This window comes from Daucus carota, chromosome 4 (assembly GCF_001625215.2).
Source record: "Daucus carota subsp. sativus chromosome 4, DH1 v3.0, whole genome shotgun sequence".
NCBI classification, from domain to species: Eukaryota; Viridiplantae; Streptophyta; class Magnoliopsida; order Apiales; family Apiaceae; genus Daucus; species Daucus carota.
In genome coordinates, this window is record NC_030384.2 from 15,163,929 (window position 1) to 15,219,730 (window position 55,802).

The 55,802-nt window shown below is 34.1% G+C and overlaps 5 protein-coding genes across 6 annotated transcripts; 3 read left to right on the forward strand and 2 right to left on the reverse strand.

Annotated features, from left to right (window-relative positions):
* The first annotated feature begins 510 nt into the window (after nt 1-510).
* On the forward strand, nt 511-29,747 carry LOC108226239 (protein FAR1-RELATED SEQUENCE 5-like). The gene is made up of 6 exons (XM_064092046.1): nt 511-748; nt 2,531-2,836; nt 26,928-27,792; nt 28,122-28,398; nt 28,478-29,041; nt 29,166-29,747. Exons 1-6 carry the CDS (start codon nt 511-513, stop codon nt 29,745-29,747), a joined length of 2,832 nt encoding a protein of 943 aa, XP_063948116.1.
* A 929-nt stretch (nt 29,748-30,676) lies between these two features.
* On the reverse strand, nt 30,677-31,960 carry LOC108226985 (uncharacterized). The gene is made up of 3 exons (XM_064091258.1): nt 31,829-31,960; nt 31,181-31,381; nt 30,677-31,090 (listed from the first exon to the last, which is right to left on the reverse strand). Exons 1-3 carry the CDS (start codon nt 31,910-31,912, stop codon nt 30,860-30,862), a joined length of 516 nt encoding a protein of 171 aa, XP_063947328.1. The 5' UTR covers nt 31,913-31,960; the 3' UTR covers nt 30,677-30,859.
* Nucleotides 31,961-32,035: 75 nt separating this feature from the next.
* Nucleotides 32,036-35,559, reverse strand: LOC108203460 (uncharacterized). Its single transcript, XM_064092047.1, has 8 exons — nt 35,358-35,559; nt 35,052-35,251; nt 34,302-34,928; nt 34,015-34,215; nt 33,696-33,836; nt 32,551-33,155; nt 32,291-32,348; nt 32,036-32,194 (listed from the first exon to the last, which is right to left on the reverse strand). The coding sequence occupies exons 1-8, from the start codon at nt 35,557-35,559 to the stop codon at nt 32,036-32,038; spliced, it is 2,193 nt and encodes a 730-aa protein (XP_063948117.1).
* An 8,432-nt stretch (nt 35,560-43,991) lies between these two features.
* On the forward strand, nt 43,992-48,269 carry LOC108192311 (benzaldehyde dehydrogenase, mitochondrial). Of its 2 annotated transcripts, XM_017372446.2 has the most exons (12): nt 43,992-44,120; nt 44,195-44,288; nt 44,822-44,956; nt 45,032-45,174; nt 45,285-45,438; nt 45,553-45,782; nt 46,258-46,347; nt 46,709-46,882; nt 47,003-47,140; nt 47,436-47,573; nt 47,664-47,725; nt 47,818-48,269. In XM_017372446.2, the coding sequence occupies exons 2-12, from the start codon at nt 44,210-44,212 to the stop codon at nt 48,089-48,091; spliced, it is 1,617 nt and encodes a 538-aa protein (XP_017227935.1). In that variant the 5' UTR covers nt 43,992-44,120; nt 44,195-44,209; the 3' UTR covers nt 48,092-48,269. The 2 variants fall into 2 exon arrangements, with proteins under 2 accessions (XP_017227935.1, XP_063947832.1); XM_064091762.1 differs by lacking the exon at nt 43,992-44,120 and having other exon boundaries at nt 44,128-44,288.
* Nucleotides 48,270-50,409: 2,140 nt separating this feature from the next.
* LOC108203450 (benzaldehyde dehydrogenase, mitochondrial-like) lies at nt 50,410-53,580 on the forward strand. The gene is made up of 12 exons (XM_017372384.1): nt 50,410-50,448; nt 50,529-50,647; nt 50,783-50,917; nt 50,996-51,138; nt 51,248-51,401; nt 51,476-51,705; nt 52,093-52,182; nt 52,286-52,459; nt 52,571-52,708; nt 52,831-52,968; nt 53,056-53,117; nt 53,202-53,580. The coding sequence occupies exons 2-12, from the start codon at nt 50,572-50,574 to the stop codon at nt 53,473-53,475; spliced, it is 1,614 nt and encodes a 537-aa protein (XP_017227873.1). The 5' UTR covers nt 50,410-50,448; nt 50,529-50,571; the 3' UTR covers nt 53,476-53,580.
* Nucleotides 53,581-55,802: the final 2,222 nt, after the last annotated feature.

The window sequence follows — 55,802 nt, forward strand, 5'->3', positions numbered from 1 at the left end:
CCTGATGACTGCTCAGATAGATTCCGGACTTGGGTCAGATTTCTTTCGAGACAGAGTCTAGTCAGTACTGCACTCACAGCAGATATTCAAGTCAAGCTGCAACCTCTTTTTGACTTCTACTCAAATGCTGTCAATTCTACGACCCTGGAGAACTACAAGATTATAGGGGATCTACCTAACAGGAAACGGATTGTAATCACTGTCGATGATGTGAACCGGATCTTAGGATTTCCAAGGGATAATTTTGAGCCAGATCCCTCAGAGGATGAACTGAGACAATTCTTTCAGGATATTCATTATCAAGCTCAGATTTTTCTCCCTAAGATGTCAAAGGGAAATCTGAAGGCTGAATGGGATGTGTTCTTTGACACCCTTGCAAAGGTGTTTGCTCCCACTAACAGAAAGAATTTTGGAAACATATCTTTGATGCTGCAAATCTTTGGATTCAGCATAGCTTATAACCGACGAATCAACTTTGGGAAGATATTGCTGAGGGAGATTATAAGAAAGATGGGGTCTGTTACACAGAGATCAATTCATCAGAATGAGAAAGTTGAATGGTTCTATCCCCGGTTTCTGATGTTATTTATGAATGATAAAATGAATGATGCTGATAGAAACATGTACATCGATTCTCCTGTTGTTCCTATTCAGAGGACTTGTGCCAAGATCCAGACCAGGCTGGTAAACAAGAAAAAGCATGACAATGTGCCACTGGTGGTGACTCCTTTCATGCTAGAGCAATTCAGTGCTCCATTCCAACCTATTCAAGTTCCTGAACCTCTACAACAGCAACAATATCAAGCTCAACAACAAGCTCAACAAGAACAACTGCAACAACAATCACCTCCACAAAACCCTCAACCACTTCAACTTCTGCAAGACTATCAGTCATCCAGCCAATCCTCACATTACTCTCCCTACAACCCTCCTTACAATTCACCACATCAATCACCTCACCAATCATCATACAATTCTCCTCACCAATCTCAACACCAATCCCCTCCATATTACAACTTCTTCCCAGACCAACAAGCCTCCATCCTTCCCTCTCAATCTGAACCAACACATTCACCTATACATACACATACCATTCCTCAACCACAATCGACCTCTCAGCCACTGCCTGCTGATTCTGCTATCAATCCAGGCCTACAGGACTTCAGGGCTGATTTACAGGTAGCTCAGGTACTTTCTAATCTCACTGATGCCTTTAATATTGATATTGCAGATTTTGATTGTGATATTGGATTTGATTTCCAGACTCCCAGCATTGAACCTGAAAACACCCAGGTTCATATCCAAGCTGACGTTTCCATTTCAACAACTGATTCTTCCTCAAACACTTCAAACAACACTACTACAACCCCAGTTGTTAGAAAGGTAGCCCGGAAACGGAGTGGGAGTGCAATTTTAAGAGATCCCGCAGCTCTGTCTCTTAAGAAGCAAAGGGTGGCAGAACCAGAGACAACTGCAGCTGCATCCATTTCCTCCCAAAAGGATTTGGACACTGAAACGGTAAATATACAGTCTCTAGATTCATTCTCTCCACAGAATGCATTTATTGAAATTGGCCGTCCGACCGCGGTATCCTGTAAAGAGTCAAGCACACAACTAGCACTCACGCTAGTAAACACTGAACCTGTGTCTTTTGATTCTTCACTTAGAGAGAGCACAGAATTTCAAAACATGTTATATGAAAAATTTTCTGATCACTCTTTCTTTTTGGATCAGGATCTACTTGGCAACCTGCAAGTACATCAGCCTTCACAGGCATCTGAAGGACAATTTGTTCCTTCACTTCCTACAGTTCCATCTCAGGGAACTATGGTTGTATATACAGGTTCTGGTGACGGTGTGAAAACTACGAGTGAAATCAGGCAAACACCGAGCGAAACACATGCACGAGAGGATAGTGAAAAATCTTTGAGTGTTCGTGAGGTGAGTGCACACACCAACACAGATCTGCTACAGGAACAAATGGCTGCTCTGAAAGCTGAGATTGAAAGGTTGAATGCTGAGAATGCCAGATTCAGAAGTGGAGAGCTGGTGACTCTGCAAGAAAAAGTTGTTGATCCTTCCTTTACTTCTCTGAAAAAGGAATTGTATGATCATGTAAAGGGCATTCACTCTAGGATGGACAAATTTGATAAGAATCAGGAGCTCTGTCTGACGAAGCTTGATAACTTGGAGCAAACTCTGGCTCAAGTTGTTCAACACTTAAAGATTAATCCGTCAACATCTCAGTCTACTCCAGAGGATCCCTCAACTAAGGGGGAGAAAGATAAGAAGGATAAGGATGACAAAGATGATCACAGCAATGCTGATGCTGCTGATAGGAGTGATAAGGGTGGAGATACTGATAGGAGTGATAAGGGTGGAGATGGAGCAAGTGAAAAGGATTCTTCTGCAGCTGGCAAGTCTAAAGGCAAAATGCCTGAAACTGAGAACATCTTCACTAATCAGGATTATGACAACATTCCTGAAGATGTTGATGATGATGATGCATTTGATTCTGCTTATTTTGAAGCTGAGGAAGAAGGTCGTTTCGAGGAAGGCTTTCTTTTCAATGAAGATCAGTCTGTGGACCCTGAGCATATGGAAAAGGTCAGAATGTTTAAAGCTCAACATGAAGCTAGCAAAGCAAAGCTTCAGGAACTACAGAAACTGGTGGATGAGAATAGGACAACTGATGAGTTGATCAAGCTGGAGAAACAGAAGATATGGGATGCAAAATGCAAGGAAAAGAGAGAGGATATCTCTAGGAAAGTTGGTAAAAGCTGGGATATTGCTAGGCAAATCCTCTCTGGACCTCAAAGGGAACCTTTCAATGATGGTAAGTTCAAATCCTTCATTTATGACCTGAGAGAGGCTAACCCTAATGAGGATATGTTTATGCGTGCTCTTGCTCTCGAGTTAGAATACATAACTATTGGTGTCAAGAATCTTCTCAATGAATGGGAGATCATTATTTCTAATCAGAGAAACGGAACATTCAGGGTTTCAATTGATTTATTCAAGTTCCTATCTCTAACTGAAATCTGGGTGATTCGTAACAAGATCAGACGCAGCTCAAATCTGAATGAACTCCTAAGTGACAGACTTATGGATTGTGCAATTCATAACAGTCCACAAGTTGTCAGAAATCCCTACTGTGTTAAGTTCATTCACGAGGGAAAGTTTGGAACCTTCTATTTGGACTACCAACATCTTCTTAAGTATGATGTTAATCAGATGGTTCTTGTATCAACAATTCTACGTTCCAAGGGCTTCGCTACTGAGGCCAAAGCTGATGCTGATACTGAGATTGTGAACTACTGCACAAGGAGGAACATTCAACAATACTTCAGAAAGATGAAGTATATCAACCAATCTCAGCCAGCAGATTTCATCGAAGACCCTGTGGACATAGAAGTTCAATATCATCTTTCGTTGGCTCGTGAAAGAAAGAAGCGTGGAGAATCCACTGCAGCTGAAGAGCCTACTCAGAATGAGCCTTCTACTCCAATTATTCACTGTTCAGATGCTGAAGAAGGAGAAGTCACTCGTTCTGAGTGAATAGATTCATTAGGATATTTGTTAGATATGTTCAAGGAACATCCTTTTGTAATCTATTTATGATCATGGTTTAATGTTTAATGCAAGCCATAAACTTTTGCTATTTACATTCCTTTGTTTAAATCTTTGTCTTATCTGTTAGTTGAGTTATCCTCTAGGAAATTTGCATGTTATGTTAACAAACAAATAGGGGGAGATTGAAAGGCATATGTTCAGCCTATTTGTATTTAAAGAGGTACAACTCAACTCAGATAAGAAAGCTCAGTAAATAGCAAGTCATCGGAATCCGTACAAAGAACGTCAAATGATTTATGGGAATTATATGTCAGATAAATTCCAGGATGCTGCTGCACACCACTGAAAGAAGTTCATTAATATGTTCAAGCCTCAGTGCACAAATAATCTTTTGTGGTATGTCCAGGAGTTCAGAAGATATAAAGTTTCTATACTTTATTTTATCAGAAGATTCCATTTAATGAAGAAGTACTTACAAGACGAAGACTCGACGAACAAATCAAATTCTTAATGTTTATTTGACAAAGAATATTTGATTTAACTAGATACAGATGAACCAGACAGTACATCTGTGTATCAGTTATTCAAATTAAATATTTGAAGTCAAGCAGATTTGGTGGTTCGTTCGTTCGACAGATCAAGACGAAGTTATTAATGTTTAAAGAAGACGGGAAGCAGTTCTACTGAAGAATGGGTGATTAAATATTTAATAGATTATTATTTCACTTCTCAAAAAATTATATTAATTATGTAATTTATTTGCTAAATTAATTCACTCTCGAATTAATTTAATTTATGAATTTATATGATTAAATTAATTAAGTGGATAATTTTCTATTTAATATAATCAACAAATCATCTAAATCAACTCAGCAAGACAATATGAGATTGTCTTACCGAGTGACTTAATCTGTCTGTCAAGACAATTCATTTTGTCTTGCCAAATGTTGCAGGAAAGCATGCAAGACAAACCTTATTGTCTTACCGAATGTTTGGAGTTGCTGCAAGACAATTCCTGTGGCTTCCAAGACAATCATGGATTGTCTGACCGAAGTGATTGTCTGCAAGACAATTTCATTGTCTGACCGTTTGCTGTAGGCATCAGCCAAGACAATCTCAAATTGTCTTACCGATTGTGTGATGTTGCCTGCAAGACATTGTCTGTGGCTTCCCAGACAATCTTGGATTGTCTGACCGAATGAAAGCTTACAAGACAATCCTTGATTGTCTGGCCGAAAGTAAAATCCTGCCAAGGCAATTAACATTGTCTTACCGAAGTTCTGAATTGTCTTGCTAGCTATTAAAATTGTCTTTCTGCTTTGTCTTGTGCTTGCAAGGCAATCTGCAATTGTCTTGCCCTTGCCACTTTGTCTTTGCTACTTATAATTGTCTTGTCTTTCAATTGTCTTACAAGTACAAATGCTTTGCCTATATATATGGCTTAGTATTCTTCATTTCAAGTGTTCATCACTTTGATATTCAAAGCATTTGTAAAGCTTTCAAGTTGTTTGTAACTTGCTTGATCGTTATATCCACAGTTTTCTGTGCTTTGATAACCCGGTTGTTTTAATCACTAAATCTAGAATATACCCTGTCGAATTTATTCTACGAACTTTAGTGGACATTAAAAACTGAACCATATTAATTATATAACGACTTCAAACATTGTTATATTAATTAATCATAATCTGATTAACAAGTTTTATTCAATCAGATTCACTTCCGCGACAATTTGGTATCGATTGTATTCAACCCCCCCTTCTACAATCGTATCTGGACCTAACATCCCATGTTTTATTCTCATTAGTAATTCGATTTTAATTCTCTTAGTTATAATTCAACTTGATTTAGTTAATTTAGATAAAACCAACCAAATTGTTATTTGTCTGAGCATTGAATAATAGCCATACATTGGTGCATAAGTGCATATTTCTGAATACACCAGTCTCTGTGGGAACGAACTGAATTTGATTCTATACTACTTGTGACCACGTACGCTTGCGTGATTTTGTGCGAACATTTACCCCAACCATATCTCTGCTTGGTCTGAACTTGTTCCAGTTCATAAGTCTTCAGAACTCCATAGAATTTTTCCAGAGATATCTCATTTAGATCTCTGCTTTCTCTAATTGCAGTGATTCTGTGTTCCAGATGTTCACGAAGTTTTAAGAGAAACTTCATGTTAATCTCTTTCTTGTCATAGTATTTCCCATTCAAATTTAAATTATTAATCAGGTTATTAAGTCTAATAAACACTTCTGAAATCCCTTCTCCGGGATTGGAATGAAACTGTTCATACTGAGTCATCAATATCTCTTTCTTGTTTTCCCTAACCTCTTCTGAGCCTTCGTTTATAATCTATAGTGTATTCCAGATTTGCTTGGCATTTGTACAATTAACAACAGCATTGTACATAACAGGGTCTATAGATTCCACCAAAATTAGTTGAAGAGCATCATCTAAGTTCATCTGTTCATTCTCTTCATCAGTATACTCAGAAGATTCTTTTGGAATAGTTCTATGAGGTATTAACACACCATCCTCTTCTTATGCTGATATGACGTTCATCGGAGTAGAAACACCTTTCGTTAATATTCCAATATATTTTCTGTTCGCAGTTCGGAGGAATAGTAACATGTGCCTCTTCCATAGGCCAAAGTGTTCTTTGCTGAACGGTGGGATTTTAATGCTACTGATCTTTTGTGTACTCATTCTGAAGATTTAAAAGTGTATAGTGTTTGGATGAGATTTAGAATTTGAAGGAAAAATAATTTTAAATCACAAATATTTTTTGGAATAAAATTTTCGAATATAAAATTATTTGGACGTTACATAATGTGTATAGGATCTGATACGGTGTATTCGTATTAACCGATCTTGATTCCAATCGTTAGGTCCCGATACGATTGTAGAAGAGAGGTTGAATACAATCGTTACCAAATAATCGCGGAAGTAAATCTGATTGAATATAACTTGTTAATCAGATTTTAATTAATTAATATAACAATGTTTTAAGTCGTTATATAATTAATATGGTTCAGTTTTAATGTCCACTAATGTTCGTAGAATAAATTCGACAGGGTATATTCTAGATTAGTGGTTTAAAACAACCGAGTGATCAAATTAAAGCACAGAAAACTGTGGATATAACAAGCAAGTTACGAACAACTTGAAAGCTTAACAATGCTTTGAAATTAAAGTGAATGAACACTTACAAATGAAGAATGAATGTCATATTTATAGGCAAAGCATTGAACTTGAAAGACAATTAAAGATAAGACAATTACAAGGTTGCAAAGACAATTCAAGCAAGGGTAAGACAAATACTACAAGGGCAAGACAATTAAATCCTTGGGCAATACAAATGAAGGGAAGGTAAGACAATTCATGGAATTGTCTTACAAACCTTAATCCATTCGGCGGAAAGAAAATCGAAGCAATTGTCTTGGCAGTAGACAAGACTTCGGCAAGACAATCTTGTATATTGTTTTGGCCGAGGTCAGTAAGACAATAGAAGTGATTGTCTTGCAAGCAACCACTTGCACTCTTGAATGCTTCGGTAGGTGTAAGTCTAAATGTAAAGACAACCCTATCTGGTACATAGGGATGATAACTCAACAATTGAACAGGACAAGTAAATAACACTACGTCTACACCGGAATCGGAAGATACGAAGACAAAAGTTGAAGAAGCCATCTACAGTCTTGAAAGAATAAGTACACTGGAAGAAGTTCATTAATATGTTCATGCCTCAGTGAAGAATAAAGATTGAAGTATTCAAGATTGTAGAAGCAATGAAGATGTTGTCCAAGTACTCGAAAGATGTCAGTGCAACCCCTGAAGCAAGATATTTTTATATATCTTGGTTGGTTATTTACAATCAACAATTGAAGCATAAACTAACCCAAAACCGACTGATCAATGTTTGCTGACAAAGAATGTACAATGTGTGACTTCAGTGTTAGTCGCTTGTGAACCAAACCAGTGCACTAAGCGTCAGCACATACGGAGTTTGCAAAGTATTTATTATCACTCGAAGAATTGATCAAGTCAAAACAAGTCATTTGTTCCAAAGCCAAGACAAGCCAAATGCCTAGCCTCTGCAAGCTTTGCCAAAGCTTACTTCTCAACTGCCATATGTCAAGCTTCTAGAGAAAGCCATATCAGGAAGTTACAATCTATATATGTGTGCACTTATATATTTGTATATGTTCAAATATATTTTTATGTATGTATATATGTATACTTAATTAAATATAATATGTATAATATATATGTAGGCCAACATTTCAGAAAGTTACTCCTTATATGGAGTTATATAGTGCGCCATTATAAATCATTAATTTTATTATAAATTCTATCATAGAATACATATAAAACGTGATTCTAATAGAGAATATTATAAAATATATCTATTTTAAGTAATTTAACACTTAAAATTTGATGGGAAAAAGTATATTTTCGAAACTGATTCTACAATAGAATAATTCTGGATGATTATTATTCTGTTATAGAATCATGTTGAGATATTGCATAATTTTAGATGATCTTTGGAATAAAAAAAATTGTATAACTTCGTTTTCGGTTTAATAATCAAAATTTGCAGTTATATTTCATTAAAAATATAATAAAATATATATTATGTATATATTTATAATGGTGTGCTACGTAACTCCATATAAGAGGGTATGATATGAAGTGCTACCCTATATATGTATATATGTTTGTAAACATATGTATATGTAGGTCAACATTCCAGAGAGGGACTCCTTATATGGAGTTACACAGTGCGCCACTATAAATCATCAATTTTATTATAAATTCTGTTATAAAATACATATAAAACGTGATTCTAATATAGAATACTATAAAATATATCTATTTTAAGTAATTTAACACTTGAAATTTGATGAAAAAAAAGTATATTTTCGAAACTGATTCTACAACAGAATAATTCTGGATGATTATTATTCTGTTATAGAATCATGTTGAGATATTGCATAATTTTAGATGATCTTTGGAATAAAAAAATTGTATAACTTCGTTTTCGGTTTAATAATCAAAATTTGCAATTATATTTCATAAAAAATATAATAGAATATATAATATGTGTATATTTATAATGGTGTGTTACGTAACTCTATATAAGAGGGTATGCTATGGAGTGCTACCCTGTATATGTATATTTATATGTATAAATATATTTAAATAAATATATATGTATATAGTATATGTATTTATATTTTACATAAACATTTATATAATTAGGTGTATATATATATATTTATATTATATTATGTGCATAAATATATTTATATTTAGAGAGAGTTATATATATCTTCATATATATATATATATATATATATATATATATATATATATATATATATATATATATATTTATATATATATTTATATTTACACATAGTTATATGTGTATAATATATATTTAAATATATGAGAATATATTTAAATATATGTGTATATATATATATATTACTATATGTTTATGTAAATATTATATATATGTATATATTTATATATACTTTTCTTTATATATTTATGTTTATATTTATATTTATAAATAACTATATATATCTCTATATATATTTATATATATTTGTATTTGTATTTACATATAATTATATATTATATATATAGACAAAAGTGATTTATATATATATATATATATTTAAATATATGAGAATATATTTTAATATATGTACATATATATTATTATATGTTCATATAAAGAATATATATATATATATATGTGTGTGTGTGTGTGTGTGTGTGTGTGTATTTATATATACTTTTATTTATTAATATAAACACAACATAATATATTATATTATATATTATATGCATGCATTGGGATGATGTCATGTGTCTACTACTACCTAGGGTTTGCATGCATGTGATGATGTCATCTGTCTAGGGCACCCTAGGGTTTGCATGTATATGAACACTGTATACACACAGAGCAGCGCAAGTTTACATTGGGGCAACTTACAGATGGATCAATGGAGCTAAGGCATGAACACACTGTATCACAGGGAAGGAATAAGCGCAAGTGTCAACATGGGGTCAAAAGAGAGAGATCAGGTGAAGGCTTCTTCATGTGGCGCAAGTTGGTAAGGTTACTTAGAAAATCTAAGTAAAGCATGACACATAGGAAGCACTGGAGGGGCGAACTCATGAAGGCGCAAATTCAAATATGCCTCAGTTTTTCTAAGTCATTTTCTATCACACTGTGTACTGAGGATGCGCAAGTTCAAGAGAGAACAAGGGAAAGTGTGTCTATGAAGGAGCAAGTTTGATTTGCCTTAGAATTCTTCTAAGTTCAAGTCTTACACTGGTGAGCATCCTTGGTGCAACTTCAAATACATATACATGTATATGTTTTCGGCGCAAGTTTGGCTTTATGACGTTAACCATGGTTAGTTAATGAGAAATCTATAAATACTTGAGATGTGGGTTCATAATTTACACACACTCTCCACCACCTTTATGGTGGAATGACTTTGTGCCTGAACACTACTACACACAAATAAATCATAGCTTAGTTTTGTAATATATATATATATTTAGGGTTTGTGAGTGTACGTAGTAGTAGCCATTGTAACCATCCTTCGGGTTTGGATTTATAGCATCCTTCGAGGTATTTATCAATATACAGATATACTTTGGAAAATATTGTGTGTTGGTTTAATATTTTCATATCCTCAGAAACCGACCCAATAAATATCCGGAACACGAAACCCATTACAGGACTGCAATTTGTTTATCCGCACGATTCGAAAGAATTTTAAATTGTAGTGAGTATCGTATTCAACCCCCCCCTTCTACGATACTTTGGACCTAACAATTGGTATCAGAGCCAGGTTGATTGATATACAAATCAGGATCCTTATCGTACGGAAAATCAAAAACCTAGCTTTTGATATTTGATTAGGGGAAATGTTCTTCCGGTTTGTGTTGCTGAATTTGTCCGTAGGCCTAAGCAAGGATTATCTCTTGGATACTGAACTTTGGACCAGGACTTATAAATTTATATTTTAAATTTAAATAGGTTTATTTTATAAATTTGATTTAAATTATTTTAAACTTATTAATTGAGTTTATTATGAATTAATTAAATTTATTTTATGAACTTGATTAAATTTATTTTATAAACATTATCAAATTCATTTAATAAATTTGTTAAAATTTATTTTAGACTTGTAAAGTTTACTCTTAGATTTTATTAAGTTTATCATAAATTTTATATATTTATTATTTAAATTTTTATAGTTTATGATTTAAATTTAAGTTAAAATATAAATTATAAATTAAGAGCATTTAACTGATTATGGATATAAGTTCAAGTTCAATGGTTCAATTTAGTTTGTTCTGGAAGCTATGATTTAATTGGAGACGAGACACTTAAATATTTTCAAAAATTAAATTTATCAAATAAATTTTAATATATTTACTAAATGAATTTGAAATAAATTTGTTCTAAACTTACTCAGTTTATTATGAATTTATTTGAATTTATTTTTTAAATATAATTAAATTTACTTTATAGATTTAACTAAGTTTATTTTATACTTTATTTTCTTTCATCTTTTAAAACTTATTTTTAAATTTATTTTCTTTATAATTTAAACTTAGTTTAAATAATCAAGTGTCTCGTAACCTTTTTTAATTATTCTACTCCAAGACAAATGAGATTAACATTTAGTTGAAACAGATCAGGCTGACAGATTACAAGAAAAACACCGGGTTTTCAAATACCAGATTCTCAGAACTGGTAATGGAAGTACATTGATGACCCAATCTAATAGATTTCTCAAAGGATTATTAGAAGCAGTTTTTCTATGTTCAACAAAGCTGATTGTGATTCGAAGAATATTCTATTGAAGACTGATTGGACACTACTGACAGTGAATTTTGAAGAAGGTACTTCAGGCTAGGGTAGAGCATGGGCCGGTTCGGCTCGGTTTCCGGGTAAAACCGGAACCGCAACCATATATCTTCGGTTTTTAAAATCGAAAACCACAATCGCCGGTTCGGATTCGGATTCGGTTTCTGTTTAAAAAACCTCGGTTCGGTTGTAACCGGATCGGTTTCGGTTACAAAACCGACAAATATAAGAATGAAAAATAATATATGAACGAGACAAATTGATGCGCGTAATCTATACATAATAATTAATACAACTAGAATAGGCCAAAGAAAAATAAAATTTCTAAGGAAGTCAGATTACATCCTTTGTAATTCAAGTCTGTACCAAAGATACAAGTAAATATCACAATGTGATAACTGTGGAGAGAAAGCTTAAAAAACACAAACTCGTGAAACTTTAAACCTACAAGTAGTAAAGCATTTCTGGCATTAAGAATTGCAACTGATTACAGAACAAGCAGAAATGTAGTAGCAAGTACTACTGTCAACCAAACATTGTGTACTAGAATTTTACTTGCAGACTAACACAGGCACCAAAATGAGCCAAGACAGATAAGTTCTAACATTTAAGCTGTAACTGCACTTCATGGCAAGACTACCATTTCAAACAATTAAGAGCAGTGCAGTGGATAAACAATTAAGCAAGCAATCTTAATTGTTTTTTAGGTTCATATAATATATATTATATAATATATATTATAATTTTATTTATTTATTTAAATAATCGGTTCGGTTCAGTTTTAACCAATAACCGGAACCGAACCCATAACATCGGTTCAGTTTTTTATTTTTCGGTTTCAGATCGGTTTTTCCCGGCTCGGTTTTCACCGGTTTTTGCCGGTTTCGGTTCGGTTTCGGGTTTCTTTCGGTTTTTTGCTCAGCCCTACTTCAGGCCTTGATCTGAGAAATTACTCCAACTTGATTATTAGATCACCAGATCAGGATGAGAATTTGCTACATCTGCAATAGTGCATCTTCCCAGGGCTCGGAATGTCAACTTTGAATGGTACCACTAGATGTAGGAAAAGAGAAGTTTTTTTGCCGAAGAATCTTCAAGGGATTTCAATATGACTCAGTGGTTCAGGGATATACAATTACTCAGTGAATTGTACCAATACTAAATCTATCTGGAATCATCTGAGATCAAAGACAGAAAACTGTGGAGGTTTAAGGATATAATTATCGAGTTACTACCACACAAAATCAGTTTCGTGCATTTATGTCAGAACCTTAGGATTGAACAGAAGAGTTTGTAACTGCTGAATTTGAGGAAGCTCAAGTCGACGAAAGTTAACACTTTTGAAGAATATGAGGACAGAACTTCAAAGATTAGCATAACACTGTCTGAGAGGTTCAGTCAAGTCAGATTCAGATGGAATCCATTGGTTTCAAGTGGAGACTCTTCGGGGTTCAGTTCGACAGGTTGTTTGAAAACTGAGTTGGTTAGTACACACAATATTGATTGGTATCTTTAGCAAAGAAGGGTTTCTATATATATTGAAGCCTCGACAAACAAGGACGATCGGATTTGTCTGGAATCGAAGTGGTTGTTTTGAAAGAAGCATCACAACAAGTTCTTATGCTATTTAAGGAAAGGTGTGAGATGGATCAATTGCTGGTGAGAAGGATGATTATGCTTATCTGGCTATCCTAGCATTCTCTGAAGATGAATCAACTCGCACATCTCAGGTACGAATTCTTTCTAACTATGCAATACATATTTCTTTATATTCAAAGCATGTTATAAATTTCTGAGTAGAATTGTTCAACACACAAGCACAAGCATTATAGCATCACCATAAATAATGTTGAACTAGTATGCTAGATCACTTCTCTTGTAACTAGGTTTGATGATAATCTTGTGCATGTGTCTTTAGCAGATTCTTAACATGTGTATGAATATTTAGGATTTGATTATTTGCAATAGTGAGATTAGAAGCTTTCCTTTGGAACACGACTCTTAGTTTTAGGGGTTATGATCCTAGCATATTTAACTTTGTTAAAACATTTGATTTTCTTATTTATTTGAATTGTTTGTTAAGGAATGTATTTTTTCTATGATGGAATGTCTACCTTGTGTTAGTAGAACTTTTGGAACTTCATGATTAGATCTAAAATTGACTTAGGTAATAGAGATAGTATAATGCCATATAACAACAGAGTGGGATTAATATGAATTGATAATGTGATTATTAATTTGTCTATGATCATTATGCTTTTAGGAGATTATTGAATATATGTAATTCTACTTGCTACCTGTTGCACTTGTGTTAATTGGTTTAAGTAGAGAGTACCGAATCTTCTGAATTGCATAATCGCATGTCTTGCTCTTGTCTTATCTTTGATTATTTGCCATGTGTATTCAACATCATGTCTGCTTATTTTCTTGTCATGAATGCATGTCTTTGTACTTGCATCGATATTACGGCTCCACCTCCCAAAGTAAAAACACATCCTGAGGTGGACTTTCTCTTATCTTTATCTGTCTGGAAATCTGAATCGGTATATCTCAGAGGCAATAAATCAGAGGACTTGTAAACTAACATATACTCCTTAGTCCTTCGCAGGTACTTGAGTATTGCTTTTACAGCAGTCCAATGTTCCTGTCCTGGGTTTGACCGGTATCTACTAACCATGCCCACGGCAAAGCAGATATAAAGCCTCGTACATAACATTGCATACATTAGGCTTCCACATGCCGAAGCATAAGGAACTGCCTTCATGTTCTCTATCTCCTTGGGTATCGAAGGACACTGACTCTTTGATAGAGTAACTCCATTTCTGAAGGGTAAATTACCCTTCTTGGAGTCCTGCATTTTAAAATGAGCTAATACGTCATCTATGTAGGGCTCCTGAGATAAATCCAACATCCTTTTCTTGAGATCCCTTATAAGTTTGATCCCAAGGATGTATGCTGCTTCACCTAAGTCCTTCATTTCAAATTGTTTGAACAACCACGCCTTTATTGAAGACAACATCTTAAAATTGTTTCCAATGAGTAAAATGTCATCAACATAAAGCACTAGAAAAACCACTGCATTTCCCTCACATCTCTTATACACGCATGCTTTGCTTGGACTTTGATCAAATCCATACGACTGGACTGCCTGATCAAAGAGAATGTTCCAATACCTAGAAGCTTGTTTAAGTCCATAAATAGACCTCTTCAGCTTACATACAAGATGCTCTTGGCCTATTTTAATGAATTCCTCTGGTTGCTGCATATTGATGGTTTCGTCAAGATTTTCATTAAGGAAAGCTGTCTTGACATCCATTTGCCAAATCTCATAATCGAGATGAGCTGCTATAGATAAAAGAATACGGATTGACTTACGCATGACTACCGGCGAAAAGGTTTCCTCATAATCGATACCTTCTTTCTGAGTATACCCTTTCACAACAAGTCTTGCTTTCCAGGCTTTAACCTTTTTGTCTGATCCCCTCTTTTTTTTGTAGACCCACTTACATCCAATAGGTTTTACACCTTTGGGTGGTTCCACGAGCTACCAGACCTGATTAGAATACATTGATTCCATCTCAGAATCCATTGCCTTTTGCCAAAGATTTGCATCTTTGTCTTGTATTGCCTCTTCGTATGTCCGGGTATCATCATCATGTTCACCAGAGACCAAGTCTGAAGACTCTCCCAAAAACATGAATCTGTCAGGCTGTCGAACAACCCTCCCACTACAACGAGGAACTGGTGCGGTATTAGTGACAGGTTGTACAGTCTGCTGTGGTTGTTCTACTTGTACTACAGGTTCATTATTCGTCCCTCCTACTAGTTCCTCTAAAACGATACTACTCATAGGTTTGTGATTCATTATATAGTCTTCCTCTAAGAATCTTGCATTGGTGCTAACACTGACATCCCGATTCTTAGGACTATAAAATAAATAACCTTTTGTTCCTATGGGGTAGCCTACAAACAGCTTTACTTCTGTACGAGATTCTAGCTTAGTCGCGTTCTTGTTCAGCACATGTGCTGGACAACTCCATATCCGAATGTGTCTCAGACTCGGTTTGTCCCCGGTCCACAATTCTAAAGGGGTTTTAGGAACCGACTTAGAAGGTACTAAGTTCAGAAGATAAGCTGCTGTTTCTAAGGCATGTCCCCAAAATGACTTGGATAAATCCGAATAACTCATCGTCGATCTAACACTCTCTAAAAGAGTCCGGTTCCTTCTCTCTGCTACACCGTTCTGCTGGGGTGTGCCTGGTGCAGTCAACTGGGATTCTATCCCATTCTCTGATAAATATTCCCTGAATTCCCCAAGCAAGTATTCGCCACCACGATCTGATCGTAGTGACTTGATAGTTTTATTATGTCGCTTCTCCGTTTTAGCTTTGTACTCTTTGAACTTATCAAAGCACTCAGACTTACGGCACAACAAATAAACGTACCCAAATCTAGAATAATCGTCAATGAAAGTGACGAAATACTCATAACCACCTCTTGCTTGGATATTCATAGGTCCACATAAATCAGAGTGAACCAATTCTAACACTTCTTTGGCTCTATTCCCTTTTGCCTTGAAAGGCCTATTGGTCATTTTACCTTCCAAGCAGGATTCACAAACTGGAAATGGCTCCACTACCAATGAGCCTAAAGGCCCATCTACTACCAGTCTTTGAATCCTCCTCAAGTTAATATTACCTAATCTCAAGTGCCAAAGATATGTTTGGTTCAAACTAGAAGGTTCCTTTCTTTTAGTAGAGGGAGAAGATGTGTTGTTCAATACCCTATGTTGTAGTTGCAATGCAGGTTGACTAGGATTAATTATATACAAATTGTCTTGCAATGTACCAGAACATATAATCCGTTTATTCATCATGATAGATACATTACGATCCAAACAAACATTATAACCATCTAAAGCAAGTTTAGAAACCGAAATCAAATTTCTTCTAAAAGAAGGTACATAAAGACAATTGTTAAAAACCAAAATCCTATCAGAATCAAAAGATAAATGAATAACTCCTACTGCAACTACTGCTACTTTCGTAGGATCTCCCATGAACACGTATATCTCACCATCTCTAAGCATTCTGGATTGCTGGAACCCCTGCATAGAGTTACAAACATGATCAGTGGCTCCTGTATCTAAACACCAAGTGCTCGTAGATATAGCCGCTATAAATGTTTCTGTAACTAGAGAAAGAGACATACCAGTATTGTTTGTCTTCTTAGGAAGAGGACAATCCTGTTTCCAGTGACCCGACTGCTTGCACCGGTAGCACTTTCCCTTAGGCTTTTTCACACCACCTTGAACTCTCACTACCTTCACAGCTTTCTGTGTCTGAGCCTTTTTCTTCTTCTTATTTGCCTTTCGCCTTAGAGGAAGAACCTTTCTCAGCCACATTCACTTGAACACTCTGCCGAAATAATCCTCCAGCTGCCTGAAGTTCTGTCAGCAGTTCCGCCAGACTATACTGCCTCTTGTTCATGATGTAATTCAAGCGGAACGGCTCAAAACTCTTGGGCAAGCTCATAAGTATAATGTCAATCTGGGTTTCCTCGTCAAGCTCAGCACCAAGGATCTCTATCTCATTTAGATTTGACATCATCTTGAGAACATGATCCCTTACAGGTGTACCTTCAGCCATCTGAGTGTTCATTAAAGCCTTCATGGCTACTTGCCTAGCAGCCCTATTCTGATCTCCAAATAGTTCCTTGAGATTAAAGAGCATATCTGAAGCAGTGGCCATAGTCTGATGCTGATGCTGCAAAACACCCGACATTGCTTCCAGAATGTAACATCGCGACATCTCATCAGCCTTTGTCCACCGCTTATAATACTCCTTATCCTCATCAGGAGCATCAGCAGCAGGCTGCTCAGGCTTGGGTTCATAAGTGCAAAACTTGTACTCCTCAGCAGTCAACACAATGTCCAAATTACGTGTCCATTCAATATAGTTAGGTCCGGTAAGTTTGTTATCCTTAAGTATGGTGAACAGTGGTTAAAGCCCATTTTATCCTGAGAATCATGCACGAAAAAATCACAATACACATAAAAAGGGTGCATTAAAATTAAGACCTATTGGTTCCTCTAACAATTATTAAAATTAAATGCACTAACATTTAAACACCATAAGTTTCTGGTATGTCACGATGGGTGACATGTATACTACCTAAATTTGTTTAAACGTTACTTCGGTCCTATTACTAAACAACAAGCCACGTTGGGGTGGTCTATATTATTTTTCGTAGCTAAGTGTATACCATCATCAAATCTTAAATTATCCGAAACCTATGGAACTTGGTACGCCACGATGGGTGGCATGTCTACCTTCCAATATTCTTTGAATAGAACACTTCAATTCAATATTCGTCAATGGTTTGAATTTTAGGCAGTGGAGGAGTCACATCGGTCTCACTTAATACCCATAAGCCTTAGAAATCGCCCCAAATCAGAAATAAAGAAAATTCGTATTTATTTGTATTAATTTAAGAAGTTTGTTCCAGTAATATCTATAACATTATAGACACCATAAATTACATGCCACGATGGGTGACGTATACATAATTTATATTCGTCTTATGTTAAATTACAAACAAACAATGATGGAGACCATGGGATTTAGTATCATATTAATTCACTCTCCCACTTAGAATTTACTTAGAGGATTTTAATCTAGATGCATCGCCCTATGTTATTTCTTCGAAGTCCATATGTATACTATCATGGTCATAGCAACACAAGAACACATAACATGGCAGCATACTATCATGATTAAAGCATTAATTAAAAACATCCCCATGTCCATGTCATTCTAGCATGCGAAGGGTTAGCATCACATGGCATAACAACAAAGACAAGAAACACATAATAACAATAATCAAGAATTATGTAAAACATAATAAAAACACATCCACTATTATGGCCCCGGAAAAAACAGCTTCGAATTCATCCTTCGAAAAATTCCGGAAAACTTCGAGAGCCCGTTTGGAGGCCTAAACAGCCTCAGAACGCCCTGAAAAACTGCACAAAATGGACTCGTTCTGCCGTTTCCGAAAAGGTATTATGGGCCCAAATCGAACATCGTATGCAAAAGTTACCCTAAATAGCAACGGAAACAGATCACAGCAGCGGAAGATCTCTGTTTCTTGCAGCCCCGTTGATCAAACAATTACATACAAATTGTACAGACGAACCAGCCTATTCTATTACATCAGATCATAATCTAAAAGAATTACAAATTGAATTACAAGATTAAACTATCTCGATCAACCCTCGTGATTTACAACAGCCACGATAAACCACGTGGAATCCAAACATAACAGAATTAAAACACGGCCATAATAGTGGATAACAACTTGCATCACAGAACCATTATATACCTGCATATATAATCATGACATGGACTACATATTATAAAACGCAGAACCGCAACCTGGCTCTGATGCCATTGTAGGAACAATCGGACCTTGGCCTGCGTTTTATGATACTAATTAAAAGTTCGAACAGAATATTAACCTTAATCTCTACGGCGCAAGCGATTCAAATCCACGTCTTCTACTGTATTTCCTGATTCTCCTTGGACGAAGTGTGGCCTTCGATCTCCCAAGGTGTGCCTCTCCTTAAAGCTCCGAAAACCCAAAACCCTAGCTGTCTCCTTGAGGAAAACGTGTGCCTCTCTCAAACTCTATGATGAATTCGTTTTTGGTGTATCTTTCAGCTTTAGAAGAACGAGAATATATATAAGCTACAATATGGATCATGGACCATTAGGTCAGGCCTTCCAATGACATTCCGCGCCAGAGCCAATGTCATTAAATATTAATTCAATCCACTAAAGAATTAATATTTGCACTACCTTTCCTAATTCCGTAAATTAATTATTTAATTCGGCTCCCATATTAATTGCTTATAAATTCCCCATGTTTAAGATATCGCATGTCCATTAATTAAATTAATTTCTGACAATTAATTCAATCAATATCTTTTATCCTTGATCATCCACTCAACCTTATAATTATGCAAGAACAAATCTGCCTGCAGGACTAAAGCATAATTATCTTTATGAGCTTTCAAGAGGACATCATCACCCGAATATATTTTTCGGACACGGTTTCCTTTTATAGTTAATATCTCACTCTGTATATAATGTTATTGCCCAATACATAAATTCATAATTTAAAATAAATTACTTCATGTATGAATCAAGGCATGTGCATTAAATACAAGTGTCAATCACTATATCCGGATTAAGAACCTAAGCAATAATAACATCGTAGAATCTTAGTTTTTTATTGTCAGAATTAAAGAAACAATTATTCTACTATTTTGATCCCGTTCAATATACACAAAGTATATAAGTATTATTCAATAGTCAAGATAAACTATTTCCAAATAATACTTCAGTCGTTCCAATGGTTTGTCTAACACCATCTAGACTGTGAACCTTTATTATATTATATAAGGAGTTTGACAATCTAATCTTCTGTTATCCCATTTGATACTAAATTGTCTACATATAATATACAGACAATGTGAAAACATGCATTCAAGATTCTCAAATATTTGTTATATACTTCAAACGAATATTTCAGTATAACCCTAACATTGTCTTGCTGAGTTTCTTTAACCATTCGGTAAGACAAATCATGGCATTGTCTTGCTGGGATCTTGAGGCCTGCCTTCAATTCGGTAGGACAAACCTTTGGTTTGTCTTGCTGAGTTGATTTGGGTGAATTAAATGATATTTTGTAATAAATATTAAATAGAAATCATTCACTTAATTAAGTTAATTGTATAAATTCATAAATTAAATTAATTCGAGAGTGAATTAACTTAATAAATAAATTACACAATTAATATAATTATTAGAGAAGTGAAATGATAAACTATAAAATACTTAATCACCAATTCTTCAACAGAAAAGCTTCTGGTCTTCTTGAAACTTTAATAACTTCATCTTGAATTGTCAATCGACTGAACTACCACTTTTGCTTGACGTCGAATAATTAATCCGAGTAACTGATACACAGATGTACTGTCTGGTTCATCTGTGTCTAGTTAAATCAAATATTCTTCGTCAAATAAACAATAGAGATTTGGCTTGTTCGTCGGATCTTCGTCTTGTAAGTTCTTCTTTATCAAATAGAACCTTCTGAATAAATAAAGTATATAAACTTTATATCTTCTGAACTCCTGGACGTGCCACAAAAGATTATTTGTGCACTGAGGCTTGAACATATTAATGAACTTCTTTCAGTGGTGTGCAGCAGCATCCCGGAATTCTTTAGACATATAATTCTCATAAGTCATTTGACGTTCTTCGTACGGATTCCGATAACTTGCTCTTTACTGAGCTTTCTTATCTGAGTTGAGTTGTACCTCTTTTAAATACAAATAGGCTAAACATATGCCTTTCAGAAATCCCACAAGAACCTTAACTTTAAAGTAGTGAAGCGGATCATGTTAATCCTCAGATCCCACAAGCACCTGCATCTCAAAGTGATGTAGCAGATTGAGCTGAAGCTGGAGAGGCACACAAGAACCTGTTTCTCAAAGTCAAACAGAAGCTTATTATCAAACTCCAGAAGCACACAAGAATCTGATTCTCAAAGTGAACCAGAAGCCAGAACAGTGTATGAAAAAGAAGTCAATGAACAAAAATTCAGAGACTGGTGATATTGAAACTTCTGGAACTACTTTTTCAAAGGTATGTTGCTAAACTGTCAGTATGATTACAAATAGATCTTTGTTATCAAAAAAAACCCCTATTTATATGAATGACCACAACCCTTCTTATGCACCTCTTATTTCTTTGAAATTGCTGAGAGACTGATTCTTTTTCATCTGAGTTGTGTGAAAATAATTTAGTGAATAGATTCAATAGAAAGGAAGTCTCCTGAACTGGCAAAAGGTGAGGTAGTTTTGAGTATGTGAGTATTGCTTATGCATACGAGAGTTCGATATTACTCTTTATAGTAATATAAGTATGACTGTGAGAAGTGATGAGATCACTTGAAAAGAATAGAGAGATTTAGCATTATATAACAAATGTTTACATATACAGATTCTTATTCTTATTGATAGACTGAACACTCACTCTGGTCAATGATTTCCAAAAAGGGGGCGAAGGAGTTCAAAATTATTCAAAGCTTACAGATGATCAAAAGAATCTTGGAAAAAAAGCTGAATATTGTTTGTTATTACCCAACAAAGCTCAAGTGGCGGTTAAAAATCTCAAGTAAAAGTCAGATACGAAAACAAAGCTGAATTCTCAAGTACAATTCATAAGGAAGCTGAAAACTATTCAAATGGTAACTATTGTTTAATTCAATGCAAGTGATTAAATGCGAGTGGTTATTATCTTTTCAAGACAGAACAGAACAAAGTTTTCAGAAGTACAGAAGAAGAGATAGAAGCTGAGAACAAAGTTTTCAGAAGAAAAAAAGAAAGCAGAAATTACTAACATAACAGAAGAAGAAATCAATGGAAGCCATAAACAAGCTGACAGAGAACAAAGAAAGATATCAATCTTGAAGCAAAAAGGTATAAAGAATTCAAAAGAAGTTGTTGGCATCAATGAATCATTTGAATTTATGCATTATTTCACAAAGTATAAATTAGGGGAGATTGTTACGTAGGAAGATTCATTTATGCATCAGGAGATCATCAAAGTGAAGCGACAAGGAACAATGCAGTTGACAGAAACTGATGGCCGCATCATAAACTGATGGAACCTCATCAGTATGCGGATACTTGATCAGTATCGAGTACTATCAGTATCTGCAGATTGAGTTTGATAAGGGAAGAAAGAAAATTGATACGATATAGCTTATTTATAGAGATATACTTCTGTTTGAGTAAATCAAGTTAGTAATTGTAGAAGCTGTGTACTATATAAACACGGATAATTAGGTCTTACGAAGATACGAGTAAGGAGCACAACACGAGTAATATTTTGTGTAACCTAGCTAGCAGCTCTTGAGAACGTTGTTTTTCTTGAGAGAGGGTATTTTCACAGTTCTTATATAAATCAATAAGAGCTGAGTTGATTTGAATCCGGTTGGTTGTTAATTAATTACTTATTTGATATTTGATTGATCGATAGATAAACTTCCGCTTAAGTCTATTGATCAAATCAAGGCCTAACAATCCACACTAACAAAGTTAGTATTAAATAATCACATCAAAATCCCTAATCAGTTGGAAAACCCCATTAACAAAATCCATAATCAGTTGAAAGCCCCCAACAAAGAACATACATGTACAATCGATTAAACTGTATTTTGAGAACAAGAAACAAGATTGGTTATAAACATACTCGATTAAGATTTGAAACCAAGAACAAGCATAATCTGTTTTATATATACTCAAACTTTTAATCGATTTGGGGGTATTTTGAAGATGATCAATGTGTACCTTTTCGGAGCCTCAATCTTCCTAGAGCTTGCTTCCTCCTCTTCGCGCGAGCTGAAATTTCTTCAGAGTTTCAATCTGTTTGCACTACATGAGAAAAGAAAGCAGACAACAGTTTTTGCCCGTTGTTTGAAACCCTCAAATACTGTTGAGTATTGAGATGCCGTCTGATCCTAGGATGAGACAACGGTACACGATCGTTGTCTGTCTCTGGTTAAGACAAGAGCAAACTCTTTTAAAAATGTTGTGAGAATGCTGGATGGCACAATGGTTTACGATTGCGTACCTATTGTAAAACAAGTGATAAATCAAGTGTTTCTTAGGTAATAACCTGTTGTTAATCTTCTTTACCATAATAGTGTCTGTAAGAGGACGTGTTGTCTTGCTTCAATTTAGTCAACAATTTATGGTATCATAAAGATAGTGCAGTTTTTGAAAAGACAATGGTTTAGTACAATGGACAACTGTAAAACATTTTACTACTCAAAGGATTATAGGTGATCTTCAATTTCTGATTAGCCTTATGAGAATGGTTTTTGTCAAATAAATTGTTTAAAGAAAAGTTTTTACGAATGCTTTATTGTTTATAATTAACCATTTACCTCTATTATTATAAACGTGCAGATTGTATGTATCTTTATATTTGTACAGATTGCATCATATTTACTAGATGGGAAAGAGATGCCGCACGAGATAAGATGGATTGCAGACGGGCCTAACAGAGATGTGCCTACATTCAGCGGTTATAAGGTACATGGGGTTCCATTTAGCACTAAGTCTCGGGATGATGCACGTCAAGTTTAATGTAGTGGAGTGTGTGTAAATGCTGAAACAATGATTGTGCATGCTACCAACAGAAATACGTCACATACATACTACAGAGTTATAAATATTATATGGGAGTTGGACTGTAACAGCTTTAGGATCCCTCTTTTTTTGTATAAATGGGTTGATATGAATAGGGAGATCAAGACTGATGAACTAGGATATATATTAGTCAATTTGACAAGTCTAGTTTTTTGCATGATCCATTTGTGTTAGCAACACATGTTAAGCAGGTTTGTTATATTGATGACCCCCTCGAAAAATCATGGTCCGTGGTATTGAAATTTCTCGAGAGAAAACACTACGATGATATTGGAGATGAAAATGAGGGATCCGTTGAAGTTGAGCTTGTGTCTGAGTTTTTCTATTCCGGATTTACCAGATGATGATTTGCACGAGTATGCTAGTTACATGCGTGATGTAGATGGACGAATTCAACTAGAATGATGGTTTTTTTTTTACATATTCCACATTCTTGTAACCCACAATTCAAATATTTGGTCTTGATGATTGGTGTGATGGTTGTTTTTAAGTGTAATTTCGAAAGTTTGGTTTCATGATGATGTTTTGCTCTATACTGATGTTTGATGATGGTCAAATTTACTCTTTACTGTTTTGGTAGTTGTTTGATAGGGGCTTCACTCTTTCTCTTTATCTTTTTAAAAAAATTATAATGGTATTAATAAGGGTTTTATGAGAAAGGACATGTCTTAACAAAGCAAAGACAACACATAATAAAAGATAAACTGTTGTGTGAAGTTTAAAGAACAATGCTACCAAGAATGTTTGTCTAAAAAGAATACACAATAGAATTATAAACCGTTGTAAACTCTTTACAACTGTTCAACGGAGTATTGTGTAATATCTATAAACACAAATGTTTCTCCAACCGTTGTTTATTACTTAACAACGGTTAGTCATCCCCGTTGTATGACTTTGCTAATTACAATGGTTTAGGAAACCTATTTTATAATATTTAACAACGGTTTTACAGACCGTTGTGTGAATTTTAGAAAAACAATGGTGTTTATAAACTGTTGGGTCAAACAAATCTTTTTGCATACTTTTTAACAACGCTTTTAAAAACGGTAGTATGACCCTGGTTTAGACAATGGTTAGTTGAGGTCAAGAAAACGACCGTTGTGTGTTCCTTTTTCGCAACGTTTTTTTTTTGTAGTGTTGTCTAAAAGGTGTTGTCTGAGCCTGTTTTTCTTGTAGTGTTTGAGAGTGTTTGTGAGAGTGTTTTATGTCTGAGAGTGTTAAGTCGGGGTTGTTTGTCTGAATTATTTATATTTTCTTATTTTTCTATTTTGGAAAGATGCGGAAAAAAAATCTAAAGCTCTCACTTTGTCAATTTAGAAGCCGCCAATTTTTTAGGCCAAAAATTCGGATGTATTACAATGCTTGAGCAATATCCATTGCAATAGAATACTAATTTTTAACTCCCTCCAATTTTTGCACTTCATTTGCAATGATTTTAAAAGTCCTTGCAATTTATATAATTTGTCATCTCAGTTGTAACATTTTATCTCAAGTTTATGTAAATGTGACTGGTATAGCCAATCTATGGTGTAGTGAAATTCACTTGAAATATGATATGATACTCCCTCCGTACCCTAGATTCTTTACGGTTTCCTTTTTTGGACGTTCCACTCATTTCTTTACATTATAAAACATTCCTAAAATAGTTAATGGGTCCTACCACTTTCCCACTTTTCTTCATTTTTCACACTACTTTTATTCCGTTATCTCTCTTGTATATAATAAAAATCAATACGTCCCACCACTTCATCTACTTTTTTTTCTCTTTTCCACTATTTCATACAAATTTTTTAACCTCCGTGCCTAAACTTAATGAAAAGAATTTGGGAGACCGAGGGAGTATTTGTAGAAAGTTTTTTTTTTATGAAAGTACTAAGTACTAGTAACGTGAGCTGCACTGAGAAAAAGTTGCACGTGATGGGTGCGTAGTATGCGACATGTGTGAAAGTTAGTAAACCGTTGCAGCTTTTAGTAAAATCTGGTTTAAAGGAGTACGACTCCAGTACTCCATTGGAGTACGAAGTAGGAGAACACGTAAGTAGACCAAATAACCCAACAGAATATTGAAATTAAATGATGGCACATGGTTAAGATGCGGTAAATAAAAATGAGAAAAAGTTGCACCTTGCTGATATTTTGAGTGCATTCCTAGGTTAATCTAGTTTGGAGTTGTCTTACTAATCTAATCTATTTTGTTCAATCATTTTAGACTTATTTAGTTTACTGTTCAACCTTAGTCTTTATAACTTTTTTTTCATTTTCCAAATTTTATTTCATTTATTAGGATTCTTTTATATATATATATATATATATAGGCTTGTGCTCACATGAGAACTCCAAATTATATGAGATATGAGATCTAATCTCAGCCCTACAAATATTACAAACCACATTAAATCTGAGACGTTGATTTTTAATAATAATAAAAATATAAAAGCCATTTCTTTTCACTTTTTTCTGATTTAGTTTCGGTTAGCAGTTCTCTCTCTAAACTTAACCTCTGTCTCTCTCTCCTCAAAATCGCTCTGCCTCTCGTTATCTTCGCTCAAACTCCGCCTCAATTACGTTGCTTTCATCATGATTACTGAAGATTTGCTCAAGATAAGTTCAAATCAAGGTAGTTTCTTTATAGTTTGGATAATTTAGTGTAGTTTATGTTTCGATTTTGTTCGAAGATCATTAATTCAGTTTTTGAGCATGTGTTGGAGCATATTCTAGGTGATTTAAAGACAGTGTTGTTTTAGTTGAGCATTGATTTGGTGTAAAGGTCACTGTAGATGTATTTTTGTAACTGAGTTTTATACTTGCTCGATGAGGTGATTTTTTGTTGTAAAGTGCAGTGATATTGTTTATAGTTAAAGTATTCTGAGCTGCATAACAACATGATTATATAGGATTTTTTTATTGTTTTGATAATATGATGAGGTGATTTGTTGTTAGAAACTGTTTTGATAACTTGATTCGGTGATTTTCTGTTGTGATTTGTAGTGATTTTGTGTACAATTCACTTACTCTGAGTTGTCTAATAATTTGATTTATAGGATTTTTGATTTTGTTCAATAATTTGATGTGGTGATTTTTGTTTGCATTTGAGGTGATTTTTTTATGTATTAGCCTTTTCTGAATTCAGTTAGCTTTAACTTTGATTTTCTTTTGTTATAGGTATTGGATTTGCTGATGATTTACGTGATATGGAGACGGACAGTTACTCTTCAAATGACATCGAAGAAGTTGATTCTGGTTGTACGGTTAGTCCTGGTGGACATACGTATTATGTTCCTTATACTGTTGATGATGAGAATCTGAAGCCGTGTTTGAACAAGTCATTTGCAAATCTTGAATCTGGTATTGATTTTTATAAGGAGTATGCACGATTGTGTGGATTTGATATTCGTCGTAGTGCTGAGAAGAAACACGATGATGGTACCATAATAAGCAAGTATTTGGTTTGTAGTAGGTCTGGTAATAGTGAAAATAACAGTAGTTCTGAGGGAAGTACAACTCAGTTGGGTAAGAGGAGGAGGACTATGTCTGGTAGGTGTGGATGTCATGCGAAACTTGTTTTAAAATTTGCACCTGGTCATATATATTTTATTTTTCGCTTTGTTGAAGCACACAATCACCCCTTGGTTTCCGAAGATTGTAGGCAGTTCTTAAGAGGAAATCGTCAAATGTCTACGTGTTCTATGAATTTTGTGTTTGATGCGAGTAAAGTTAATATTGGTGCAAGCAAGGCATTTAGATTGATGAAAGAGATGGTTGGGGGATATGAGAATGTTGGAGCCACGTCAAGAGATTATAGGAATTTTGATAGAGATCTAAAAGGATTTGTTGGTGAATATGACGGTGAAATGGTTATTGAGAAATTTAAAGTTAATCAAGAAACAAATCCCTCTTTTTTCTATGATTATGAGGTTGATGACAATGGTCACCTGACCAAACTGTTTTGGGCTGATGCTACGGCGCGAAGAAATTATGAGCTCTATGGCGATGCAGTATCTTTTGATGCAACATTCAACACGAACAAGTGAGTTCAATTATAAAGTTTGGTCACCTGACCAAACCTTTTGATGTTTGCTGTTTAGGACTCATTATTATTGCTATCATATATTACCAAGTGCTTTAAAATCAGTTTAGTTATCTTTTTTATTAATACATGTGCTTTTGTTAACATAGTGTGTTGTGAATTTGAAACTATCTGAGTTATTCAATATTCTGCTTATTACTTGAGTTAACATGAATTTCATAAGCACTCGGAGTATGAAGCAAAATTGTGATACTATTAGATGGTGATTTTTAATTGTCTTCCTGGTGATTATTTCTAGCTGCCATGTTATATGCAATCATTCTTGGCAGGTACAATATGATATTTGCTCCATTTACCGGAGTGGACAAACATAACAAATGTGTGACGTTTGCCTCGACCCTTCTTTCGAAAGAAGATGTTGAACATTTTAGTTGGGCATTTAAAGCACTATTGAAAGCTATGGGTAGGAATCCTGTTTGTATAGTGACCGACCAATGTCCAGCAATGAAGCAGGCTGTACCCATTTGTTTTAAAGAAACTGATGATTTTCCTGCCACTAGGCACCGTTTGTGCATGTGGCATATAACCGAAAAATTCCCTGCCAAGGTATACTATGTTTAATATGATTTGGTGATTCTTTTGTCCTATTTAGTTTTGTTAATGTGTGTGTTTTCGTCATGTGCAGCTTGGCAACTTTTTGTGCAAAGAAACTGAATTTATGGGGAAAATGAAGAATGTTATATGGTCTTCTACTATAGAGGCTGCTGAGTTTGAGGAAGGGTGGAAATCAGTTATAAAAGAATTCGAGTTAGAAGATAATCGTTGGCTGACAGATATGTATGATATGAGAGAGTCGTGGATCCCTGCATATTTTCGTGATAAACCAATGTATGGTCTAATTCGGACGACATCGAGATCCGAAAGTGAAAACTTTTTCTTCAGTCATTTTCATCAAAGTGGTAGTAGTTTGTGTCAGTTTTACATTCGATTTGAAAGTGCAATGGATAAGCAGCGCTCAGAAACAAAGAGGTTGAATCACGAGTGTAGATCTGGAAAACCCGCTCTAGTTTCAAAACTCTATCTTGAAGATGATGCTTCTGAGTTGTACACTCGTTCCGTTTTTTATAAAGTGCAGGAGGAGATCTTGGCAGCTCGTGATGACATGCGAATTCAAAGTATTGGGCCAGAAACAAATGGCATTAAAACTTATGTAATGAAGGATGTTAAAATGAAAGATGTTCTGTTTCAGGTAATCTTAGTGCATTATTTGTAATTTCTTAATAATTCTATTTCCGTGAAATTATGTATCTTTTTTCAGTGGTGAGTATTCCTGTTTTTTCTAATCTTATTCAATTACTTGTTAACTTTTATAGGTAAAAGTCAGTAAGAGCCATGCTGATTGCTCTTGTAAGAAGTTTCTTATGTGCGGCATTTTATGTAGGCACGCATTCTGTGCACTTAATCACTTTGAAGTGGTGAAGATACCTAGGCGGCTTGTTCTTAATCGCTGGATGAAGAATGCTGAAAATAAGGCTTCGTTGAAAATGTTTGGTGTATCTGATGATCAGGAAAGCATGGGAGCCATCTCAAAAGAATTGACAAATTTGTGGTTTAATTTTCACAAATGTGTGACTAAAGCAGGAAATGACCTTGATAAACTTAAGCAGGTTAATAAGTCAATTCAAGGCTTAAATTCTGAACTTGGGGATGCGAGTGGTGGATTTACAAAGCAAGATTTCATGGCGAACTTGATAGGCAAAAGGCCTACTGGAGACATTAGTATCCAGCCTCCATTGCAATGTAAAAACAAAGGATCCGGTTTAAAAAGGATTGTTGGTGAAAGGGAGAAAGCAATAAATCAAGCCAAGAAAAAGGCCAGGAAATGCAAATTATGCTCCTCAACCTTCCATGACCAAAGGACATGCCCTGCTAAGAAGAAAGTTGCAGAAAGTTGATGTTAAAATGTTTTTGGGCTCTGAATATGTATATACTAGTACTAGTCAATTCTATATTGTTTTACCTCTGTTTTTTTCAATATACCAGGATGTTTAGTTAGAATCTTTAATTCATATGTATCTGGTGATTTTGCTTCTATGTGTGGTGATTTTGCTTCCAAATAAGTGACCCACTCTTACTTATAAAGTAAAAAATAAAATTTCACATTTTATGATTCAGTGAATTTTATTTATGATGTAGTGGTGATTTTTCTTCTATGTGTGGTGAGTTTTCTTCCAAATAAGTGACCCACTCTTACTTATAAAGTAAAAAATAAAATTTGACACTCCCTAGTGGTGATTTTTATATTCCCTAACAGGTGATTATATTTTTCTTTTCATCCTTTTGAACTTAATTAACGGTCAGTTAATATTTTAGGGTTCATATTTGGGTTATTAAATTGGCCGACGGTTAATTTAATAACCCAAATTAAGCGAGGCTGAAGGGCCGAAGGCCCTGAAGCCGAGACGTCGGCGGAATAAATTAATTTACAACCGTTAACATTTAGGGTATAGGTTTGGGTTGCAGAATGATTATTTCGCACTGTATATTAATTAAGCGAGGCTGAAGGCCCTGAAGCCGAGACGCCGCTTCCAAATAAGTGACCCACTCTTACTTATAAAGTAAAAAATAAAATTTGACACTCCCTAGTGGTGATTTTATTTATGCTCTAGTGGTGATTTTTATATTCCCTAACATGTGATTATATTTTTCTTTACATCCTTTTGAACTTTTCTAAAACTTTATTTGTTAATGATGTCTTTGCTACTTATTTTAATTTAATATTTTTTTGATTAACCTGGTACACTATCAATTGCCAAATAAAAATGTCTTCCCACTGATGACTGGAAAATAGATGAGATATCTAAGTTATAAAAATTCCGAGGCAATGTATCACTAGATTAGTTAATAAGGAGTAACAGTTTTCAGCTGCTTTAGATATGATCCAAGCCAATACCGCGTTTCTTTTACATACATTTGAAAAAAGAATAAGAACTAAAGCGCATAACTGTTTCGGCATTTGCCAAAAAACTCCTGTTATATTCTTGATTCTATTGCCTACATAATTTTTTCAATCTTCATCGAATAAAACCCTTCCTTTGATCATCTTTTTCCCATGGACACGTGCACCCTTGCGTTTACTTGCTTCAATCACTATACTCATAACTCTCTCAGATGCCATCTTGTTGTATAAAAGTTTTGCTTCATCTAGGATTTTTTGTCTTATCTCATTCAACGGAGAAGCCAAAATAGCATGACAATACTTTGCACGAATCTTATCCAACTGTCTTGTTTGTCCATACTGTAATCAAAAAAGGCATATTCAATTTGAATTAGAGAGATGACAGTATATAGCATGATTATGCTAAAGTACATATTAAAGTTTACTCACATTTTCGGGTTTCAAATCACTTGTCCAGGTCTTCGCATCCCCCATGTAGGTCTCCATGTGTCTCATCAAAAACAATCCACAATCCGTGTCATTTTGAATTGTTTGCCAAGGCATTACCAAGTAAGATGGTTTTAAATTTTTCACCAAATTAGCCAACAAACTTAAGTTGTTCTCCAACAAGTATTTCTCAAAGTGTCGACGCTGCAATATAAATATTTACTGTCATTAAATACTTTAACCTACAAGCTCTCGTAAGACAATAAGGTGCTAGGAAATGTGATTCATTCAGTTACATATCTTTACCACTTCCATTCAATTGAAAGCCCATTTTCTCAGGATTACAGAAAGCCGATTATGTGATGATTATGTGGTGATTTAAATTATAAATCCTATAATATTTAAATACTTTTAACCACCACATAATCACCACATATGTGATGATTATGTGGTGATTTAAATTATAAATCCTATAATTTAAACTAAAACAGCCGATTTTGCTTCTGTTGTCTACTCAATCATCTATCAGTCAAAAGCATAGTTGATATATATAGGGTACACTGAGCAGTTCGAACATGATCAAAAACAAAATGTATAATGCAATTATAGTGATGATTATTAGCTATGTGGTTGCAAAAACAAAAAACGTACCAAAAGTCTAATTCTTGGCCCATAATATTTTCCTGCATTTTTCCCCTGGCGGATGTTGTCTATAACTTCGAATGCTTGTTTCATTAAGTTGAAGCAGACCAAGTAAAAATGTCTATTTGCATAGACTGGGAAGAACAGCTGCAAGTCATGAAGTTTTGGAAATATCATGCATAAATAATCCTAATCATATAATCATCTATTATTTAACTAAACAATTTTTTTATAGTTTAGTAGGCAAATAACCATTTTTACCAAATCACTTCCTTCAAATCTGATATTTGGATATCTATTAAAGAAGTGCTCCATTTCACTTTTAAACATCTGATATTGAGCCTCTTCACTATTCTTCTCATCCAATGGTCCTATCTGAAAAATATGAGGTCAAGAAATTAGTACATTATAAATATGAATTTTGTTTTACTAAATTACAGTATTAATAATTACAATAGAGAAAGAATTTACCGAAAAACCAATGTCGAAATAGAGGCGCATTGGGGAATCTGGGGACTTATAGTTTTCCCTATCGTTCATCAAAATTGACCATATATCTATAACTGAATATGACAATTTTTTCCCAGGCCTGAGTGTTCTAATCACTTTTCGGAGGAATTTTTGTTCTTTACACACAAAAATATTTTCCCTGAAATATATATATGTTCAGTAGTATAAGAGTTGGGATGCAATTATTTAGTGAGTGATAAGAGGTGATTTAAAGAACTTACAGCTCATCTTTGCCTTCTTGAATCATCCACCTGTAGACAGCAATTTCTTGTCTTGAGTAATGGGAGAATATATTTGTATTTCGCTGCACATATGGCGACCGGTAAGCTGGTCCCACTTTGATGTCCCTCTTTGTTTTCTTTTCAGGTTCCATTTGCTCTTTTCTTGTTTCAAGCTCTCCATGCTCCTCTTGCACTTGTTGGCAAATCTGACTTATGCCCAATGAGAACGACGGGTAATCGAAGTCGTCAAAGTCTTTTTCAAACTCTTTTATTCCTTCTGGGGATTTCAACCAAGCAATGATGTCAAGATGATCATCAGCATCGGGAGGTAAATCAACTTGCTCTATTGGCTCATCTCTAACTTCCCCTAGTGAGACATGTTCATCATCGACCAAATCTTCAAGATTACTTGCGCTTTCCATCCAATTTTTGTTCGTCTCCATTGCAGTGTTCACCTTTGCCTCCATATCAGCAATCCTCTCGTCATCTGGATATAAGTTCTTTGCAATAGCCAACTCAGCATCATATTTATTTTTTGCTTCCATCAGTTGGATGTTTGCATCCATTAATAAAGCAGCCTTCACATTAAGTGTTTCCCACCAATCCTAATAAAAAAACATTACATACAATAAGTGATAAGACTGTACAATAAAGTCTTACAAATATAGATAATTTTGTGGTGATTAAATAATGATTTTGGAAATGGTAAGCTACTGAATATAATAAAAATAGAGTATAGAAATATGAAATTCAATTCCCCTTTCAGTTTGAACAGGGTTATGGTGTATAAATAAAAATCACCCCATAATCATCACATATATGTGATGATTATATGGTGATTATAATGTGAGTTGTACCTCTATTATGAAAGTCACAATCTAGAATCAACCTCAACTAACAATCACTAATTTCTCTTAAACCACTATCAATTCTCTGACTTACACATACTACTACTCTTTCATTTACAAAAACCAAAACAAGCAATATCTACATTCCACTATCATTTACTGTAGTTTTATTAAAATAGGGTGACTGTGCAAAATTTGATGAGTGGTTCAGATAGTTTATGGTGCATAAACTTAAAGCACCACATAATCATCACATATATGTGGTGATTATGGGGTGATTAAAAATATGAGTTGTACCTCTGTTATGTCATCTGGCTGATCATCTCCACCCGGCTGATCATTTCCACACGGATGATTATCTACACCTGGATGATCATCTCCATTATTATTTTGTTCTGCAAAAATTTCTTCAATTTCAGCTTGTCTATCATCTTCCACCTATTATGTGAAATTATGAGTTGTTAGAAACCAATTATGGCAAAAAGTTAGAAACCAATCATGGGTGTGAAAAACAATGCCCACGTCCGAGTAGAAAATAGTTTGAAGAACATAACTCGAGTAAACTGGTATTATGGCAAAAATTTAGCAAACTCGTGAGATATGGAAGTGTGTTTACCCGTTCCTTCGCAGATTTATGTGTTTGGTTTGATTGTTGAGGAGTTGCATCTCTAAGTATTGTCCCAGAACCAAAAGCACCTGGTTCCAATTCCATGACTTCCCTTTCTTTTAGTTTCTCCTTTGTCCAACCTCTAAAAGCTGGTTGTTTCCTTGGTACTTTTGTGTTTATGTTGAACACAACTCGGTCAACATACAAAATCTGCAATATAAGTAGCATAACAAGTGATTATAATAGTACACACCCATATAAATAAACAAGCAGAAGGCAATTAAAAGTTAACTTACAAGTAGAAATATCATTGGTCCGGTATAGAAAAGTGATGATGTGCGCTTCCACCTTTGCTTTGTAATCACCAAACTCCGTATCAAATATGAAGCCCAGTTATATTTTGCACAATTATCAAGATCGTCATCAAACGAAATTATGGACTGGGCCACAAAGTTGTTTGTGTTTGATCTGATTAGAACATTTGCCATCACCACTAGAAAGTTGATCTTAAATAGGTCATCAACTGCCCCACTCTGCCTCATCTTTTCCACCACATCACTTGCTTTAATCAGGCTCTGTCCTTCAGAAACTGAGAACTGTTCTCTCCACTCCAGCAGTCTATCATACCTCGAATCACCTTGCGCCAGCTTAACTTCATGTCCACGACAAGGGAGTCCAAGTATCTCATGCACAAGATGATCAATTATCTTTATTTTGCCGCTTTGGAGTACTAACATGCATTTTTTTTCATCGAAAGCCTCTAGGACTTTATAGGCCAATCTCTGAGGTATCTCCCACAATTCAAAGTCTACTAAACTCCCGAACCCTGCACTCTTCACCCACTCCTCTTGTTCGTCAGATAATGCAGAAATCATATCACATAAAAGTCTAGGAGAGTTTCTAATCTTTGCTATTTCATCTTCCTGTAGAAGTTACAAAAATAATGAATATGAATGTGAATGTGCAACATTATACTAGTGACTATTGTAAAATAAACGATTAGAATATACAACAGGATTGACACTTGGAGTGTAAAATAATCGTACCTTGCTTATAATCTTGTCCCTCTGCTCTATTTTCTGTTTCTGGCCTCCTTTGTTTTTACCTTTATCATTGTTCTCTTTTTGCTTTTTTTTCGGTCGTTCGTCAACTTTGTTAGGCAATCTCTTTTGCACAACTGTTTTCAACGATTTTCGAGGTGGAGTTTGAAAATCATCGTCAGAGGTAGTTTCAGCAACATTTTTCACTGCACCATAAATTAATTATTAAACAAAAATGCTCAGCAGTAACGTCAATACTCAATACTAAATGCAAAAATCTAGAATGCATCAATGAATCTTGGATTTAAATACCTCCTGTTGAGTCTTTCTTTTGTTGTTGAATGATCACCTCCTTGTTACTTCTAGTATTTCTCTTAATCACACTCTCTTTACCCCCCTTTTCATTGCTTTCCACATCAATAGTTATGACATCGTCGCTTATATTTCTTCTTAGCTTTTGGAGGATAACACGCGCGCTATGTCGTCTTTGAGTGCATGTAACAATAAATAACATAAAATCAATACTTAAAACATAATGTCAGATGAGCACTACATAATCAATACAAGACTACATAGTTTTGCATAAATAGATTGCAGCTCTGGAAAGTGAACAATATCAGCTTGCCATGCTACTGTTATAATCTCAGCTCTGGAAAGTATAAAATCACTTAAACACTGTTATTTAGTTCCATGATTAAGTGGCAGAATTTGAAACAAATTCATAGATTTAAATTACAAAATAAGTCAGGACAATAGAAAATTAACATGTTCACAAAAATATATACAGTTCGGACTATTATTTCAAACTACAATAACACTTGGTTGGCCTAACCCGACCACAGGTTCACAAACAGACTCAAAACTCGGATTCGTTGCAGAAACAAAACAAGGCAGGGACTCGGGGATTCAGTAGAAAAAAAACAATCACGACCTCAACACACAGAATTTAGTTACTCGAAAACAAACTCAACTACCTAAACTCATCTAAACAAATCACTACAACTCAGAAAACCAGTTTAAAGCAAAGCAGGAGACTAATGCAGGCTCTGACTCGATTGACTTAAACTCGATAGAACAGACTTGGTGACTACACTAGCAGGAGAAAAGGAAACCTAATCTTGCATACAAAATCTCTGACACATGAGTACAGCGTGAAAACACAGCAAAACAATAATACAAACCAACGCAACTCTGAACCAAATTTTTCCAAAAACCAGAACTAAAGACTGAGAACAAAAACAGTAGGACAAGCAATATTGCAATACAAAGGATAAAATCACTTAAACATACTATTATTTAGTATTTTTAAGTCAAAAATTATTTAGAATAAAATCACCACATAATCACACATCTAATAAATTATCAGCCTCTATATAAAGAATAAAATCACCACATAATCACACATCTAACAAATAATCAGCCTCTATATAAAGAATAAAATCACCACAAAATCACACATCTAATAAATTATCGACACACAGGAAAAAACACTTACACATACTCTTATTTAGTATTTTTAAGTAACTAATTATCACAATATCTCTAGATAAAGAATAAAATCACCACAAAATCACACATACCCCTAAATCTCTAAATAAAGAACAAAATCAGTTCGAAATTTGTTAAAATCCTCGTTAGATTGACTAAGACATAATTCAACAAACTTAATCACCAAATCAGTAGATTACAACGAATAATTTTACATACCTCCGGGTGTATCTTCCATTAGAACTTTAGGTAAAACGTAAAATCAGTTGAAACCTAACAATGACAAGATGTTACAACTAGTTTCAATCAAAAATTAGTATAAAATCAGAATTCAAAACTCAAACCCTATTTTAGCTGGTTGTCCCCCAAAAAGAGTCTAAGTGTTGGTGATTATTACCTCAAAAGAGTCGGAAAGTAGAATCGCAGGTGATTAACCGCTCGAAGAATGCAGGTTGTTTCAAATCGTCGGAGCTCTGTCTTGGGATTAGTGTAGCAACAATGGTGGAGCTGTGTCTGAGCAACGATCGTTGGTTCGTGCAAAAGTAGTTGTGTATTTACTGTGTGTATAACGGGTGTATTATAATTGTGGAAATTTACCTAAACACCCCTGTTGTTCCACTTAATTATAAAAAAACCACCGCTATCTTGTCCTTTAAAACTAATGGTTGTGATTAAATCTCATATCTCACACTAAATAAAGTTCTCTCTAGAGCATGACTCTATATATATATATATAGGGTAGCACTCCATAGCATACTTTCTTATATGAAGTTACGTAGCACACCATTATAAAATATATACATAATATATATTTTATTATATTTTTTATGGAATATAATTGCAAATTTTGATTATTAAGCCGAAAACCAAGTTATACAATTTTTTTATTCCAAAAATCATCTAAAATTATGCAATATCTCAACATGATTTTATAACAGAATAATAATCATCTATAATTATTCTGTTGTAGAATCAGTTTCGAAAATATACTTTTTTAATCAAATTTTAAGTGTTAAATTACTTAAAATAAATATATTTTATTGTATTCTATAATAGAATTTATAATAAAATTAATGATTTATAATGGCGCACTATGTAACTCTATATAAGGAGTAACTCTTTGGAATGTTGGTCAAAATATATATATATATATATATATATATATATATATATATATTCATACGCCAATACAGATTATTATAATACAAACTAAATACAAATCAATGCGATTAAATAGAATGGTAAGGGTTTTGGAACCGGTGATAGACCCCGACATAGGCCTAGACGGGGTCTAAGTGGTGCCTATTTTTCACATAATTTTTTATGAATCGTCAAATCTACCGTAAATTTGTCAGCTTGTAAGAAAATAATGGGGCCGTTTGGGCAAGCTAAAAGAAGTGACTTCTTGCTTAAACTAGAGAAGTGCAGAAGTGAGAAGTAAATAAGTTAATAAAGTGTTTGGAAAAGAAGCAGAAGCTGTGAGAGAGAAGTTAGCATTCTTAGCTTCTTAAAAGTGCTTTTACTTCTTTACAAAAACGGGTCAAGAGAAGCAGAAGCCAGAAGCAGCTTCTGCTTCTGTTAAACAAACTGGCCCAATGTATCTGCGGAAATGAATTGTCATCTCGTAGTTTGACAACATTATATGAGATGTGGAAATATGAATTTTTTTCCACTCTCTAATCAAGCTTACTGAACATTTCCACTGGCAAGTAATTGGGAAAGATATGGCACGCTTTTGCCATATGAGAATTTGAAGAAAGAAGAAAAATAAACGAGGACAGAGAAGTCAAAGTCAGCGTATTCAGACAGAGATGGACAATTCAATAAATACTTTAAGCTGTGGGAGATGTGGACAAGAAGGTCATACAAGACGTAGCTCACGATGTCCTCAAAATAAACATTAGTAACGCATAAATGCGTGCGTAATTGTCTTTTTTAATTATTAAGTCTTTTAAATTTATTTGTAGTATTATTTTATATTATTTGTATTGTTTAATATATGTTTTGTATTTGAAAATAATGAAATTTGTGATATATTTATATTTCTATAATTTATTATAATTGAAAGAATTCTAATAAATGAAATAAAAATTTGAAAAATGAAAAGAAAATATAAAAATTGAGTTTGAACAGTAAAGTAGGTTAGTCTGGGAGTAATTAAACAAAGTAGGTTAGTTTGGAAAAACCAACTCCAAACTAAGTTAGTTTGGGAATGCACTCGTGTATTTTTGGCGCATAAAAGTTTGTAATGGTTAGAATTCCTAATATTAGTACGAGTATGCAAAAGCATCTCCAATAGCTTTTTACGGTGGCTGTTAAATTGAAATTTGAAGAGGATTGTAGTTTTGTTTGCTCCAATAGCCTCTTAGTCACTCCTAAATTTCTTGAATTTCTCTTCTTTATTCGCACTTTTAAAAGCTACTAGTCACTCTTAACTAATATTTTATAATAAATTTGTAAGCAAATATTTTCTCGAAAAATGTTATATCCAGAGCAATTTTTATATCCAGAACTGAAAAAGTATGAAAAGACAAAATTACCCCTCACATTTTTTTTATTTGTTATTATGTATACACGGGGTCAGTTTTGTCTTTTCATACTTTTTTGCTCTAAAAATTAAAACATTGCTCTGGATATAATATTCACTTTCTACTTTTATACACATGACCTACTTTTAATAATATAAAACAAAATACAGAGTGAATATAAGAAGAATATAAGAAGTGTTGTTGGAGTTGATCCGACATTAAATTATTAAGAGTTAATATTTTATATTATATTTAAGTGTGAGTTAAGTGACTGCCCGACATACTCTGAGGAATGTTGATGTACAAGAGCAGTGTATGCACTCCTACATGCTACAAGGCTACAATCATGTTTGGAGTAGTATTTAGAATTTCACCGAGATGTGATAAGATTTCAGTGTTTTTATTCCCCATGTTACCGAGACATGATGGTATGGCATCAAGTCAAATTTTATAAAATACTCACTTTCACCGAGATCCGATAAGATTTTAGTGTTTTTATTCTCATGTTACCGAGACATGATGGTATGGCATCAAGTCGAATTTTATAAAATACTCACTCTTTTAATTTTTTGTACAGAATTTTATTTTTATCACATATTTTTGAAACACCTAAAATATAACCCAAAATATATGACTTAAGAGTTTATATATGAAGTAAATTAAACAAATAACTAACTTTTAAATAACAGCCATAAATTAATTTTCAATAATATCCTTTACTTTTCAATCTAGTCTTGCAAATTAGAATGATATAAAAATAATTTTAAGATTTAGTAATTTTGTGTGTTCTCAGCGTTAAGATAGATTTGTGTAATTCCAAAAATAAAAAGGATGGTTGTTGTTATATATGTATTTAAAGTTTAAATTTAAATAAATTTTATGATTTTATTAGATGGTAAGTATAAAATTTGTTAAAATAATAATAAATAATTATAATTATAATATATAATTTAATACTCACTATGTTACTCTCCTTTTACAATTTTTTGTGTATTACTTGACACATATTTTAAGGTGTATATAAAACATAATTTGTAATTTATGATTTAATTTATTTCTTATAAATATCTCATCATGATTAAATTTTTATTTAAAAAAAAGAAGTTTGAAACAATTTGTGAAAGAATTTAAAATGCGTGGCCTACTTGTCCGCAGATGATTTATATTTTGACAAGAATATTGATACACACACGTGTATATATATATATATATATTATTTGGAATGCCAATATTTTGATGGATAATTTATTTTTATTTTTCCGACAATAAGAAATATATATATTACTTAACGATTTTATAAAATTATATATATATAGAGAGAGAGAGGGGTAGTTGTTCAAATAAAAATCATTAAAATTCAAATTAAAATACAAATCAAGAAAACTATACGAAAACCACATCACCCAATCAATATATTATTTACAATTTGTGCAAATCAAAAATAAAACTATTGATTTCCCTCTCTCTCTCCCCTCTCCCTCCCTCACACACACCAGTTTCACATATCAACTCAGTTATCTACACCGGCTCCAGCTTCTCCATCATCGTCGAGTATTCAATCAGAAGCTGAAGCTCTTCGTCGTAATCAAGTTTTTAAATTCTTATATATATATCAATCGATTAGTTCTCATACTTCCCACCCAGAAAAGCCTGCTGCGGTTAGATTTTTTTACTCAAATAATTGATTGATTTTTGTTTTTTGATGTTTGCGATGATCTTGTCTGGTCTCGGGTCGTGTCGGTGAACGTTTAAATTTTTATGTAAATTTAGACTTCATCATTAAATTTTACCACATTAGTCAAGTATAGTTCTCTTTACAAAAATATTGACCATATGGTTATATGTTGCTCTTGGGAAAATGAGTAGACTTCTTGTGAATCTTTTTGTTGCTAAATTAGGTTTGGATCGTTTCTTCGTTTTGATATATATCTTCTTGAGTTTGTGTGCGTGGAAGTGCATTCTTATTATTGAACTTGAGATATATGGTTATTTGTTTGTGATGCCGGTATAATCTTTGTACGAATAATTTACGTTAAAATTTCTTGTTTTTCTTGTTCTTCGTGATGATTCTCAATATTGTTATATATACATATATTGTTCCTCGGCTTTTTTCAGATTAAGTTATTAAGGATCATGAATTTTTTTGAATTTTTCATATCAACATGTTTTTTGGAAAGACTAAAAATTAGAATTATTTCTTTTATACTAATAATGATATTTTAAGCAAGATTTTATTTAGATTTATATGTCTCTAAATGTGGTGAAAGTTGGTTAGCTATTCTTGAGTGATATATGTTGTAATTAGTTATTTTCTTAATTTAAAAATTGATTCCTTTTATTAATTTTCTAAGATTCAAATTTTGAATTCTCTCAATAAATGTTGGTTAATTATATAAATATCATATAATTTCTTTATTGTTCATAATTGATTTTTAATATACGCGGTCAAGTCTTATGACTTGTTTAGTGACATTTAATAGTCTGAGTATCATTTTGGGGGCCATAATTGATGGCATGATTGTGCCTTTAAGAGGTATGTTGAGGTGATATTTGATTACTAGTATATATTAGTAAATTATTTTATTGATAATTATTTAGAGTTTTATTTCATTGTATCAAATTGCATTTATCGCTTGTTAGCTCTATCTTATTTTTTGTGTCTATATAAATCTAAATATCAAATACTTTCTAGCGAGCTTATATTTTTTTACTTATGAAATATTTATTTTAATATATTTATAATTTAATGTCAGTATTTTTCAATTTAGTGGTTAAATATTAGTGATATATATTTATATTATTTTTTTATCAAAACGAGATTGATTAATTTATTCTTGACAAAAATATAAATTTTTTAATTTATGTTATTATTGTTCTCATAAGAAAAGTTAGAATTATTTATGAATATTTTCGTACTTGTGTGTCTAACCAAAGTTCTCGCTTTGGTTAGACATTTAACTTTTTATAATTATCTCATATTTTTATAAGTTCAATTTTATTTTGTTAAATAAGATGTTACAGTATGTTTTTGTCAAGATTTATATGTTATAATTGGATTTTCTTCCCCCTACTATATATACTTTTTATACTTAATTAAATTATTATTCTTTATGTTTCTTTTTGCTTGTTTTGATTTTCAAGATTATGGAAGGAGAGTTTATGGATTTTCCAATTCAGACTTTATATTCTTATTATCTAAATGTCCGGGGATACTTACGTATCTTTCAGTTAGATAAACTTTGTTGGATGAAACGAATCCCTGTTGCAGTTATTGTATCTATGATACAACTCATCTACGAGTACATAAATTCTGACAAAAAAAAAAACCACATCACCTGCCCCTTATGTCATCACCCATCAAGGCCCACTCTCGCCTCCATTCGATCCATGATAGTCTCAAGAGCCAAAACTTGTCCCCACATAGTTTCACTAGCCCCACATGATCCATTAGGTCTCACTTAGATATCGTCTACGGCTATCTTGGGTCCATCCCCTGATGTTTAATTTATACTCTCTTTGTCTCAATTTACAAGTCCATTTTAAAAAAAAAAAATCCCATATTACATGTACCTCTCTTCTTTCAACACAAATTTATGTCTATATTTATTGTGATTTTTTTGAAACTCAATTTTATTCTCATTTCTCAATGCATTAAATCTCTATATTTATTGTAGTTTTTTTTAAATTCAATTATATTCTCACTTTTCAATGCACTAATTAATGATATATAAGATGGAATCATATCTAACTAACTCTTTTCGGCGTGTTTTTTCCAAAATAGACTTGTATATTGATACGGATGGAGTTTTTTAGTACTTCCTCCGTCCTTTTTTAGTTGTCACATTTCTATTTTTGTTTGTCAAATTGACTAAGTTTTGACCAAAGATTATAAATTACTCTTTCATTATATTAAAAAACTAAAATTACATCTTAAAGTAGATTAAAAGTTATTTCTAGCGACAATTTTTTTTTCCAATTGATAAAATATTAATAAATTTCAGTCAAATTTTGGTTGATGTGATCGACACAAAGTCAAATGTGACAATTAAAAAGAAACGAATGAAATAGTTTATATTGAATTAAGTGTCCTATGACTTTGTTTATGAATAAAATTGAGACAAAGCAAAGCTCCGAAAAGGGCGATAAGTTCGAGGCATGGATACAGAAGTTGCCAAAACATTTCGCAAGTTTAAAACAACGGTTTGGCTAGTGTGTGCCCATGGTCACATGCTAAGTGCGGAAATTTTTGTATTTGGACGATTTTGATTGGTGTGGTTGGTGTATTTGCAGGGGGTCCATCATTATCATGAGATAAGAGCCAATCAAAATGATCCAAGCACAAAATTTTCCGCGCTTAGCATGTGCCCATGGGCACACCATAGAAAAATCGTTAAAACAATACTCCCTCGGTCCCAAAAGAAATTGAGCTGATAAGACTTTCACAGAGATTAAAAAAAACAGTAAAAAAGGTAAATTTAGTTGAAAAATGGGTAAAATGGTGACGCTTGTCAAAATTTAATACTCTCTCTGGTCTTTATTATAACGTACCAAGACTTTTTGCACATAATTTTAGATGCTTTGACCATTTACTTAAAATTACTTTTTTAAAAAATTTTCGCTTTCTGAAATAAAACATGTGATATATATTTTAATTTAATAAAAGAAAATTTTAAAAAAAATAATTTAAAGTGTGTGGTCAAAGCACCTAGAATTATGTGCAAAAAGTTTTAGTGACTTATAATAAGGACTATATGGAGTAATAGATTTGAGATAGTGGATGAATATAATCGGTGTAATAGTGTTTATTTAATAAAAAAAGAGTATAAAATTGAGAGGTAGAGGATGTAATAGTGAAAAATAGTATTAAAAATAATAAATTCATTATTTTTGATACGTCGAAGAAAAGAATAAAGTTCAATTAAAATGAGACGGAGGGAGCACGAGCAGTGGGAGTCCGTTCCATCCGCATCATCCCACTTAAAGTATGTGATTAACATTTGTTTGTGTTTGTGATAAGGTGGTTGACCCATCACTCTTTCATTTCCAAATTCTCCGTGAGGTACACATATTTATCCTGATTTATGCATCACCTGTTTGCTGTGCTAAAAGATTGTTACACTCTTTTTGGTGCAGAGATTGCTTGTGATTATGGCAGCCAGAAGGCTCTCTTCTTTCTTGCTCTCTCGTTCTCCATCTCTTTCATCTACTTCTCCCTTCCACTCACAAGGTCTCTCTTTTCATCTATGTCATACATGGATTTTTTATGCACTTCTCTTTTTCAGTTGAAAATCAGTGACAGATAGTTGAAACCAATTGATGATATTTATTTCTCGAAATCCTGGTTCCGTCACTGCTGATGGTTACGAATTATATGCACATGAATGTTTTGTGTTGGTGTACTTTGGATTGATTAGTTTGTAGATATGGTACTATTATATCAGCAATAGTCCAGGTGCAGTGGTAATGAGGGTGGGGTCTTTCTTGCTTTCTTTTCTGTCTTTTTATGTATTTGCTTCATTTTTGCACTCTCTTGTTGCTAAATGTAAAAAGGTGGGTCTCAAATTTACACCTTTGTTTCTTACGTTAAATTACAACTAGTATCTAATTTCAGAACAAAGTTATTGTTCTTGATAAGATCTTGGTGGTCAAACTCTTGAATTGTAAACTCAACCAAAAGAGTTCTTGTTGATAAGATCTGAACAGTTTCATACTCAGCTAAAGAAACAGATTGCATTCTTAGCTTAAAGTCTGGATTTTCAGGGAGCTACTCTATCCTCACAAGGGGCATCAACAGGTTTGGCACTGCTGCAGTAGCTGAGGAACCCATTGCTCCACCTGTTGAAATCAATTACACCAAGCTTCTAATCAATGGCCAGTTTGTGGATTCTGCATCTGGTATACATTTCTTTACATTTTCTTCGTTTTTATTTTGTCTCTATAAATGGTCTCATTTCTTTGGATCAAACTCAGGTAAAACATTTCCAACTTTGGATCCTCGAACTGGCGGAGTAATTGCAGACATTGCTGAAGGAGATGCGGAAGATATCAATCGCGCAGTGTCTGCTGCGCGCAAGGCATTTGATGAAGGACCATGGCCAAAAATGACCCCTTATGTATGGAATGTGTTCTAATTTTTTTATGTGCTCTACATTTCTTTCTAGTTTCTACTCTGAATCTTGCACTCTTCCTGTATTAGTTTGCCTAAATTTCTGTTGGGTTTCAGGAAAGATCTCGGATCTTGTTGCGCTTTGCAGATTTGCTTGAGAAACACAATGATGACGTTGCAGCGCTTGAAGCATGGGACAGTGGGAAGCCTTATGAACAGGCTGCCAATGCTGAAATACCACTCGTTGTCCGCCTATTTCGCTACTATGCTGGTAAGTGTGGTGATATTAACCGTAGCCATTTTCTCCTCAAGTGGATTCACGACAAACTGGTATTTATATGCACATTTTCATGAATATTGCTCAAGATTACATTTCATTATGCAGGTTGGGCAGATAAAATCCATGGCCTCACAGTTCCAGCTGATGGACCACACCATGTGCAAACTTTGCATGAGCCCATAGGTGTTGCTGGACAGATAATTCCTTGGAACTTTCCTCTCCTCATGTTTGCTTGGAAAGTTGGGCCTGCATTGGCATGCGGTAATTCTGTTGTCCTAAAATCTGCAGAGCAAACACCACTGACTGCTCTCTATGCGGCAAAACTGTTCCATGAGGTAATTCGGGAAGTATTTAATTCTTAATCTTTTTAGCTTTCCATTATTTTTGTGGAGAGATTTCTAATATGGGCTTTACCATTCTCATTTAAGATTGTATGTCACATCTAAAATTTTAAAGTAATGATTTTTTTCCGGATAACTAATCCTCAAGCCTTATTAATATTTGTCCAAGATTATAGGTTTAAAATCTTTGATAAGTGAAAAGAAGCATTCTAAATCCATTACAGAAGAAAGTATGTATAAATTTGCTGAAGTGCATTGCTGTTGCCCAGAATATAAACTAATCATGGGAATATATTAGTGTTCTTGGTCAGTTGATGCTGGCTCTTTAACAGAGCTTTCCAAGAGAACTCCGACTGTTGTATTTTCTTTAATGTATTTGTTAGATATAATGACAACAATCTGAAGTAAATTTTAGTCACCGTTATATTTGGTTACAATATAACAATCTAATGTAGTTTACTTGCAACAGGCTGGTCTCCCTCCTGGTGTTTTAAATGTAGTTTCTGGCTATGGTCCAACAGCTGGTGCAGCTCTAGCCAGTCATATGGATGTGGACAAGGTTTTATCTATATCTTCTTTCAATAAACATTTTATACTTGTTAGTATGTGGAGGTTTAAGGGACCAACTCCCCTTGCAGAAAGTTTAGTCCTGTTCTGCATGATGTCGGAATGTGCAGTATTTAATTGCATAGTTTTCTCTTAATATTTTTGTATAGATGTAACATGTGATGATAATAACTATAATGATGTAGTAAACTTCTCAGCAACCTAGCAATCATCCAAGGTGAAGTTTAATGATTTTAGCTGCTATATATTGCTGTCATTTGGCATGCTTGGTGTACATCATGTATGCCTTTGTTACTGACTAGTTAAAGTTACTAGCTTGTAAACCATTATGAATTAGTTCCCGATTTTTGCAGCTTGCTTTTACTGGCTCAACAGAAACTGGAAAGGCCGTACTTGGATTGGCTGCACAAAGCAATCTTAAACCAGTGACATTAGAGCTCGGAGGAAAATCACCGTTCATTGTCTGCGAGGATGCTGACATTGATGAAGCTGTGGAGCTAGCACACTTTGCCCTGTTTTTTAATCAGGTTTGCAAATAAACTCTTGTAAATCTTGCATTTTAGGAGTGGTCATAGAGGAGTGCATCATCATTCTACCCAATTTTTTTCTCAACTTATGAAAATTGATATATAAATTTCTTCCTGAAGGGGCAATGCTGTTGTGCTGGTTCTCGTACATTCGTTCATGAACGTGTTTATGATGAATTCTTAGAAAAAGCAAAAGCTCGTGCAATGAAACGTATAGTTGGTGATCCCTTCAAGAAGGGTGTTGAACAAGGTCCTCAGGTATTCTGTTTGTGTCTTTCCTCATTTATATACTGTATTTTATTTTTACAGGTAGCATATAAGCAACAATATTGTGCCGTTCCTGTAATTGCTGCAAAACAGCAGGCTTATACGTGGAAATTATCCATCCTTAACAGTTACACCAGATCGACCATATTAAAATAATTATTATGTTACTTTGACTGATGACTAATACACACTCAGTCATAATACTGGACCCTATTCATTCTTCTTATTCGTGCAACAAACACAATATCGAGTCCTTAGCCGTGAACCATGTGTTAACATTTCTCAGATAGACTCGGAGCAATTTGAGAAAATTCTCGGGTTCATACGATCTGGTAATGAAAGCAATGCCACCCTTGAATGCGGGGGAGGAAGATTTGGCTCCAAAGGATACTACGTCCAACCTACTATATTCTCAAATGTTCAGGTCTATTTAAATTTACTCATTCTTATATATATCCTTAAAATTGAAAACGATGATGTAAAAATGATATATATTATTATATGTGGATATTAGGATGGTATGTTGATAGCACAGGAAGAAATTTTTGGCCCGGTGCAGTCGATCCTGAAATTCAAGTAAGTTAACATTAAACATCATTCAGATTATATGCTTTTATTGCTGCCTTCTAATCTTTGTTTACTGTACTGATACCCAACTTGTGGTATAGGGACGTGAATGAAGTGATCAGAAGAGCCAACGCCTCAAAATATGGTCTAGCTGCTGGAGTTTTTACCAAAAACATCGATACAGCTAACACCTTGATGCGAGCTCTCAGGGTTGGTACAGTATGGATAAACTGTTTTGATGTGTTCGATGCTGCAATTCCGTTTGGTGGTTATAAAATGAGTGGGACTGGCAGGGAAAAAGGGATCTACAGCCTTCAAAACTATCTGCAAGTGAAGGCTGTTGTCACTCCCTTGAAGAATCCTGCATGGTTGTAGTTCACTCATATGATCAGTAAAGTAGTCAAGTTAAACACAGAGAGCAAATAAATGTGATTTTGTATTGGTGGGAAGTTAAAAATGTTGATCTGGTTATGCTCTCAGATTTTTATAAATTTTTTTGTGTTTTTTTAATATTATGGAATAAATTATGGTGTTTCTTTGTTTTTGTGTTTAAGTGGATAGTGATATGATTGTTGTGTTCTTGTGCCATCTTAATAATATTTTGAAAAGTTTAGAAGCAGGGGGTGCTGAGTTCAGGGGCCAAAAAATTTTAACTTTTGCAAAATAGGTGGAGTGACAACATTACTTGAGGTTTTTAGAGATAAGTTAGCCATACACTTAAACATCTTTAAATAATAACATGAGGTAATTTGCATATCGCACCTCCTAAGTATTGTTCAAAAACGATAGGGTACCGATACTTTAAGAAACTCAATTCGCATCATGTATCTTTACTTCTCAAAACCGAGATGCACCCCCTGCCGTTAACTTAATGCACTCTGTTAAGTCACTATATATATAATTGCAATTCGGACCCTCTAACTTACGTTCAAAAACAATATTGTACCCATATTTTTGAACACTCAAATCGCACCACCTATTTTTACATCTCAGGAATGATACGCACCTCCTCCGTTGAATTCCGTTACCTTCCGTTAAAATACACCTCCGTCTCAGTTTACATGTCCTTTTTGCTTTTTAAGAAGTCAAATTGACTAATTTTTGACCAACTATTAAAAAAATATTTATTTATTATTTTAGGAAATAGAAAGTTACATATTAAAATATACTAGATTTTAATATACACTATTTTAAATATAAAAAATAATAAATATTTTAGGATATGTATTAGGTACTTAAAATATACACTAAATATAAAAAATGAATATTATGTGATATTTATTATAAATAATACATAATTTTATCTACTGATTAAAATATATAAATTTTAATTATCTTGTTTGGAAAAATTGATCAAAAAAAAAATAAAATTTTTTTATAAAAAATTAAATCTAGTCTATTTTAATATGTAACTTTCTATTTTCTAAAATAATAAATACATATTTTCAAATAGTTGGTAAAAAATTAGTCAATTTAACTCCTCAAAAAGCAAAAGGGACATGTAAATTGAAACGGATGATTATTTTAACGGAAGGTAACGGAATTCAACGGAGGGGGTGCGTATCGTTCCTGAGATGTAAAAATAGGTGGTGCGATTCGAGTTTTCAAAAATATGAGTACAGTATTGTTTTTGAACGTAAGTTAGGGGGTCCAAATTGCAATTATATATATAGTGATTTAACGGAGTGCACTAAGTTAACGGAAGTTAACGGCAGGGGTGCATCTCGGTTTTGAGGAGTGAAGATAAGGGGTGCGAGTTGAGTTTCTTAAAATATAGGCACTCTATCGTTTTTGAACGATACTCAGGGGGTGCGATATGCAATTATCTCTAATAACATTGGTAACATTGAGATTCATCATATTTATTATTTTAGTGAGAATAAAAAATTATCTGTATTATATAAAATAATATCATTAATATTAAGAAAAACTTTACTTTATCAAAAATAAAAATACACTATCTACGTTATATTTGAGAGTAAATAAAAATATTATTATCCCTAATTGAAAAAAATAATGTAATTTAATAATAATTTGGATAGGATAGTAAAAGATTGAAATGGGGCAAAGTTGAATCCTGTGGTCGTTGTTAAACATATACTCCCTCTGTCCCGTCCCATTTAATTGTATACGTTTCTTTTCAACTGTTCGACACGCATTTCAATGCTCTTATAAAATATAGTTTCGTAACTTATTTTTGAGATTTTCTTTTTCTGAATAAAAGTATAACATCCAAACTTTAATTCAGAAAAAAAAAATTCAAAAATAAATTACACAACTACATTTTACAGGAGCATTAAAGTCCGTGCCGCGTCCCCGTCCCCCAATGTATACAACTCAGGGGGACGGAGGGAGTACTTTGATGTACTCCATCCGTCCCGCCAGATTCTTTACAGTTTCCTTATTTGGTCGTCCCACCCATTTCTTTACATCACAAAACTTTCCTAAAATAGTTAATGGGTCCCACAACTTTCCCACTTTTCTTTCCTTTTCACACTACTTTTACTCCACTAACTCTCTTTTATATATTAAAAATCAGTGGGTCCTACCACTTCACCCACTTTTCCTTCTCTTTTCCACTAATTTATACATATTTCTTAACCTCCGTGCCCAAACCCAATGTAAAGAATTGAGTGGGACGGAGGGAGTATATAAATAAAATAAGGGTCCTGGACTACCTGTTAAGAAGGTCACAGTATTTACTATTTAGACAGTTGGATGATTATGAAATGGTTGGTATGCAGTTTTCTAATATGTTTGTCGATCGCTAGATATTCATCCAACGACTCACAAACTGTGAATTACTTAACAGGTCTCTAGCAATCACTGTCACAGGTAGTTGAGTTAAACTGGTAATGGCCGCTCGGAGACTCTCTTCTTTTTTGCTCTTTCATTCTCTATCTCGTTCAGCTGCCTCCTCCTTTACTTCAGGTCATTATGTTGTGTATTAGATATGATATCATATTGTGTTTGTTTTTGGTGAATGTTTTGTAATTCTAATCAAAGCATACTCAGCTAAGTATATTATGACTGCAAGAATTTATACCTGAATGCCTTGATGTTCAGAAGAAAACAAAATTCTTAAAAGGAACATACAACGGTTTAGCACTGCTGCAGCAGCTGAGGAACCCATTGCTCCACCTGTTGAAATTAATTACACTAAGCTTCTTATCAATGGCCAGTTTGTAGATTCCGCATCTGGTATATATTCATATTCTTTTACTCAAAAATCATACATATTCTGGACATTGTTACTTATTATTCGTTGATTTGTCTCAGGAAAAACATTTCCAACTTTGGATCCTCGAACAGGGGAAGTGATTGCGGATGTTGCTGAAGGTGATACAGAAGATATTAATCGTGCAGTGTCTGCTGCTCGAAAGGCATTTGATGAAGGACCATGGCCAAGAATGACCCCTTATGTAAAACTCTATTCTTAATCTTTTATAGTTTTGGATTTTTTTTTGTAGTTTAATGCTTGTTGTAAAAGTCTCCATGTTTTGCTTTGTCTAAATTTCTGCTATGTTTTAGGAAAGATCAAGGATCATGTTGCGGTTTGCAGATTTGGTTGGGAAACACAATGATCACATCGCAGCTCTTGAAGCATGGGACAATGGAAAGACTTATGAACAGGCTGCCAAAGCTGAAATTCCGATGCTTGTTCGCCTTTTTCGCTATTATGCTGGTAAGGGATCTCAAATGGACCGTTTCTGTATTTATACAAACGTAAAGTTTTTAAGGACATAGGCCTAAGTGCAGGTTGGACAGATAAAATCCATGGCCTTACAGTTCCAGCTGATGGACCGCACCATGTGCAAACATTGCATGAGCCGATAGGTGTTGTCGGACAGATAATTCCTTGGAACTTTCCTCTCCTCATGTTTGCTTGGAAAGTTGGGCCTGCACTGGCCTGTGGCAATACTATTGTCTTGAAATCTGCAGAGCAAACCCCGTTGACTGCTCTCTATGTAGCAAACTTGTTTCAGGAGGTAATTTCAGAATTATGTTTTTATCTCATCAGTTTGTCAATTCTTCTGCAGAGGAACTTCTAGTTTATCGCTGTTTAAGGTGACATGCATTGTTTTGTTGATGAATGCAAATAAGTATCCTTTACAGGAAAATGAAAACACATAACAGTCGAGAACTGCATTACAGTCGCCCATATTCTAATTCAATTCATAAATTATTGAAATATAAGTCTAGGTCCAAGCAGGTAATTGTTCTCTAGATGATTTGTATATAGAATTTTCAAAAACTAAATAGTGAACCTTCAAGAGAACTGTTGTTTTCAGTTTTTGTTAATGTAGCTAGTTCCCTCGAGCAAATTTTGGACATCAATTTATGTGCTCACATTATAATGCAGTTACTTGTAACAGGCTGGTCTTCCTCCTGGTGTATTAAATGTAGTTTCTGGTTATGGTCCAACAGCTGGTGCAGCTCTAGCTAGCCACATGGATGTGGATAAGGTTTCTTTAAGTTTTACATACCACTTGCTGACTGAATTGGTCGGTTAACGAGCTTCTTACACCAAACCTGTGAACTCTTACGAAATAGTTCCCAATATTGCAGCTTGCTTTCACAGGCTCAACAGAGACCGGGAAGACTGTACTAGGATTGGCTGCACAGAGCAATCTTAAGCCAGTGACATTAGAGCTTGGAGGAAAATCACCTTTTATCGTATGTGAGGATGCTGATATCACTCGAGCCGTGGAGCTAGCCCACTTTGCTCTGTTCTTCAATCAGGTCTGCTGTAGAGCTTTCCTTTGAGGAACTGACATATATAGGTGCTGCATAATTATACCCCAATAGATTTCTTACTCATGCAAGATTAATGAACAAATTTTCTTCCTCCAGGGGCAATGCTGTTGTGCTGGCTCTCGTACATTTGTTCACGAACGTGTTTATGATGAGTTCTTACAAAAATCCAAAGCTCGTGCTATGAAACGTGTTGTTGGCGACCCCTTCAAGAAGGGTGTTGAACAAGGTCCTCAGGTATCTTTGTCTGTATAATAATTTCAGTAGGTTCTTGTCAAAAAAAAAAAAATGGTAGGTGCCAATAGCAAATAAAACATGTCAAAGTCCTTGGCCGTAACTTATGTATTAACCTTTCTCAGATAGACTCAGAGCAATTTGAGAAAATTCTCGGGTATATAAAATCTGGTAAGGAAAGCAGTGCTACCCTTGAATGTGGGGGCGGAAGATTTGGCTCCAGAGGATACTACGTTCAACCTACTGTATTCTCAAATGTTGAGGTATGTTCCAATTTTACTTATATATATGGAAATCTCATAATTAAATAATTCTATGGAATAATAATTTTAATCATTCATGGGAATTAGGATGATATGTTGATAGCAAAGGAAGAAATTTTTGGCCCTGTGCAGTCGATCCTGAAATTCAAGTGAGTTGACAATAAGCATAATATAGTGCTTTTATCGCCTTCTAGTCTTCTTGTTACTCTACTGTTACCTGACTTTTGGTACAGAGACCAGAATGAAGTGATAAGAAGAGCGAATGCATCAAAATATGGTCTAGCTGCTGGAGTTTTTACGAAGAACATCAATACAGCTAACACCTTCGCGCGAGCTCTGAGGGTAGGTACAGTATGGATAAACTGCTTTGATGTGTTTGATGCTGCAATCCCTTTTGGCGGATACAAATTGAGCGGGACAGGAAGGGAAAAAGGGATATACAGCCTTCAAAACTATCTGCAAGTCAAGGCTGTTGTTACTTCCTTAAATAATCCTGCATGGCTGTAATTCAGTGATTTCAATTAGTATGTTTAGAAATAACTAAATGTATCGAAAAGAATGATGGCAATTATAGATTCTGCATATGGTAGGTTTTGCTATTCCTTCATCTCATTTCTAGTTGTCTCCAATAGGTAACATGACAGGAAAGAATCGGTAAAGAAATACAGATTAGGGTTAAAAATGGGGTGGGAAAATGGGGAACCCGTCCGAACCCGTCCCGAATGGGCCAGATCCGCCCCGCTAATATGGGGAATAGGGTAGTGACGGGGAATGATTTTCTGCCCCGCCAAAATATGGGACAAGTATGGTATTTGTTGAACCCCCGCCCCGCCCCATATATATTTAATATAAATAAATAATTATATTTAATATAAAATATTTATTATATTTAATATTATTATTTTATAATACACAAAACTATAATTTTACAATGTATAACATGTCTATTTGATTTCTATTATATTTAGTTTTTTGCTTTTAATATACATGTCTTGTATATTTTTATTAAATTCTGAAGAAAAAAATACTGAATTTTAAAGTAATTAAAAGTGTAATATTATAGCTGCGGGGCGGGGCGTGGTGAAATTATATTAAATCCCCGGTGGGGCGGAGATGGGGATTAAAAATAAATCCCCGCGGGGAATGGGGCGGGGACGGAGCAGGAAAAATATATATGGGGTGGGGATGGGAAATGAAGTCCCCGCCCTGAACCCGCCCCATTTTTAACCCTATACAGATACTAGAAATCAAATACTCCCTCCGTCCCTCCCAATTCTTATCGTTTGGGTTGGGCACGGAGGTTAAGAAATATGTATAAAGTAGTGGAAAAGAGAAAGAAAAGTGGGTGAAGTGGTGGGACCCATTGATTTTTAATGTATAAAAAGAAGATAGTGGAGTAAAAGTAATGTAAAAAGGAAAGAAAAGTGAAGAGACCCATTGACTATTTTGGGTAAGTTTTGAAATGTAAAGAATTGGATGGGACATCCCAAAAAGGAAAGTGTAAAGAAATGGGAGGGACGGAGGGAGTATATGCAATGAGAACATGTATATAGGCTGTAGCATTTTCGTGTTTTTATGCCTATTTTTATTTATAATGAATTTGATTCCATTTAATTTGAAACATAGAATTAGTATAATAATCATCCGTGCACTTTGGATCATATAAGCTGGGAGCCTGGATGTTGGGATGCTATTGCGAAGAATTATTGATCGGGAGGAACTCCTGGCTTAACTTATAACTTATGATTTAATGTGACTTAATAAATAAATCATAATTATGATTAGATTATTAAAAGATCCAAAAATTAAATCATAATTATGAGTCGGCGGAAGGAAAAACATCATACTCATGACAACGGGCTATGACCCTGAACAGTTGAGAAAAGCTGTTCGGTAATAACTAAGCATACTCACAATTTAGTATATCAAAAACCATCGGAATAAAGGGATGCATCGGAACATGCAACCTGAATTCAAAAAATTTGACGCTAGAAGGAGGGGATTTCTAGATAATTTCTTTTCCAACAAGCAATCAAACACATAATTAATCTTTTCTATATTACAATTGCCCTGTTAAACAAACTAACTTAAGTTAGTCTTGCTTTTTTAAATCACATCAACAAACACATAAAATGTTATTCAAATTTCATTGTATTACTCGTGTTTGTGTTCGAACCATCCTCTGCTCATCGATGTTTATAATAGAAATTTATCTACTTGATGATACATCAAAGACCAAACATAAATATATCTGAGTTTTTTAGGAAACACGATAATATGATAAAAATAAAATTGCATCAGGATAAAAAGCAAGTATTAATCAGGAACACAATATTACACACATTACAGGCTCCGCCAATAGTGCTGCCCACTTTCCACCGACATATGATGTTACCATAGTAGCAAGGGTACAACGACAACAACAGAGATTAAGAGGGGTGTATTGGATTAGGATTTTAAAAGCATTTTTTTGCATTCATGAAATCCGAGGGTATTCGATTGAGATTGTTTGAAATCCATTAAAATCTTGAGGTATTCAATTGGGATTTTAAATTATGCTACAAAATCTGGTGGTATTTAATTGGGATTTTAAATTATGCTTTAAAATCCGATGGTATTCAATTGGGATTGTTTAAAATCCATTAAAATCTGATGGTATTCAAATGCTGATCGACTTTTTTTTCATTTCATAAAATGATGGATTTTGTGACATTCTTCAGTGTATATTAAGTTTTTTGAAATCCCACCAAAATCAATGGGATTTTGAAGCATTGCACCTAAATCCTATCAACTCTGCGACATTTTATCAAGAATCCGCACAAAATCAAAATCTC

Coding starts and splice junctions, on each gene's coding strand:
- LOC108226239 (XM_064092046.1), top strand. CDS start 511: ATGGGGTCTGTTACACAGAGATCAATTCATCAGAATGAGAAAGTTGAA. Junction 2,837..26,927: donor AAGGGAACCTTTCAATGATG/GTAAGTTCAAAT, acceptor CTTTTGTTATAG/GTATTGGATTTGCTGATGAT. Junction 28,399..28,477: donor CCGAAAAATTCCCTGCCAAG/GTATACTATGTT, acceptor CGTCATGTGCAG/CTTGGCAACTTTTTGTGCAA.
- LOC108226985 (XM_064091258.1), bottom strand. CDS start 31,912: ATGAAACAAGCATTCGAAGTTATAGACAACATCCGCCAGGGGAAAAAT. Junction 31,382..31,828: donor GGCCAAGAATTAGACTTTTG/GTACGTTTTTTG, acceptor TTTATATTGCAG/CGTCGACACTTTGAGAAATA. Junction 31,091..31,180: donor GTGATTTGAAACCCGAAAAT/GTGAGTAAACTT, acceptor TTTTGATTACAG/TATGGACAAACAAGACAGTT.
- LOC108203460 (XM_064092047.1), bottom strand. CDS start 35,559: ATGTTATTTATTGTTACATGCACTCAAAGACGACATAGCGCGCGTGTT. Junction 35,252..35,357: donor AAAGAAAGACTCAACAGGAG/GTATTTAAATCC, acceptor TTTATGGTGCAG/TGAAAAATGTTGCTGAAACT. Junction 34,929..35,051: donor GGGACAAGATTATAAGCAAG/GTACGATTATTT, acceptor TAACTTCTACAG/GAAGATGAAATAGCAAAGAT.
- LOC108192311 (XM_017372446.2), top strand. CDS start 44,210: ATGGCAGCCAGAAGGCTCTCTTCTTTCTTGCTCTCTCGTTCTCCATCT. Junction 47,574..47,663: donor CTATATTCTCAAATGTTCAG/GTCTATTTAAAT, acceptor TGTGGATATTAG/GATGGTATGTTGATAGCACA. Junction 47,726..47,817: donor CAGTCGATCCTGAAATTCAA/GTAAGTTAACAT, acceptor CTTGTGGTATAG/GGACGTGAATGAAGTGATCA.
- LOC108203450 (XM_017372384.1), top strand. CDS start 50,572: ATGGCCGCTCGGAGACTCTCTTCTTTTTTGCTCTTTCATTCTCTATCT. Junction 52,460..52,570: donor TTGCTCTGTTCTTCAATCAG/GTCTGCTGTAGA, acceptor TTCTTCCTCCAG/GGGCAATGCTGTTGTGCTGG. Junction 52,709..52,830: donor GTGTTGAACAAGGTCCTCAG/GTATCTTTGTCT, acceptor AACCTTTCTCAG/ATAGACTCAGAGCAATTTGA.